This window comes from Humulus lupulus, chromosome 7 (assembly GCF_963169125.1).
Source record: "Humulus lupulus chromosome 7, drHumLupu1.1, whole genome shotgun sequence".
NCBI lineage: Eukaryota > Viridiplantae > Streptophyta > Magnoliopsida > Rosales > Cannabaceae > Humulus > Humulus lupulus.
The window spans coordinates 21662297-21734385 of record NC_084799.1 but is presented as its reverse complement, the minus strand read 5'-3'; the positions used below and the strand labels follow the sequence as shown (position 1 = coordinate 21734385).

The window sequence follows — 72089 nt, the reverse complement described above, 5'->3', positions numbered from 1 at the left end:
AAACTTATCATTGGGTGTCAGTACACTGAGTACTAGTGCTGAGCAAAGCTTATCCTTAAGCAATTGGAAGCTTTCTTCACACTTATCATTCCAGTTGAATCTTTGTTGTTTTCGGGTCAGGTTGGTGAGCGAAGTGGCTATCTTTGAAAAGCCCTCTACAAACTTCCTATAATAACCTGCTAACCCTAGAAAGCTTCTTACTTCAGATGCGTTCTTTGGTCTGGGCCAATCCTTTACGGCCTCTACCTTTGATGGGTCTACTGCAACTCCATCTTTCGATATAATGTGCCCGAGGAACGCCACTTGCGAAAGCCAAAAATCACATTTCTTAAACTTTGCGTAGAGTTGATGCTCCTTCAATCGCGTCAAAATCAACCTCAAATGTTCCTCGTGCTCTACTTCATCCTTGGAGTATGCTAAGATATCATCGATGAACACAACAACGAATTTATCTAAGTAATCCTTGAAGACCCTTTTCATTAAGTCCATAAACGCGGCTGGTGTGTTAGTAAGACCAAAGGACATAACCAAGAACTCGTAATGTCCATAACGAGTCCTAAAGGTTGTCTTAGGAATATCTTCTCCCTTTACCTTGAGCTGATGATACCCGGACCGTAAATCGATCTTTGAAAATACAGTCGCGCCTCGGAGTTGATCAAACAAGTCGTCAATCCGAGGTAGCGGGTATTTGTTCTTAATCGTTACCTTGTTCAGCTCGCGATAGTCTATACACATCCGCATACTTCCGTCCTTCTTCTTCACGAATAGTACCGGAGCTCCCCATGGCGAATGGCTTGGCCTAATAAAACCCAAGTCTAGGAGTTCTTGTAGTTGCGTCTTTAACTCCTTGAGTTCCGTAGGTGCCATCCGGTATGGTGCCTTAGAGATAGGATCGGTGCCTGGTACTAATTTTATCGTGAAGTTTTTTTTCCGAGTTGGCGGCAATCCTGGCAAGTCATCGGGAAATACCTCTGAAAATTCTCGTATAACACGGACATCTCCAACCTTAAGCGGTGTCTCCTTTTCCACATTTGTGATGCTGGCTAAGAATGCTTGACATCCTTTCTCCATCATTCTCTGAGCTTCGAGAGATGATACTAACGGGGTGCGTAATCCTGAAGCTTGTCCCATGAAGCATAGTCTTTGGCCGTCAGGGGTCTTGAACATCACCTTCTTGCGTTTACAGTCGATGGTTGCGCCATGCCATGCTAGCCAGTCCATGCCTAGTATTACGTTGAAGTCCTTGATTACTAGTTCTATTAGGTCTCCTTCTAGTTCTATGTCCTCAATCTTGATCGGTACGCCTCGTACTATCCGTGATGATAGAACTACTTTGCCCGAAGGCAACTCGGTTACAAACCTAGTTCTAAATCTTTCACAAGGTTTGTCTAGTTTTTCTATCGTTCCTAACGAGATATACAAATAAGTGGCTCCCAAATCAAATAATACAGAGCATAAGTTATTGAGGATAGAAACCTGACCTGTGACCACCTTATTGCTGGCATCAGCCACTCCTTGGGTTAAGGCAAAAACCCTTGTAGGAACCATCTTGTCGTCCTTCTTCCCTTTTGGCTTGCGCTGGGGACAATATCTTTTCCGGTGTCCTTCCTAACCTCAGTTAAAACATTCCTTGGTGTTTGCGCGGCATTCTCCAGGATGTTTCTTCTGACACTTAGCACATGGTGGGTAATCCACGTAACCCGGCCTATTTCCCCCATTATTCGTCCGTGCCCTCTTATCGCTGTCGAATTTCTTGTTATCTGGATGCCGTCTTTTCTGGCTATTACCGTTGTTGCCGGACTGATTGTTGCCATTATGGTTGTTGTTTCGACTGATCTGAGGTTGATTCTGCTGTCTAGGTTCAGGCTTACTGGCTTCCTCTTTACTTACATTGGCCTGCAACCTTTCTACTTCTATTGCCGTTTCAAGAACGTCGGCATACGTAGTATTTCCCGGGTTTGCTAACTTAACCCCCATCTCGATCTTTGGTTGAAGTCCTCTAACAAATTTGTTCACCCTCAGAAAATCGGTTGGAACCATCTCAGATGCAAACTTAGCTAAGCGATCGAACTGGCGAGCATACTCTGCCACCGATAAATTTCCTTGCTTCAAGTTGGCAAACTCCTCAACTCTTGAAGCGAGTACAGCCAAATTGTAGTACTTCTTGTGGAACAGCTCCACAAATCGAGTCCATGTCATGGTGGCAACATCATGCGATTGCTGGACCAAGTCCCACCATATCCTGGCATCCTTCTTGAGTAATGACGAGACGCAGGATATGCGGTCTGCATTACTAAGATTCATGTGCGTCAGAATTGACTCCACATTCCTTAGCCAATCTTCTGCCTCAAAGGGGTCTGTAGTCCCTTCGAAGTTTGGAGCGTGCTGCTTGCGGAACCTCTTTTACACTGGCTCCATGTGCTGTACCGAATATGGCGCGTAATTCGTCACTGGCCATCCCCCATATGGTCCAACTTGTTGGGGTGCTGAGGCCATTTTCTGTGGCTATGGCTGTGGCTGCGGCTGAGGCGGAGGCTGAGTCTGAGTCTGAGGCTGAGCCTGTTGGCGTTGTTGCTGTAGAAGTTCCTCGACTTGTTGTCGGAGTCTGGCAATCTCTGCAATGTTGTCAGCTGGTGGTGCCGGCACGTTGCGGCTAGTAGTAGCACGCACTCCCCTTCTGCGAACTGGAGGGGCATCATTGTTCGCTGGAACAGTGTTGGAGGCGTTTCCGTTGGTGCGTGCAGATCTTCGGAGTGACATCGTAGCAGAGTTCTAACAGTTGAAAGGAACATGTTAGAACTTTACCTAATAGGCTCTAAGGCAAAAACTTATTCTAAAACAAACATATCTCAGACCTATTGATTATGACTTCTTATGAAAATTTTATAAGTCTTCTTTATTATTTAGAGTGGGTTTCTATACTTAGAAAAACAAGTCATCTTTATTTTTCTAAGTCTGTTTCTAATCATCCTATATGACTTAATTCTCAGGCTCGAAACTCATCTTTGTTCCAAAGTTAACCATATTGAGGGAGGGCTGGGATCAGTAAAATTGTTCCCACTACTATGGCGCCCTAACTCTCAATAAGGAAACTTGGTTCATTGATTTGTATCCACCCTCACCGAACTTAGTCATTATTCATTTTATTTATTATTTATTATGATTGCGAAAATAAAATCAAACTCATACATGATAATAAAATAACATGATATTCATTTGGAAAAAAATAGTTTTTCACTTATTACAACCATAAAATAAAGAAATAAATAAAACAAACAATGAAAACTACTATTCTAAAAATCAGGATCTTCTACATCTGACCCTTCATCTAACATATCATCATCTAGCTCTTCATAATCCTCATTGTCATGTGCATCAAAACGTCCTCTAGGAAGGTTTGTGAAAATCATATGTTTTTGCTCATTGGTAAACTGAAATTCGGATTTTGAAGTGAACCTAATTAGAAGAAAGTAATATCGCATTGCTGCTGTTAGTTCATCCTCATCATCCATTGTTTCCCATATTTCCTCTAAGGCTTCAATTACGGGATGGAAATCTCTAAATAGTCTAATTATTAAAACATATTGCTCTGTTGCTCTCATCATGATTTGCTTAGTTTCTTGAAGGTGACCTATCTCTCGGTGGAACAAAAGCAATCTCCGAGTGATTCTCTCTAGTGTTCCTATGGTGTTTCTTGGTTCTCTTATTCTCTTTAAAGCCTTAATGGCTCGTATATCCTCATAAGTTAATGCTCCGTTCATACTTAACTAAAAACATAAATACTAAAAATCGTTAGCTATACACATAAGCAAAGTAACTATAACTTAAATACTTACTTGGCGGTCAGATTCAGAGCTTTTGAGTGTGTGTATCGAGGAGAACTTCATGCGAAGGAACTGTTGCTTTGATACCAACTGTAATGACCCAACTATTCTAGACTTTGGACCATTAATGAAAACTACACATAGACCCTAATCCTTAATAGAACTTACAAGTGAAAAGATCATAACTTTATTAAAACTTGTAAAAACAAATGTTAAACTTACATAAAATTTAAGTTAGGATATGGGATCCCATTGTTTTAAAATCAAAACATAACATAACTATATTTAAAAGAGCTTACATAAATAAGTGTGGAAAAATACACATAAAAACATAAGTAAAGACTTCATCCTCGAATCGAAACTCTCGGCTCTTTGAATCCATTCCGCCTCAATACACATCCCCAAAGCTTCCAAGAACCTTTACCGCCACCAAAGTTACTTTCCTGCACATATAAACATAAAAGGAGTGAGCCTAATGCCCAGAAAGGAAAATCTAACATATAACCATATACATAAAATTCATAATGTAACATAAAATATATCATAACACTTATGTTACATACATACTATAATGGCCATTAGTACTTGGGGTCCCGTAAACTAAACAAGTCATATGCCCATTAGATTAGTGGGGCTTGCTAGCTAAGCAAGTCATATGCCCATAATCTATTTGGGGCTTGTTAGCGGATAAGCTAGGGTTATGCTCCACCATTGAAGAGGGTGTGTTGCTGAGATTGAGGTGAGTTTTTGGCCAATAGAACTCTTGCTTTTGCTCTATTTTCCAAGCTAAGTTTCAGCTGGTTTTTGAGTTGGAAAGTTGGGAATTGATTGGAGTTTTGGCTAGGGTTCTTGGGGTTGTGATTCTTGGGGCATGTGAGGATGGTATTTGGGTTCATTTGGGACTTAATTTGATGTTTGGAAGCTTTTGATTTGGGTTGGAAATGGTAGAATCGAAGGAGGAGATTTTTGGGAATTTGCTGGCTGAAGGTAGCACTACAGCGCCCAGTGTAGGGCTCTATAGCGCTACTTGCAGAGGAGGCTAGGGCGGTTTGGTTCTGAGTATAGTGTTGGGGCGCTAGGAGGGCAGCGCTGTAGCGCTAGCCTGTTTCTTCAGAACCCTGTTTTGAGTGTTTTTAAGGGTTTTTGGCTCGGGGTTTCAATCCTTAAGGCCGGGATCGAATCTACCCACTGTGTGGGCATGTTTCGAGGTCCTGAGAGTGGGGTTTAGATCAAGACCCTATCTTTGATAATTTTCATTAATCGGAGGTTATGTTTGGTTATGACTAGGTGACCGCTAAAGGATTAAGGATCGATCGTCTCAAGGGTCGTTCTTGTTCTAATTCTCGCTCGAATCGGAGGTAAGAAAACTGCACCCTGTGTATATGTGACATGCATGGTTATTATTGATGCATGTTGGATTATTAAATGTGGCATGCATGATTATTGTTGAGGCATGTCAAGTGGTTAAATATGATGCATATGATGCACAAGAAACATGTGATTAAGACATGCTTTGTATACTGAGTATGATATCGTTCAGAGCTTGAGCCTCTGTGTTTATGCATGATCCTAATTGTGCTAGTATTTGTTAAGTAAGCATGTTGAATGCCTTGTATTCAGATATTGGATATGTGATACATGTTTTGTGACATTGCTTACTTGTATATGGCACTAACTAGTCAGGGATACTGACCTAAGAGTCAGAAATGGCATAGTGTCATGAACGCAGAGCCAAATGAAGATTAGATCTAATCGATATCAGTGTTGAATGGCTCTAAGGCATTAACGCTGGACCGACCCTAAGGTCGATGAACTTATAAGTGCTTGGCTAGTTTAGGACTAGTTACTCAAAGCCAGGGCCTAAGGCCCAGGTGACCGTTTGTCACATGGCTAGGGAACGATGTTCCAAAGTTATGACTCTATAGTCATGAGGAAGGTTATGTTGGTGAATAGTCACCATGCACCTATCCTGTTTGAACTAATAAAAGTTCACTTGTCTGTTAAGCCCTGGTGACCCTATCGTCACAAGGCTAAAGGGAGATAGACCCAATTCAGTGACTATTGCGACTGTCACCTATTTGTTTGGGCTAAAAGTCCTGGATGACTATTATGGTCATTGGTTGATGTATTATACTCAACATTACGTGGATCTGTTGCCTGCTGGAATAGGGATATATCTGCTAGGCGTGTGCCTTATGACTTGATGACATGTTATTACTGTTCATGAGCATATTAAGTATTCTTGCTAGGCTTTGGCTCACGGGTGTTATGTGGTGCAGCTAAAGACAAAAGAAAGCTGGACCATCCTTGAGTTGGAGAGCTTAGGTGATGATGTGTACATATGCAGCTGCTCAACCACCACGGCCGAGGTTTGAAGAGGAACTAGGGTTAAACCCTGTTTTGCCGCTTAGATCGGCCTGTTGTAATATTTTCTTGTAGCAGACTCTGAAATTATATTTTGGGATCCCAATGTATATAATAAATTTTCTAATGAAATGCTATATCTTAACCAAAATTTTTAATCCCAAAACCGCTAATCATACTTAGTTACACAATTTTGGCCAAATGACTCGATTAGTGGGTTTAGCACTGTTTACAAGGCACACTGTAACGGTCCCTGGAGTTGGGGCGTTACAACTTTGGTATCAGAGCAAGCCAAGGTTTATGGTTCCTGAAGACAAGCTGGGCATGTACACTCGTCATTGAAGATAGCTTCACTCAGGTAATGGTAATTATTCTGTGGTTATGTGCTTAACTGCTTAAATAGAATGCAAATGCTTTACCCGCACATTGTAATAGGGAGCATGAGATTCTAATAGAGCCTGGCTCTTGACTATGTGATTATATGATCCATGAATATATATATATATATATATATGGATGTGATTATGTGATTACCTGCTCCGTGAAATTATTTAATTGTGATACTTGCATGCTGGAGTTGGAGGCATGATATGAAAATTGGAAGAGCATGGATTATGATTGATGTATGAATGCCATGGGTATGTTTTAGCACTGCAAGTGGTTTGTGATTGTGGTGTGGTAAGATTTATCCCGTGGGGAAAGCTCTTGATATGCTCATCATGTTTAATGGGTCAAGTTATTGACTGCAGATTCAATCAGCAGGTTTATATCCAAGGCAGATTATGAGGCCTGGTGGTGGTTATACAGGGGCTGGGAGTTACAGCTAGGGTGTTAGTTCTTCATCTGCACCTATGAATTTTCAGCATATGCTTACAGATTTGCAATCAAGGTTGCAGAGGCATGAGGAAGAGATTAGGTGTTTGAAGCAATAGCGGAGTCTGTTGGGAAGCACCTCTTCCTTTGCTATGCCAGGAGTGGCATCAGCTTTAGCTCAGCCTAGGGTTGAGAACAGATGGGAATTTCTTTGTGGAAGATTCCAGGAATTTTACCCTCCAGTCTTCGAGGGAGGCCTAGATCCATTCGGAGCTGAGCAATGCATAGGCATGATCAATTCAATTCTAGACAGTATGGGGTTGGTAGGTCACGATAGGGTGATCTGTGCGACATATGTATTGCGGGATGATGCCCGGACGTAGTGGGAGGTAGTGTCCTAGACACGAGACACAACTGTGATGGATTGGAAAGAATTTAGGCAGCTATTTAATGAGAAGTATTACTGTAATGCAGCTAAGACTGCTAAGATGAATGAGTTTCTGAATCTTGTTCAGGGTAAGGCAACAGTAACCGAGTATGTTAATAAATTTGATGGGTTGGCCAAGTTTGCTTTTGACATGGTACCCACAGATATAACCAAAAAGATAATTTTTTTTTTTTGGTGAAAAACGTTCACCAAGGTGGTTGCCTAGAAGGTTTTATTTCAAATTAGGTCATGCTAAAAATATCCTTGAGAAAAATTAGGCCAAAAATATAATTTTCTTTTGGTGAAAAACGTTCACCAAGGTGGCTGCCTAGAAGGTTTTATTTCAAAATCTTATATTTTCTTTTAACTTTAGAAGGATTTAATTCCTAGCCTTTTTATTATGCTTTTATGAAACCTTGCCAGTTTGATTACCAATATATAGGAGTGTTTAGTTTGAAAAGCAGCCCAAAATATTTAACTTTGCCTATTCAAACATTTTTCCAAAGTGCAAGGGCCAAACTGACCAAAAACGTTTTTCCAGATTTCTTGTCAACTTTAACATTTTATAACTCCCAATATATTAATAATATTCCCATGAAACTTTTCAGATATAAACTTTGATCTAACATAAAAATTTTCACAAAATTTTATTTGAAAATACTTTAATTTACTCACTCAACACACTGCCCAAAATTTATGAATTCCGTCTGCCCACATTTTTTCTGATTTGTACAAGTTTCACAAAACATGCATAACTCCTAGCATACAAAACATTTTTTAGCATTTCTGTAACGCCTTGGTTGGCCAGGATCGTCACACTGTATACTTTAAATAGTGTTTAACTTGCTAAACAAGTTATTAGGCCATAAACGTGCATCTAAGTGTTATTAATGGGCTAGGGTTAAAATCTGATGTGAAAAGGAATGGATATATTTTATTTAAAATGTTAAATTGTACATGGGATCCCATAGAAGTGTTTACAAAGTTGTTTACAATCCAAAATGGTCGTTATAGTTCAAAAGTTATAATCCACCAACCTAAGCAGCAAAAATAGGGTTAAACTTTAGTGCCCCTGAGAAACACCTTGGCCGTGGTGGTCAAGCGGCCGCATATGTACACATCGCCACCTAAGCTCTCCACTCAAGGTTGGGTAGGCTTTTCTTCCCCTTTACCTGCACCACATAGCACCCGTGAGCCAATGCTCAGCAAGAAAACTTATTACTACATGTATACAAGTATTAATAAATGATCATTCTAGGGTCTTGCGCCCTAGATTAATGGCTATTATGTCATTCTGGGGTCCTGCACCTTGAATAGATGACTAATAAGACATACTGGGGTCCTGCGACCTGAATAGATGACTAATAAGATATCTTGGGGTCCTGCGCCTTAAGCCATGTGACCATCAAGTCACCTGAGCCTTTTAGTCCTGGCCCTGAGTAACTAGCCATAGACTAGCCAAGCGTTTTAGTTTTCTTCGATCAATAGGTCGGACGAGCATATAATGCTCTTGTTGATTAGATCTAATCATATCAACCAGCGTTCAATGTGCTATTGCCGCTTTTGACTCATAAGTCAATCCCATATGCCCAGTGCTCAATATTATTTTCGATCTTGACTGATAAGTCAGAGCTTCACGACCAGCACTTAACACCATTGCCATTTTTGACTAATAAGTCAGTGCGTTGCTTAGATAAATAATGTATTCAAGCATTCATAATGCAACAAATATCCAAATATAGAGTAATCAACATGCTTCAACAATAATCATGTATATCATGCAATGGGTGCAGTTTTCTTACCTCAAGCTCGAGCTTAAAATAAGTTAAGAACGACCCTTGAGAACAATCATGTCCTTAGGCCCTTAGCAGTAACCTAATCATAATCAAATATGAAATCCCATCAATAAAATGAGTAATAAAAGATTCTCGGACCAAGTCCTAGCCCCCCTCGAGACCTCGAATCTCACTAAAACAAGTAGTAGATTCGATCCCGAGCCTTAAGGTTTGAAAACCCGCGCTTAAAATCAAGTAAAGCCAAGCCTGTCCAAAAACAGACAAGCGGGTCGTGACCTGCCCCCAAGGGCCGCGACGCGCCTCCCAAACAGACAGGCCCCCTGTCTTGGTGCCAGGGGCGGGCTGCGACTTGCGCGCCTGGCCAGTGACAGCTCTGGGGTTCACTCAAGTCGCGGCGCCCATGAACTCAGTCGCGACTTAACCCTGCGAACCCAGCTCCCCTGCATTTTCATCAATTCAAACTTAGCCAAAAGCATTATCCAACAATCCCAATATCAAAACCAAACCCCAACACAACATAACCACCCATCTAGCAATAAAACCCAAGCTTCAAAACACCATCAAATACTCAACTCCATAATCAAACTTCCAAGCTTATAAAAATAACTAAAACCAACCAAAAACAGAATTGAAAACTCACCTCAGCTATGAATTAACACCTTTAGTTGCTGTAATTCAATCCTAAACTCCCAAGCCTCAAATCCTCAAGCTTTAATCTTCTGGCTTTGCCTCAAAAATTCAACCGAGTGAGAGAATGGAAGTGATAGAGAGAGTGGAGAGAGGAAGCTCTGTTTTTACCCTATTTATTCTACAACCTTCCTCAAATCAAAACTATCTAACATAACAAAATGACCAAAATGCCCCTAGGGCCATCTAAATCCCTCAAAGCCACCCAAGGGCAATTTTGTCATTTCTACCTACCCCATTAATCATAATTAACGTCATTCAATTCCCGTCATTCCCAATATCCTCAAATAATTACCAAATCATATCTCATTGCCTGCTCAATCCCAGTAATATTCTAAGCACCAAATTACCCCTAGGCTCATCCCGAGCCGAGTAATTAACCCCGTTATGACCAAACCGCTAACTTATTTCATAGGATCGTCTCATGCCGAATAGCTCAAATATATCCACAAAATAATGTGGTCTCACCCATATATCACATACATGCACATAAATATACAAACACATCCATATAATAATGCAATGCACATAATCATGCATATATATCACATAATAATGCATTAAATCAATTATGGCCCTCTAATCCAGGCACCAAGCCATGTTAGGGAATTTGGGACATTACAGTTTCAAAATCCTAAAATTATGTAATATTTCTATGAAATTGATTTATGGAGTTTATTTTTATGAAATAAGGCGTTATGGCAGTGCTTGACCCTTTGGAGGTCAAGTCAAAAACTTTGGTAGCAAGCATAAGATCATACAACTTAGTGGAATTTTGGATTCCAAGCTAACAACAAACCCTACTTACATGCATGCATAAACCATACATCATAAACACAATATTACAGGCCAAAAAAAGAACATAACACATGACAAACTCATACAAAATAGATTATCTAAGCTTGTACAAAACATAAACCAAAGTTCACTAGAGTTTTACCTTAGTTTCTCTAAGTTTTGGTTGTGTGTGTTCCTCCTAGGTTTTGGGCCTCACCACTATCCTTTAATACCTTCAAACCTCTCCCAAAAAATCACCAAGTCAGATCATAACCCAAGGAAAAGAAGAAAGCAATAGAAGAAATGGACATTTGAAAACTAGAGGGTTACCTCCTTGATGATCAAGGTTGCATGCAAGCTTCTTAGTGAGCTTGAGAGACTTTGTGGCTGTCTTGAGCTTCTAGACCTTAAAACCATGGTTAAGAATGGTTAAAACTCAGAGATCACAATGCACAAATGGTGCCCTAGGCTTTAGCATAGAGAAGAACAAGAAAAATGGATACAAAAACTCACCTCGAAACTTGATTTCGCAAGCTTCCATGGAGGTTTCCTTGAGGAAACAAGAGAGAGAGAGAGAGCAATGAAATTGAGAGGGAGAAAGAGGAGAGTGCTTTGAATTTTTCAGAGCTTGATTGAGAGAGAGAGAGAGAGAGAGAGAGAGAGAGTAGAGTGGCTGCCAAGTGAGAGGATGGCTGATGTGATGTGGGTTGGGGTGGAGTGACTTCCTAGGCTCAACAAGTGTCACATAACACTATTTCGAGTTGATTACAACATGTGATTAGCCTAATACACTTAGCCACTTCCTAATGATCCCTTAATTTCTCATTTTGATTTAAATAATTAACTTAAAAACTTAAACTATGCTGCATTCTCAGATTTTAGTGTGAGTGTCTTTCGAAATATGTCTAAAAGTCCACTTAAGGTTGAGCCCAAAAGATAAGGCCCAAGGGTGGTATAAACCTAGAGCCCATTAAAACATGATAAAAATGTAAATATAGCCACCCAAAATTTCATCAAAGTCCTCTTATAGCATTTGTGGAAATCATTTTAATTTGTTTACCCGGATAAAACAAAATAAACATTTTCTCTCATAATACATATTAAGATTTTTTCCTAAGAATTTTTATAATTTAAAATTCTCTCATAGTATTCTTAATATTCTTATGCCCAAAGTAAATGTTTTCGCCATAATTATTTATTTTTCAATATTTATTATCCAATATTTTACCCGTGTAAGGTTTTTGTTTCGGTCTGGGACCGCAATTCTTAGTTTGACGAAAAGTCAATTAAATTCATAATAATGCCACATCTTAATTTGAACTTTGATTTTCAAATCATAATACAACGTACCCCAGTATGATATATATTGTGGGTATAAAATCCCGATCCAAATTATTATTATCATGTGGCCAAAACGCGGGGCGTTACACTTTGGTTTTGTGTTGGGTGACCACCCCTGTAGCGTTGGGGACCAGGGGGTAATATGTGTGAGGCCGGGCAACCAGACATTGGCGACTAAGTCCTAGAATTGATGCCCAGCAACCAATCACCATGATAAGCGAGTAGAAACAAGCATAGGTGACCAGGCATAAAGATAGGCGATCACCACTTGGGATAGACGACCAAATGGGTATTCGAGTGTCTCTGAGCCAGTCTTATGTCTTGGACGTCGTTGTTCTTGTCACGTATGGCGAGGCTAACTTAGCCGAACTAAATGACCTTGACATCAGTTAAGGTGCTTGACTTTGGCAATCTTGGTATTTCCGAACGACGAAAGGTGCATTATCATTAGCGACCCTCGTCTCACATATCTTGCCCATATCGAGTGCCACATCATTGTGCCAAAAATAGGTGTAACAATTTATTTTATCCTTTTTGTGCAATAATCTATTTATTTTTAAATCTATCTATCTATCTATGTAAAACTTGGTCCCAAAGAGGTGATTTGTTTAATTCTATTTATATATCTATATAATGCTAGATCCTCTTAAATTCTGTTTAATTGCTGAAAGTGATTTGTTATTCAAAATCTATTAAGCCTGACAGACTCTAGCTCCCTCAGGTTCATTTTTCAGGTCAGGATCCACTCGAGTTGGTCCTTGGTTATTGGGATCATTCATGTTTGCATGTGGATTTGCCTAAGCGGGCCCTGATTGGTGATCGTAATCGTGATTCTAATGTCTCATCTCCCATTTTGCTTTGCTTCTTCACATCCAAAATGATTCTAAGGGTCCCCTAGCTTGGATATTAACCTCCACGAACTCAGAACTCACTCAAACTATCTCAAATTTGAAAACACCCAAGAACCCTAGAGGGTGTTTGGCACCTTAACTAAAAAATTGTTTTTTGTTTTTAAAAGCTAAAAACTGTTTTTTGAAAACAAGTGGGGGTGTTTGGCATTATTTTCAGAAAATAATTTTTAAAAACAAAGTTACAAAAAGCAGAAAATTTTGAAAACAAGAAAAAGTTGTTTTCTGTTGTTCTCAAATTTTCTCACTTCTTATTTTTCATCATTTTTTCTTTCAAATTATTTTATCTCATTATTTATTACAAACTTTTAAAATAGTTTTCTCTTTGTAAATATATTTGTTAATTTTATATTTAAGATTTAAAAAAAATAAAACTAAAAAATTGTTTTTAGAAAACATTAACCAAACACCTTTTGTTTTTTGAAAACTACAAAAACAGTTTTCTGTTCTCATTTCTGAGAACACAATTTTGAAAACAAAATACAGAAAACAATACCAAACAGGCCCCTAGTTTTCAAGGTAAAAAATAGTGGATTTTGTAATTAGGGTTTCTAGCCACTTTAGTCACTTCCAAAACTCTTCGTGGATCATAAAAATGACTTGGAAGACAATAGATATATCTTCCATATATCATGGGGTAACAATGATATTTTCTTATTTGTTTTGTGATGAATTTTTTGTGATAAACAAATTATATGTCATTTCAAAATATAATTAAATATCTCTTCTTCTTCTTTTTTCGTTAATTTTGTTGGAAAAGTTAATAATTTTTTTTTTCAAGTAATTGGAACAATACTGAAATCAACCATGTTTAATTTCTAAAAATTGAGGAACTTCTTTCTTAAATCCTCCTCTGAACCTCCTTCATTGGTTTTACTTAACAACATTTGTCTTTTACCTTGATACATATTATTTTGTATAAAAAAAATGCAACATATAGTTAAAGAACAAATACTAATTTGTATTACATAATTTATTATAAAAAGGTTCCAATTTTTTTTTTAAAAATTAATTACAATTCTAAGTATAATTTAACAATATTTTGAGAATTTTTTTTAAATAAATATATAATCTCAATTATTATAAAAACCTCGTGAGGTGTGTTGTTAAAATAATACAAAGCTTTGTTTATGCAGACTAGGTTAACACATACCACGCCTTAATTAGCACAATGCTGACTAAGTTGACACAAGTCACACATTAACTAACACAACTCATAATATTTTTTTTAAATAAGAATTATTTATTTTCTCTTTTTTTTATTCATTTTTAATAATAATAGTAATAATCGATTTTATATTATAATAATAGGAGTAATTAATTTTATTATTTCATTTAATAAAAATAAAGTGGCCTAAAATTTTGAGGTTGTTTTACTACATGAATTTGTTATTATTATTAGGTGCACGTTGTTTAGTTTTATTTAAAAATTATTATATTTTTTAATTATTATTTAATTTTTAAATAAATAAACAATGTCATATATTATAAAATAATGATACAAATATATTTTTTTTAAAATAAGCTAAAACATTATCTATAATCTTAAAAAATATAAATAATATCATAATTTTTATTTAACAATATCGTTAAACCAATAATTTGTTAGATACACATTTTTTACATATAAAAATATGATGCATTCTAGTTTTAAAGTAAATTATTTGATGTTGTTTATTAGTTTTAAATTTAGTTTTCATAATAATTTAAATTTTGGTATTTTTTATGTTTTGATTTATATATTATATATGGTAATTTTAATTTTAAAATTAAATACTATTTTTTTGTTTTTCTTTTAGAAAAAAGATTTAATATAATAAAATATTAAGAAATTCTAATTAAAATTATGAATTTAAAAAGTTTATTGTATCAAATTTTAAATGTTTAATAAAAAAAAATTAAAGCGAACAAAAATTTATATATAAATATATATTATTCAATTAATGTTTAGAACAATTAAAATAAGTAATTTTTCATTAAAAAAACTAAAGGACAAAATAAGAAATATGTATATTTATGTCTTATGCCACTATTACATATATGTTTGGATTAAAAAAAATTATTAAGTGACAAAATAAATAATTAAGAAATGAAATGTTATACCCAGATTTCGAGCCATGGTAAATATGACCTCGAAAGTTGGATTCACAACAAATGGTCTCGTAAGGATTAGAGTATGCTCCAGGGTTGTATATCGAGCCTGCAAAGTACGATATATGACCTCGAATATGGTGACCTCGAAACGATCGCGACATCGGAAGGTAGCTCCGAGAACACCCTCATCTTCAGGGACGACTTCGGATCAGGGGTCGCGAGCTCGATGAACGTGCGATCTCGAAAGCCACGTGAACTCGAGAGATATCTTCAGCTCGACAGATGACGGGAAACCTAGGAAGCTAAAGCCTTAGAGATACGCGATAACCATCTTGAATATGTACAAGTATTATAAATATGAGATGTAATCCTCATTCATTAATGTAAATCCCCTGGAATCGTGGGATATTATTTGATCAGTTATGCGTTTCCTGGTCTTCAGGGACGTTTCCTTTTATATCTGATTATAGGCATTTAAAGCCATTTATTTTATTTACACAAAAAGAGTAACTACCCAAAATATGTGGGATAGTATTCTGCAGCCTTCTCTATAAATAGAGAAGCCATGCACCATTGTAAATGGACCGAAATTCTGATCCTTGAGAGAAAACTCTGAAGAATTCATGCTTGAGAATTTTCAGAGATAATCTTGAGATTAATAACAGAGACTCGTGGACTAGGCAGATTTAACTGCTGAACCACGTAAAAATCATGTGTTTGATTTTTATTATTGTATTTGGCCATTATCAATTCTTGTTTATGTGCTCTTCTTTCACTGTTTGACGAAAAACGGCGTCAACAGTTTGGTGCTTTCATTGAGAGCCTTAAGCATTCATCCCTGAGAGATTCATGGCCACGAACAATCAGAACACGCCTGATGAAAGTTACCCAAGGCGTCCTGGAAAACAACCAATGGAGAACCCGGATGCTGAGGAGAGAAGTGGGTCTTCTGATTCCCGTGGACCACCGCCTCCACCAAGGGATGAGGACATGTACTACAATCCTGAGCGTTACGTTCCTATTGTAGAACTGGAAAACCGGCAGTTGAAACAGCTGTTGGCAGAGGCCAACAAACGGAATGAGGAGTTGACTAGGATAGCCGCAGAGGCGCAGGTGGCTCAGCCCCCGCCTCCGCGCGAAAACCAAGTCCCTCCTCCAAGGGACGTGCATGTTCCTCCTCGGAGGCCCCGTGGGCGTCCACGAAAGGATGCTGCCACAAGGAGGCCGACTCAACCTTCGGCGCCAGCAGAGCCATCTGCTCCTCCTAGGCCCCAGAGGAATACCCGAACTCGGGTTCCGCCTAACCCACCTGTGGAAGTGCCTGCAGGAACTGAGAATAACCGAACCCCTGCAGAGGCTCGGACTCAGGGACCTGGGAGTGCACCGAATGCAACTGACCCATCTCGGGCAAATTCTGGCCCCTCTAGGCCGCGACAAGGGCGACAGCCACCGTCGCCTATACGGTTCCCTCCGTCTCCCATAAGATATCCTTCACCTCCCCACAGAAACGCTCAACCTGTTCGAGATCAGGATCAAGGGCATACAAGGGAAAGACAAGGAAACAGGGAGACATTCCAGGATCAAGGGCACCATTTGAGAAAAGTCAGACGTCTCAGTCTCGCACTGCGGAGACGAGGCGACATGGGAAGAATCCATCACGAAATGACCGATCAATGAGTTACACCAGTGACGAGTCTGGAGAGACCAGGTCTGTCAGTAAACACGACCGAGGTCGTAAAAATACTGGAAGTCGCAAGAATCGTCCTGACCTGCGAAGTCATCTAAATCAGAGTAGGGGGAAGGAAGATCAGACAAATCCGGACCTGAGGGATCGCTTGAATAGGCGAAGAGATCCCTTACGGAGACGCGAGCCTGGAATCATGATCAATGACAGTCAATTCTAGGCAACACCTCCTACTGACCCAGTCCAAGCAAGGATCGATCAGCTCGAAAAAGCCTTTAGGCTTTTAAAGAATAAACGAGGAAATGGTCGATATGAGGACTCTGATGAGGAGCTCGAGCCGTTTGCTCCACATATTTCCAACACTCAATTTCCTCAAGGATTCCGGATTCTTCACGTCCCAGCGTTTGAAGGAAAAACCGACCCATGTAGTCACCTGAGTACATTCAACACTATTATGAGAGCTAGTAATGTGGGTTACGAGCTCAGATGCATGTTGTTTCCAACATCATTGGCAGGACCTGCCAAAAGTTGGTTCGAAAAGTACAAGAAACACTCAATAACTTCATGGGAGCAGTTGTCTAGAGACTTCAAGAAGCAGTTCCGAGCTACGGTGGGAGTCAGGCCAGAGGCATCCACTCTGACTAACGTCCGACAACAGCCAGGCGAAACACTGAAAAGCTACCTGACAAGATTTAATCTGGAGGTCGCCCGAGCTCGAGATGTGGAAGACAGTGGGCACCTTATGGCTATTCGAGCTGGTGTTTTACCCGGAAGTGCCCTTTGGGATGACATGCAAGGGAAACCGGTGAGGTCAATAACCGAGTTTAACAGACAAGCGCAGAGGTTTGTCAATGTAGAGGAGGCGAGGTCAACGCTCAAGGCGACCTCGCAGACCGAAACTACAACGGTAAACATTAACTCCGCCTCAACCTCGGCTGACCCAGCAGCTCCACAGCCTACCTCGGAGAATCCCTCCAAGAGGAAAAAGAGCGAGGGAAATAACCCCGAAGCTGAGGGAGGAAAGAAAAAGAAAGGAGAGAGGTATTTCTCCGTGTATAAAGTACACACCGAGCTCAAAGAGTCTCTGGAAAACATATACCTGGCTAATGAAAACCAGGTCCCCTTCAGGCGTCCGGACCCAATGAGAAATCAAAAATCCAAGAGGGATTCCAGTAAGTATTGCCGGTTCCACAGAGACACCGGACACACAACTGATGAATGTCGACAGCTGAAGGACGAGATCGAAGGGTTGATCTCGAGAGGTTACTTCCGGCAGTTCGTAAAAAATCAGAGTACTGGACAAACTACTGCGAGCCAGAGAGTAGCCGCGCCTTCGACAGCACAAAATAATAACTCCCGATCTCAGGAGGAAGACAGGCCCCCGCCGATAGATGGAGAGGACGTGATAACCATCTCGGGAGGGCCTCATCCCGCAGGAGGGGGCAGAAATTCTCAAAAGAGATATGTTAACGAGCTGAAGGCAGGGGATGGGTCCCCTTATGAACCCGAACCTAGGGCACCGAAAAGCCAGAGGATTGAAGCACAACCAATAACCTTCACTGAGGAGGACGCCTCCCATGTTCAGTTCCCTCATCATGATCCGTTGGTTATTACTCTTCAGCTTGCCAACAAAAGAGTGCGCCGAGTTCTCATAGATAATGGGAGCTCAGTCAATATTCTTTATAAAGCGACCCTCGAGAAAATGGGACTCTCCCTTCGCGACCTGAAGGCGTGTGCAACTACTTTGTACGGCTTTTCAGGAGAAAGAACTGCCTGTATGGGATCCATTGAACTCCCTGTGACCTTGGGAGACTATCCGGTCTCGGTGACCAAGATAATGGAGTTCGTGGTAGTAGAGTTACCATCTGCCTACAATGTACTGCTCGGGAGACCCGCCCTGGTCGGGCTGGGAGTAGTTTCATCTGTGAGGCATCTGGCCCTTAAGTTCCCAACTCCAAGCGGGGTCGGGACATTAAAAGGAGATCAATTGGCAGGGAGGGAATGCTATAGCATCTCCTTGAGGGGAAAGAAACAAACGAGCGCTCAAGCACTCGTTATCATACAAAACAATGATGGAACAGTCTTAGAAATTGATGAGGAGATTGATCCGAGGATTGAGGAGAAAGTTGACCTCGAACCCTTAGAGGAGCTCGAAGAAATTCAGCTCGAGGAAGCTGACCCCTCGAAGAAGGTGAAGGTCGGAAAGCACCTCCAAGACGAGGCAAAATAGCAATTAATTTGCTTTCTGAAGGAAAACCAGGATGTCTTCGCATGGTCACACTCAGACATGGTGGGGATAAGCCCGAATGTAGCAAGCCACACATTGAACATAGATAAAAGCTTTCCCCCGAAGCGACAAAAGCAAAGACAGCTGGACGAAGACAGAAAGAAAGCATTAAAGGAGGAAGTTGACAGGTTAAAAGCAAACCATTTCATTAGGGATGCCTTTTACCCTGACTGGGTAGCCAATCCAGTGTTGGTCCCAAAGCCCAATGGGACGTGGAGAACCTGTATTGACTACTCAGATCTCAACAAAGTTTGCCCAAAAGATTGTTTTCCGCTGCCAAGGATTGACCAGCTCGTGGACGCCACGGCGGGGCATGGCCTGATGTCATTCATGGATGCCTATTCTGGATATAACCAGATTCCCATGCATGCCCCCGACCAAGAACATACGAACTTCATCACAGATAAAGGGCTCTACTGCTATAATGTCATGCCATTCGGACTTAAGAATGCTGGAGCCACGTACCAGCGGCTCGTAAACATGATGTTTTCAGAGCAGATAGGGAACAACATGGAGGTTTATGTTGATGACATGCTTGTCAAGTCTCAACTTAACAAGAACCATGTTGATGACCTCGAAGAGTGCTTTGGCGTGCTCAGGAAATACAACATGAAGCTAAATCCTCAGAAGTGCACTTTTGGGGTATCTTCGGGAAAATTTCTGGGTTTTATTATAAACTCTCGTGGAATCGAGGCTAACCCCGACAAGATCAAGGCCCTGATTGACATGCCTTCACCTCGGAAGCACAAAGATGTTCAAAGCTTAACCGGCAGGATGGCAGCCTTAAGCAGATTCATTTCGAAGTCAACGAATCGTGGCCTTCCATTCTTCAACTTATTGAGAGGAAGTAAGAAGTTTGAATAGACAGAGGAGTGCGAGCTGGCCTTTCAGGAGCTCAAAAAGCACCTAGCTGAACCACCCATCCTGTCAAAGCCTGAGACAGGAGAAGTATTGTACCTATACCTCTCAACCACCGAACACGCGATAAGCGTGGTGCTCGTTCGAGAAGAAGAAAAAGTGCAAAAACCTGTCTACTACATCAGTAAAAGATTACTGGGGGCAGAGTCAAGGTATCCATTGATGGAAAAACTCGCCCTCAGTCTAATCCATTCATCTCGTAAGCTCCGCCCCTATTTTCAGGCACATCCCATTTATGTACTGACAGATCAACCACTTAGGCAGGTCCTGTCTAAACCAGAGGCTTCAGGTCGACTTCTTAAATGGGCTGTTGAGCTCGGACAGTTCGAGATCACCTACCATCCAAGAACGACCATTAAGGCACAGGCATTGGCGGACTTTATAGTGGAATGTACTGGTATAGCCGACAACGAAGTAATAACCACGGCCCACGAGCTGTGGAAACTTTACGTCGATGGCTCGTCAAATGAAAACGGAGCAGGGGTTATTCTGATCACCCTCGCAGGGAGCAAATTTCACTCTGCTTTGAGATTCGGCTTTAAAGCATCGAATAATGAGGCCGAGTACGAGGCTCTACTTGCGGGACTACGAATAGCAAAGGAGCTCAAGGCTAAAGCCATTCATTGCTACAGTGACTCCCAGCTCGTGGTTAATCAAATCTTGGGAGAATACCAGGCTCGCGGCACAAGAATGGAAGCTTATCTGGAGAAGGCAAAATCTGCATTGGAGTATTTCGAATTTTATGCAATCGAACAGGTTCCCCGAGAACGAAATTCAAATGCAGATTCCTTAGCTCGACTCGCCACCTCCGTCGAAAATGAAGAGCTGAATGTTGTACCCATAGAACACCTGTTAACACCCAGCATTACTGAGACACACGAGGAAGATGTGTGCATGATCGAGACGGAGCCGACCTGGATGAGTCCGATAGTTGACTATCTCGAAAATGGAATTCTTCCAAAAGATCGAAATCAGGCTCGAAAGTTGATGTATCAACTCCCTCGTTACACCATTTTGGACGGAAAGCTATACAGAAGAGGATATTCCATGCCGCTGCTCAGATGTGTAACCCCTCCCGAAGCAAAGAAGATCATTGAAGAAATTCATGAAGGGTTCTACGGAGACCACACCGGGGGGCATAGCCTGTAAAAGAAGATCATACGACAAGGATATTTCTGGCCAACCATTAAAACAGATTCTTTCGAGTATGTGAAGAAGTGCGACAAATGCCAGAGATTCACCACGATACCCCGAGCTCCACCATTTGAACTGACCATGTTGACATCCCCATGGCCTTTCGTAGTATGGGGCATCGACCTCATAGGCTCTCTCCCGACTGGCAAAGGCGGAGTAAAATATGTTGTAGTCGTCGTTGATTACTTCACGAAATGGACGGAGGCTGAACCATTGGCGACCATAACTTCGAAAAAGATCCTTGATTTCATGGTAAAGAACATTGTATGCCGATACGGAGTGCCGAGAAAAATCGTATCCGATAACGGAACCCAGTTCGATTGTGACTTGTTCACCAGCTTTTGCGAAAAGAACGGCATAATAAAGAGTTTTTCATCTGTGGCTCACCCTCAAGCGAATGGTCAGGTTGAGGCCGTTAACAAAACTCTCAAGAGTTCTCTGAAGAAAAAGTTGGAAGAAGCAAAGGGACGATGGCCTGAGGAATTACCCCAAGTCCTTTAGGGGTATAGGAACACAGCTCGGACCTCAACAGGGCATACCCCGTTCTCTTTAGCATACGGCTGCGAGGTAATGTTGCCCATTCGAGGTCGAAATCCCAACGATTCGAACTCAGAGTTCCAATCACATTCAGCTCGAAGAAACCCTAGACTTGATTGAAGAAAAAAGAGAAGAGGCTCAGCTGAGGAATGCTGCTTACCAGCAACGAACTACAAGATATTTCAATAAGAGGGTTCGAGATCGAAAGTTCGGAATGGGAGATCTGGTCTTGAGACGCGTATTCTTGGCAACCCGAGATCCAGCAGTTGGAGTGCTCGGGCCGAACTGGGAAGGACCATACCAGATAGAGTCAGTCATCCGACCTGGCGTATACAAACTCGCGAGATTGGACGGAAGCCTAGTACCCCGAGCATGGAATGGCGAACACCTTAGACCTTACTATCAATAGTGTAAGAAGCGTGTTGCCTGTAACCATGATTTTCTATCTGTATTAGCTTGTCTGTTTTTGGATTCCATCAAATAAAAGATCTATTTTGTTCAATATGTAATCTCTTTTTGTTTTTTATTTTTGCAATCTCTCTTAATTTAATAACCTATGGTCAAACCCATAGGATATTAAGGGGGCATCATTGGTATACATACCATTAGCTTGAAAATAAAAAAATAAAAAATATATATATCAAGTATTTGGATATAACCAAGTACGCGAGCTTAGATAGTTCGGACATAACCGAGTTGTCAAAAACATATAAAGTATTTGGATATAACCAAGTACGCGAGCTTAGATAGTTCGGACATAACCGAGTTATCAAAAACATACAAAGTATTTGGATATAACCAAATGCGCGAGCTTAGATAGTTCGGACAAAACCGAAAAACCTAAAACGTTTGGAGTTAACCAGATGTGCAAACTTAACAGGTTTGGAACAAACCAGCTAAAAAACTAATCGATGATGAGTAGGAACCTAAACCTATTTCGAGACAAGTCGAGATCGAGGCTGGAATATCTTAAAGAAAATAGTTTCGAACTCTCAACCTCGGAGCAAAAACTGAGGATGAGGAAAAGTGACTAAGCAAAAAGATATAACCAAATCACTCACATTACATACCATATAAGTACTTTAGGGTTCATGGTTAAATTAATATCCGACCTTGATAAACAACGAGGTTGGAAACGGATAATTCGAACAAACTATGCATGAATGCATCGAGTTTCGAGCCTAAAATCCAAACTATGTTTGTATGAATAAATAAAAATAACTGATTCATCAACATATAATGTGCAAAATATTTCGAGCCAAGAAATGTAAAGCATGTAAAAGAATAGTTAAAGAAATTGTATCAGCCCCGTGGGCATAAGTTAAAATAATTACAAAATAGGGGGACGCAGCCCCAATAAATGATCTCCCCGAGATCAGATTCAAGGAAGAGGAGTCTCCTTGGCCTTCTCAGCATCAGTAGCTCCGGACCCCTCAGGACGAATAGCATGACTATCCTCCTGAGCTCCCTCCGAAACGGTGTCCGGAGCAGCCTTCTCCTTCTCGAGCTGTTCAGCCTCTTCCTTCTCGAGCCGAGAATTCCACCGTTCGAGAAGCGGCGCCTCGTGTGGACCTAAGAAGCTGGTGTCCAGATCCTCATTGTAGGCCCACATCTGGTACATAGCAGAATCAACTGCTTGTTCTTTCTTCTCTTTGTATTCAGCAAGGAGGCGAGTTTTTTCATCCTCCATGATCTCGAAAGTGGAGGCCTTGTCCTCTCCAAGCTTCTTATTGGTCTCCCGAAGCTGGGTATTCTCTTTCTTTTGCTCCTCGAGCTCAGCTCTCAGCTTTCCAAGCTCAGTGGCCATCCCCTCACGCTCTTTAACTCCCGCATCGAGCTTCACGTTCGCCGCCTTCAGATCATCGCTCGCCTTGAGGTGAAGATCTTTCGCCTCTTGAGCATGAATCTTGCTCGAATGGATCTCGTGGTTTAACTGATAATTGAGCTGAGCAGTGAAGGCAAGAGCCTGAAAAAGAAATAAACTACCATTAGCTCCAAGTCAGTATGATTACAAGTGGAAAAGGAAGGAGTATAGAAGAATACTTACCGCGGCGGTGTGCTCGATACTCTTCTCATAAAGAGCAGTGCAATCTCGGGTACCAGTTAAGCACTGCCACTGGGGAGCTTTGAAACTCCCATAGCTCTGGCCGATCCGGGACATGACATCCGAGATCAGCGTGGATCCGTGGGATCCAGCAGCATTGTCCACCGCATATGCGTCCATATGGGTGGAGATTGACTGCTTCTGGACTCGGGAAGCAGAAGGCCTTTTGGAAAGCGGAGCAGAGGATGATTGACCCACCACAGGAGGTTGGGCCTCAGCCATAGCGGAGGGGTCGACCAGCGAGGTCGGCGCCACTGTCGAGGCGACGACCTGTGAAGACGGTGCCATCGTGGAAGCGCTGGCTTGGGCAGTCAACGCAGCAATGGAGCTCGAAACCGGCAGAACAAAGGGAGGTGTTTTCTTGGACCTCTTGGGGCCTTTGCCCAACTGGTCAGCCTTCTGTGCCCCCGCTCTGGGGCGCTTGCTCCTCTTGGCGCCGGCGCCGTCAATGATGCTGTCAAGGTCGGAGTCCATCTTGCCTGCACAAGTCATAACACAATGCGAATAAATAAAAGAGAAGCATACAAGTTATTTCAGTATCACAGACACGGAGTGATGATAGAAGAAACCTAACTGGAACTCTCCCCCGAGCTCGAGCTTGGGGACCATGAAATTCCCCCGTCTTCAGAGGAGGCGGGGGGAGTGCCTTCCCTATAAGTAGGTGATAACCTCGAAAGGTCCCTATAATCATTGGTCCCATACTGCACAGCTGTAACGCCCCAACTCCTGGGACCGTTACGGTGTGCCTTGTAAATAGTGCTAAACTCGCTAATTGAGACATTTGGCCAAAATCGTGATCTAAGTATGATTAGCGGTTTAGGGATTAAACATTTTGGTTAAGATATAACGTTTCACTAGAACGTTTAACATATACATTGGGATCCCGAAAATACAATTCAGAGTTTATTATAGAAAATATTTACAACAGGCCGTTCTAAGCGGCAAAACAGGGTTCAACCCTAGTTCCACTTTAAACCTCGACCGTGGCGGTCGAGCAGCCGCATATGTACACGTCATCACCTAAGCTCTCCAACTCAAGGGTGGTCCAGCTTCCTCTTGCCTTTACCTGCACCACATAGCACCCGTGAGCCGAAGCCCAGCAAGAAAACATAACACTTTTCATAAACATTATCAAATGATTATCATTATAATCACACTGAATATAAAGCTTTCAAACCAATGGGTGCACATCACATGATTCTAGCGGGAGAGTGGCTGTTACATAAGCCACTAGCCTCCAAGCTCTCTTTTCTAGCGGGAGAGTGGCTGTTAGGTAAGCCACTAGCCTCCAAGCTCTGTTTTCTAGCAAGAGAGTGGCTGATAGGTAAGCCACTAGCCTCCAAGCTCTGTTTTCTAGCAAGAGAGTGGCTGATAGGTAAGCCACTAGCCTTCAAGCTCTGTTTTCTAGCAAGAGAGTGGCTGATAGGTAAGCCACTAGCCTTCAGGCTCTGTTTATTCATCGACCCTCAGGGTCGATCAGGCATTAATGCTCCTTGAGTCATTCAATGCTAGTAATCGATTAGATCTAATCTCTGTTGGCTTGCGTGATTCACGCTAAGGCCGTTCTGACAAGTAAGTCAGCGCTTCCTGACCTGTGTCCAGTAATACTGCCGAGCCTGACAAATAAGTCACAACCTCACAGCTGATACTAACACTTTTGTCGATTCTGTATTCAGTCCATACACAAGTAAGCAATGCTATCAATATGTATCATATGCCAATTATCCAAGAATAGGGCATTCAACATGCTTACAAAACAGTTTCTAGCACAGTCATGATCATGCATAAACTCAGAGACTCAAGCTCTGACCAATCTCATATTCATCGTTCATGGCATGCCCTATCACATGTTTCACGTGCATTACATGCATCACACTTAATTATCTAGCATGCCTCAACAACAGTCATATGCAAATGGACAAGATTTTCCAAGCATTCATTATGCTAACAATGTTTACATTTAAACGTCCAACATGCATCAATCATAGCCATGCATGTCATACTCAATAGCCAATCAACATGCATCATAATAGCCATGCATGTCATGCTCAACAATCAACCAACATGCATCCATAATAGCCATGCATGTCACATATACACAGGGTGCAGTTTTCTTACCTCAGATTCGAGCTAGTACCAATATAAGAACGATCCTTGAGAACGATCAACCTTTAAGTCCTTAGCGGTCACCTAATCATAACCATATATGGAACACCATTAATAACATGATAATCAAAGGTTCCACACCAATATCTAGCCCCCAAGAGATCAATCCAAACTAATCCAAGTAGTAGGGACACTCCCAAGGCCCATAACTAAGTTCCCGGGGTCAAAACGAGCAAACGGGGCGAAAACAGGGCAAGGGCTGCGGCCCTAGCACCTTGGGCCGCGGCCCCCAGGGTTCTCTGAGGCAAGGGCCGCGGTGCCCTCCATCTAGGGCCGCGGCGCCCAGCAAGGCTCACTTCCTGACACCTGCTTCTTCGAACTAGGGCCGCAGCGCACAAGAACAGAGCTGCGGCCCCCAACCCTGGGCCATTCCCAAACGCGTTTTAAACACTCCAAATCCTCCAAAAACATACCCAAACATTCACCAATCATCAAATCAAAGTTCCCAAGCTTCCCAATACTCCAAAACCTTCAAAACCCAAAGCTCAAACCGACCAAAAACTCAACAATTAACAAAGTCCAATTCTAAGCTTCAAAACTTTAAAAACTTAAAACTTCAAACTTAGATTACCTTCGATTGGGTTTTTTCTCGTCAAATCCTTCGGTTAAGAAGCTTCCAATCTTTCCTAGGATCGCTATGCCTCGACCCTCGCTTGATTCCGACTCCTAGAACTCAAAATTTCCTCAAAAAGGCTCAAACGGTAAAACAGACTGTTTTGAGAGAGAACGAGAAGTTTCTAACGTATGTTCTTATCTGTCAAGCTACTTCAAGCTTAAGTACCCTTAAATAAACCTAGTGCTCGGGGTCCCGAAAACACCCCCGGGGACACTATAGTCAAAACTTCCAGAATTTCACCCTGATCTCAAATATTCCCAATCTATCACCAAATAACCTTTCTATTACCCCAAAATTGACCCCGTTATGATAAAACCGCTAACTCATTATATATGACCGTCTCATGCTGCATAGCTCGAATATATCTTCATAATAATGAGATCTCATTCACATATTACAATATGCACCCAATTTATAAATATGCCCTCAACAGGCCAAATTACCAAAATGCCCTTATCATTTTAAATACTCCCATACGCATGCATTTATCATCATATAATAATATAATTCACATTAACATGCATATATTCATTTTATAACATATTAAATCAATTATGGCCCTCCCGGCCTCCTAATCAAGGTCCTAAACCTTATTAGGAAATTTGGGGCATTACAACAGCTATCCCATTCCACACCTCGTCCGTGGTGCACATGGTATCGTATTTCCCGAGCCCACTATCGAACCTATGGACACAGTCATCTACCCAACTCCATATGTAGAAGTGGTATCTATCCTGTGGGCACGAGACTAACCTATTGGGCCCGTGTTTTAGTAATGTGGGGGACCACATCCTCGAAGTAGGGAGGACTTTACCTTCATCTGAGTCCGAGCTCGAGGCTTCATCATTGGCCCCATTCCCGGACCGCGGACTCCTCAGACGAACTGGGAGTGATGGCCTCCTTTCTCTCCTCGGAGGAAGGGCGCCTGTGGGCAGTGGCACCTCCTCCCAGTGTTCATATTTTTTACTGGACCAGTCAAAGGTTGACTGGCCCTCACCCAACAGCCCACAAGCTCGGAGCTTGCCCTCATGTAATAGGTACGAGAGAGACCTCCTACCATAAGGGAGTTGGAGCAAGGCCTCTCTGTGCCTCTTCATCGCTTCATTAGTGGTGAGACGTTGAAAGTTAGCTGAAAAATGAAACATATTTCAACTAAATGTGGATTTAAGAACTAAAGTCTCGAGCTCAGGAATAAAAGTAACGAGAATACTTACGAATCCGCCTCAACGAATAATGTCGAGACGGGGACAGACCATCTGTCCAGAAGAAGGCCCTCTTGAAATCAGGCGGGTGGTTGGGAAGATCCCCAAAAACCTTCGTCTCTTTGGGGTAGCTCGAGAGATAGTAAAAACCATCCCCTCCCCGAGCTCGGGAGGGGTTACTTTTCAAACAAAAGAGATATAAAATCTCTTGAGGTGAAGGTCCTTCCCACCCCAGCTCGTGGAACAAGGACCTCAGGGCAGACAGCACCCTGTACGAATTGGTGTTGAGTTGGAACGGAGCCAACCCAACGAAATCAGTAAAGTCTTTGAAAAAAGACTTCAAGGGCAGCAGTGCTCCTGTCCTCATATGTTCTTGGCTCCATGCCGCATATTTCACTATGGCGTCACGGCCGCCAGGGGCGAAGCAGCTCCGTTCTTGACCAGTCAGAGCTCGACACTTCAAGGTGCCTGACAAATGAAGGCCATGGAAGGCCAGGATTTCAGATATTTGGCTGGTTGTGGTAACCGTGCTCCAGTAGAGCTCGGCCTCGAACATCTCTCTCCTCGGCTGTGAGGAGGAAGGTTCCCCCATTAAGGAAAACTGGAGTTCCCCTGGATGATATGCAACAGTGACTCTTAGCGCAGGGTCGAGGGGAATTGGCCTAGGTCCTGAATTGAGCTCCGGATAGAGGGCCTCCCGAAGAACTCTTCTCTTATTTTCAATGACCTCGTCTATCTGGTGGCGATAGTGGGCTCGAATGTCTTCCTGCTCGCGTGCAAGCTCGTATTCTCTTATCCGACGTTGGTTCCGGGCGAAGAGCAATTCTGGGCTCGGAGATTTTGGCTCGTAAGGGATTGCCAGCAATGACCCCCACCGTCTTTCCAGATTCTGTGACATCTAACGAGAAAGAAAATATGGTGAGGGCCATGCATGCAAGAATCACGAGCTCAATGGAATGAGCTCGGAAATTTAGGAACGAGACACTAAATACTAAGATCCTTATTGAAGAGTCAGGGGCGTGTATTCCACGAAAAAGAAAAGGAGTGTGGATAATTTTTTGAAAATCCCGAAATTCAAGGGAAAGAAGAGTGGCGGTTAACCAGGAAAGGCGTCTTTGGGTTTCGTGCATTTATCAAGACCCACGTTTTTATCTGAAAACTTAGTGCACAAGAAATGTTGCCTAAAAATTTCAAAACCCAGAAAATGGGAACCACACTCAAACGTCAAAACTGGGTATAAACCAGAGACGAAAATCCAGAATGAAAGTCTAAAAGGCATGAAAACCTATCGGGTTAAAACTTCCTATCGTGGATGCAAACCAGTATAAACAGATACACAGCAAGAACAGTTTAAATAAAAACTGGCAGAATGAAAACAAAAATGGCATACTTACACAGTAATGGCGATTGCAGAGAGATTGTCGATTGAAGAAGAGGTTGCAAGAAAGAACTCACTGACTCGAACAGACCAGGATTCCTTTGTTTCTTTGGTCGAGAAAACATGCACAGAATAGGAACTTTGCAAAGAGGTCTCTGGGTTTGTTTTTCTTCTTTTCTTGCTTATGGCGAATGAAGGTAAAAGTGAAGAAGAAGATGAAGAGTGGGGTCTTGTATATATAGGTGGGGAAAAGGAATTAATCAGGAGCGTCGGATGAAATCCTCACTAGATCGAACGGATGGGGATCAATGACAAGAAGGCGCCGAAAAGTTGTCAGACGGACGATCGTGGGCGTGTTTCCCAGGTACTCAAGTGCCTAAAGTGAGCAATACCCAGCTGACGCGTGTCCATTTTTAAGAGTGTATGACGATACAATTCTCAAGTAAAGTAGTTCAAAAGTTTTCTTCTCTTAGGATTCGAACAAATACTTTTGAGGGGGCAAGATGTTATACCCAGATTTCGAGCCATGGTAAATATGACCTCGAAAGTTGGATTCACAACAAATGGTCTCGTAAGGATTAGAGTATGCTCCAGGGTTGTATATCGAGCCTGCAAAGTACGATATATGACCTCGAATATGGCGACCTCGAAACAATCGCGACATCGGAAGGTAGCTCCGAGAACACCCTCATCTTCAGGGACGACTTCAGATCAGGGGTCGCGAGCTCGATGAACGTGCGATCTCGAAAGCCACGTGAACTCGAGAGATATCTTCAGCTCGACAGATGACGGGAAACCTGGGAAGCTAAAGCCTTAGAGATACGCGATAACCATCTTGAATATGTACAAGTATTATAAATATGAGATGTAATCCTCATTCATTAATGTAAATCCCCTGGAATCGTGGGATATTATTTGATCAGTTATGCGTTTCCTGGTCTTCAAGGACGTTTCCTTTTATATCTGATTATAGGCATTTAAAGCCATTTATTTTATTTACACAAAAAGAGTAACTACCCAAAATATGTGGGATAGTATTCTGCAGCCTTCTCTATAAATAGAGAAGCCATGCATCATTGTAAATGGACCGAAATTCTGATCTTTGAGAGAAAACTCTGAAGAATTCATGCTTGAGAATTTTCAGAGATAATCTTGAGATTAATAACAGAGACTCGTGGACTAGGCAGATTTAACTGCTGAACCACGTAAAAATCGTGTGTTTGATTTGTTTTATTGTATTTGGCCATTATCAATTCTTGTTTATGTGATCTTCTTTCACTGTTTGACGAAAAACGGCGTCAACATGAAAGAAAAAAATAAATTTAAACCCATAAATATTTTTTTGTTATAAATTTTAAAACATAATTGATAGAGTAATTTAAATACTTTAATATGAAATTTTAAAATATGTGAAGAGAAATTATTATGGCTTATTTATTATTTTTTTTATTTTTATTTTCAATTTATTTACCTTATTTAGATAACTTTATTATTTTTTAATCTATTTATCTTATTTAGATGACTTTAAAACTAATGGTGTTAGAAATTTTTTTTAAAAAAATGTTAAATTCGAAAACCAACAATTTACGTAAAACTCGCATTTATAATATATAAAGATTATTATTGTGTGCTCCAAATGAAGAATTCACCTTCATTTTTCTTTCAATAAAAATGGTAACAAATGCCCATGAGTTATGAGTTAGAATACATTTCACATCACAAAAAATAATAAATAACATATATGATACAACTTTTACAACTATACTCAAATGCAAATAGATATAAAAATGAATTTTCATTTAATGAACATTTAATATTTATTGAAAATATTAAAAAATAATATGATGCTATTTTTTAATGTTTTAATACTAATAATAAATTAAATACTAAAAATAATAATTAATGGCAAAAAATAAATAAAAAATGAATCATTTATTGTTGATTCAAATTTAGATCATGCGTATTATAATCTAAATTTGAATAAACTTTTCATCTGCCAAATTTTGCAGTATTTTAGTATACTATTAGTGAAACTTTTCTTTGAAGTATGCTATATTTAGCAATGTATTATAGATTTGGAAATGGTCTAAAGTGTAGCTAGCTAGGTTTAGTGTTTTGAACTTATTTGGAAAACATAATTAAGTACTTAATTATGTTGTGCAAGTTTTATTAAATTAATCATGCCATTTGAATTGGGTTTGCACTTATAAGATCATCTTCAATGGAAAATGTAAATATTGTGCTATTTTTGGCACACAAAATTTACATGTGATATATTTGGTACAATTTTTAGCACTATGCTTCAATGCACAATAGTAAAAGTTGATGCAAAAATTAATATTTCAGTAATACTCATTTGATATTTATTGAAAATATACAAAAAAAAATAATAATCTTACTTTATATTTTATTGTTGATAGTTAAAATTAATAAAGTAAAAAATCTAGCATTTAATGTTGATAGATATACATAATAAAAATGATATAAAAGTAAATAAAAAAAGTGTAGCATTTATGGTGATGCAAAATATGCATCATACAATTGTGTACTAAATTTGGCTCAATTTTTAGCATGTGTCAAATTTGACACACCATTGGAGAATTTTTTTTTATAATGTGAGTTATATTTTAACAATGTATCACTAATTTAGCATTTCATTAGAGATGTTGTAAGTGCCTAAACTCATACTCATATATATGGCCAAAATCTTTCTCTGTTTGGCAATGGTCTGATCATGTGGAATATTGCTTTTTCTTTGCTAACAACTTTTAATTTTATTTTCAATGACTACTTTAATCATCATTAATAATGTTATATTGATATTTTCTTTATTACCTATTATGATATTTATGAACTATAAATTAATGATTTTCTTAAAGGAAGTTAATAATTGTACATTCATAATCTGAATTATTAGAACGCATTTAGACTATTTTTAATGCAAAATATAAATTTTATGCTAAATCTAGTAGAAAGAATAAATTAATGTTATATTTGACCAAATATTTGCAATTGTGTTCCAATTCACAAGATGCAAATTTACACAAAAAAAATTAATATTTCATTTAATATTTGTTGAGAATATACAAAAATTAAATTTTGTTTATTATACAAATTATATCCTCCAAGAAATTTGTCATTAAAAAATAATATATAGTTGGTCATTAATTATCAATTACTAAATTATAATAATTAGTGGTAATATGGTAAATAAAAATGTGACATTTATTGATGTAACAAATTTGGTCTATGTTATATTTTGTGCTAAATTTGGCACAACTTCTAGCATATGCTAAATTTGATAAACTTTTTGAAACATTATTGGAGTCATAATTTTTTTAAGACATGTTAAATATAGCATTGTACCAATTTTTTGGCACTCGAAGATGCTCGTAATGACACTACTTATGACAATTATAATGGTTTCCACAAAACTAAAATTATTTTACAAAAATAACTATAAATATTTTTTATTTGATAAATTATCCATTTACATGTCCTAAGTTTTAAATTGACATTTGTTAGTCTTACTTAATTATGTATGTATGGATTAAATAGCATGTAATATAAATAGTTTGTTGATTAGGTTAAGAGGATTAGGTAGGAGACCAAATGGTTTATATCGATGCCGTTTATCATGTAAAACGACATCTCACTACTTGGAAGAGACTGAATGTCGTTTTCCTCCTTTTTCATTTTAAAACTACAATTCCCATTACTTTCGGCCAAAACCTTGACACTTATTTTTTTGTCTCTCTCAAAGAAACCTTAATTCCTTTTAATATAAATGATACAAATTATGCTTTCTCTCAAGTCTAGGGCCACTTTTAGTTCATAAATCTCCAATCTAACCTGAAAAGGAATCCAAACAAAAAACGGAAAATCCAAATGCCAGTTTTTTAGTTGATGATTTACTTTTAGGTTTTGAGAATGTATATATGTCATACAACATCTCTAGCTAATATTAATATTAAACTTGTTAAGCACTTATATTATATGGAATATTATTTGAAAATAAAAATTATAAAAATATTGAAAAGTTGTAAATAAATAAAAAATAATGCTTTGATTGGCTTTTTAATTAGCAATGTGTTAAATTTGACAATTAATAGATTTTATTAGTTGAAAAAAACTTGTTATATGTGAGGGTGTGTACAAATTTGGTGCATATTGTGTATGCATATATGTTTAAATGCATATTTTTGGTAAACATCACTATTCTTATAAAATATGATGTTTTATAATAGCGAAAATACTATTTTGTGTTGGATTAAAATCTTATTTTATAAGTACATATATTTAATGTATAATGTTATTATAAAGTGTGATGTAAAATTAAGTGATCAATTATATTATAAATATTGTAGGGTATTAAAGTGTTGTGAATTTAATGTGTAGAAATAAGAAAATTAATTTTATAATGGGCAAAATTAGAAATCACTAATTATTTATTAGGATTGTGGTCCCTATATATGTGTAAGTCTATAATCTCATTAGCAGAAAAAAAAAAGATAGACTCTTCTCTCATAGAGATACATATTATGACTTCAGGTTAGTGCTCCCGCTCTCATGATCATCTTCTTTTTTTATTTAACAAATATTCTATAAAAACATGATTTAGAGTTTTTTTTATATTAAAGCACTTTAGTAATATGATTAGTTTTTGGAATTTTGTATGTAGCTTGAGTGTTTTATAATTCTAACATTTTGGCCATTGTATTTTTTCGAAATATGTAATCGACCCAGGTATTTTATTAAATGACAATTCAAACTATGTATTTTATTAAAATAATAATTTATATAAGATCTGAATTGTCATTTAACAAAACATTTAGATCAATTACCTATTTGAAAAAAACAATTCGGTCAAACTAATATTTTCTCTTTACAATAAATAGACAACTCATAATATTATATTTTTTTTTTCTTTTTAATCAAAGTACAAGAGATTATCGCTGTATTATCAAGAGTTATCCTAATTAAAACTGGGACCTTGTAAAATTTAAATATTAGAATCCTATACTTTATAAATTTTATTTAATTTTTAATTATTTTTTTGATACTTTCAAGACTTGAACTTGTGGTGCCTTAGGCTTCGACCTGGCCCGCTTAGCTTTGGTCACCCATGTGCATTTTAGAAACTTTTAATATTAATTTTGGTTTCAAAACGTCCAAGTATTTTTTTAGCTATCCAAAATTATTTATTTTTTCTCAGTTTTGGCTTGCAATTTATGAAAAAAAAATAGAGCACAAATATATAAAATAAAGAGTTTCTTTCAGATGTGTGCTCATTTTTTATACTTTGTAATATTTAGATTATAAAAATTGATTTTGTATCAGTTAAGTTCCCAACATTTTCAAGTTATGCCATTTAAGTCCCTAAATGCTGTTTTTATTTATTTTTTCTTTGAAAATATCTAAAAAAAATACAAAATAAATGGTGAATCATTCTTAAAATATTTAGACATTTAATATATGATAATATCAAACATAACATTAGAAAAAAAATTCATGACATTTTTAAAAATATTTAATATTTTTAAAAATTAAATTAATATTTTATTAAAAAAATATTCTTACCAACATTGTTGTTTTATAATTAATATTAATAACTATATTATCTCTCGATTATCTTGATATTATTAATTTTTATTATGTTTATGTTTTTTTTATTTTATATATTTTTTTAAAACTTAATAATACTTATAGAAAAAATTTACAAAATAAAAAATAAATATGTACATTATAAATATTGATATTCTCGTAATAGTTCAGTTATTAATATTAAAAATTTATAGATATGAATTTTTTGTAATGAAAAATTAATTTAATTTATAAAACCATTAAATATTTTTTTAAATATCATGAAAATATATATTTTTTAATGTAGTATTGTCATAAATTAAGTTTTTCAATTTTTTTTAAGATTAATTCATTATTTTTTATATTTTATTTACTGAAAAAAAAAATATTTAATGACTTAAATGATAAGATTTGAAAAAATTAAAGACTTAATTGATATAAAATCAACTTTAAAAAAGACTTAAGTATTGCAAAGTGTAAAAAATATAAATAAAAAAACTCTAAAATAAATAATACAGAGTCTACGGCGCTATGAAACTCATGAAAGTGAAACATGATTAGATAGAGTTAGTCTTTTTTTCACCAAATGAAGTGTATTTTAATGATGTGTACGTTGCGTTGAAAAGAGTTAATAGATGAGCTAGAAAACAATGCAAATGAAAAGAATCAGCAGCATTGTTTGTGGTTGTCCTTGGAAGAAGAAGATCATTAATATTATTTATTGATTTGTTGAGTGAGAAAGTAGTTTGATCAAAGACAATTAAAGCTGGACATTGGCATTTCTTCTTTGAAATAAAATCGAATCTCAACAATAAATTGACTACATTAAAAAAAACGTATACAGGTTAAGCTGCTAAAAGTGAAAACGACAGTGTTTCGAATATCAAGAATAAGTGCTTAGAGAATCACAAGAGAACCACGTAACTTTAAATCTCAAACTAAACACTGTCACACTTGTGACTTTCATTTTCTTATTTTGGCATCTTCTCTTCTCGATGCGAGTTGTCATTTTAAGAGGGAAAAACCACATTACTTGTCTCAGCTCCGGTATTGGAGATCCTTTTTTTCTTTCTTTTATTGGTGGCAATCAAGACCAAGTATTGATGTGTTTATGACTTATTAGAGTGTGGGAAAAGAAATGGAAGAAATACAATTTAATATAATAGAATGAGCATTCCTTCTAATTATAATAGTATTTTAGAAAGAGTGTTGTTATTTGACACCTTAAGGTATACAATACCACATGAGATGATACTCAATAGTTGGTTTGTGATACCCCATAATACTTATAAAATTCAAATGTGTGAGATCTGATATTACACATTTGACATATTGCACCAATAACAATATGTCACTTTCTTGTGGTGTTGAACACCAATAGTGTTCCTTAGCAATTATCTTTTAGAAAATATCATTATGTAGACTAAATTCCTAAAATTACCAACATACATATTATATTAAAATATAATATGTAAATATTTGACAACGTAGTGACATATCTAATTATAAAATAATAAAAATTAGAGAAATATTGAACTAAATTTTGTATATGAATTAATTTTTTTAAATAATATATTTTTTGGGTTTTATACTTTTTTTGACCTTATATTTTGTATTATTACATGTTTGGACCTTGTATTTTGACAAATTACTTTATGGACCATGTGTTTTGTAAAATAGTTCAAATATACCCATAACTATGATTTTAGTCAAAGTATTCTTTTTAACTAAAATCACAAATAATTCACCAAATTATCAATTCTAAACAAAATCACGATCATTCTGTCTAATAATTATGTTATCATATTCAATTTTTACATCATCAAAATTGGGTTTAGGAGTCTATTTGAACAATTTTATAAAATATAGGGTCTAAAAAGTAATTTGTCAAAGCACAAGGTGCAAACAAGTAATGAGACAAAACACAGGATCCAAAAAAGTATAAACCCTATTTTTTTATCAAGTGTTTGAAAATTACTAACAACAAGTGTGTTACAATTCTCAACTTAGGATAATGCTCTCTCATAGCATCCTCGACTAATATGTGCAGGTGAGACATTGTACTTACCTTGATGAATGCTTTCTACCTGTGCTGTGGAGAAAAGCAACTGCAACTGTGCTGTGAGGCAAAGTTGTCGAGTGTTTGGTAAATTATAAATTTTAAAGTGTTGTGAGTTGGAAAAGTTGTATCAAAGTGTCATATTTACTTTATTAAAACAAATTTACATGTTTAAATTAAATATGTTTTTTTGTAAGACATTAATAAAGTGATCATAAACAAAAATACTATATTATATAATATGCACATATTATTATGTATATATATTATAACTAGTCGATATAGCTAAGATTCAAATTATAATGATCATGATATTATAATCTAGTTCATGATATAATCACAAATATGTAAAGCTTAAGTTATCTCAAAACTTTCACTTTTTATCTTCCTAAAATATAAAATTTATATGTTTTTTATAAATTATTATGAGATATAAAAATAATATTATAGTATATAATAAACTCTAGTGATTTATTAATTTAAAATTATTAAAATAAAATAATATCTAATAAATATAAATTATAAAAAATATTTTTTGAACAAAAAAAAAAATTTAAGAATTACCTATTGTTTATTTTATTATAATATTAATTTATTTTAAATGTTTTTATTTTGAGTAATATATAATAAATAAGTTTATTGAAAAATAAATTCAAAAGTTTTTAAGGAAAATGCCAATTTTAGCTAGGTGCTAACTAAGTTGACTACTATTAGACTTGAGTTTTAAAACAAGAGCTTAGCTATTTGAATTGGGTTTTGGGCTTAAAATCAAAATAACAGCCCAACAAGGAATTGCTTTAATAAAACAAACATATATTTTGACTTGCTCAAAGTTAACTGATTTTTATGCTTTGGAAAACTAACAAAATTATCAACAGTTTTTGAGGAATTGCAAATTGCAATTGCCAAAATCTGTAGCTATTGTACCCAATTTTGTCATATAAAATTACATTTAAAACACATAATAATTATCATCACATAAACATATAATTTTTCCATTTTTAGAACTCTTAACTACTGAAACTATATTAAAATCAAGATCACTTATCTTGTTTAAAACATCACAAACTCATAAATGTACCTCCTTCATTTACATTACCTTGCTGCCTTTAATCCTTCTTCATCTATTGGTGCCATCCTTGAACCTGGAAGAGACAAGACCAGATCATCAAAGATAAAGAATGAGGAGAAACAATGGATGCTGCCCTGTCTCAAAACCACAAGGCCAGCCCCACTTCCAAAAAACCATAACTCTTTATCACATAACATGTGATACACCATAAATGGATTAGGCTTGGTTAATGGGCCGAGGTAGACTAATATCTTATAATGGACTAGGCTCGTGACTGTGAAATAAGATTCACCCGTATCAATAATTATGGTGGACTATTGCTTAATGGACCAGCTAATAGTCATTAGGGTGCAACTATATACTTCTAATATGGTTAGTTAAATCAACCATCCATTATGGTCTAAATTCCATAATCGGCACTATACCATGTATATGAATATACAATTATCCTTAAATGCCAAAATTAACACTAAGTAAGCTAACACTTAATTATGTCAGTCCATATAAAATATTGTAACATTAACCCATCTCATCAAGCAACAACTGTCATGTATTAATATTTATAATAAATCACGTAAGTTGTAACCTTATGCCACTCGGACAATATCAATACCTCCTTCACAGTGACTTGCAAATAATTTTAACATGCTCTTACGATAAAATTACTATGTATATAGTAACTAAATACCTTGTCAAAAGAATCTATATACCAGAGTTATTATTCCCATTGAAAACCATACGAAAGAAGCTCACAACTAATGTAACAGTTGTGCAGCAAGCTTCAGAGAAAAAAAATTGGTGTTCGAAAAAAATGAGGGAAAAGTCTCCATTTATATAATACAAGGATGAGGTGTTACAAATTTCATATTAGTTCATTAATCATAAAAATCTTATGTGACAGTAAGCATCAAGACTTGTAACCTTTAATTTAACAAAAAATTATATTTTTCAGTCCAAATAGATTAGATTCAATGTAGAAAGGTACATATGAAGTTCATACGATGAACAAGCGGCCAGCAAAACTATAAACTTTGTATAGTTTTCTTCTTTGAAGCGTTGATCTAGTCGCCACCGAAGCCACACCAGACTATCTAAATGGATCATTACTACTTTTTATGACTTTAACTTGTTAATAAACTGAAAAATTCTCTAATACTAAGACTTATATTTCATGGCAGCTTAACTTGTGCACCAGTGTTTCATCATTTCACGCCACACTTTCTTTACCCTGTGCAGATTTCAATACTTCCCAGTTCCCACTTCCCAGTGGCTATATATACTTACATTACATTCCCTAATGCATTGGGTTTTTTTCACCTAAGAAGAAGCCTCAAACGAGTTTAAGAAGAAGATCAAAGTGGCGAGAATCAAAAGATACAAGGAAAGCAGATGGTAAATGCTTAGAAATGTGTTGGAGAAAAGATGAAGAATGCTACCAATTCTATAAAATCATAAGGGAAGAGTCTTAAAAACTGAAAAGAAACAAGGCCTCATTATCTTAAGATTATAATGTTCCAAAACTAAAAAGAAACAAGGTAAGTAGATGGTTAAAGATTGGAATTGTGCTAGAATAATATTAAAGTCCAATAGAGTCCTAAGATTTTCGAAATAAACAAAGTGAAGAAGACTGTAAACGGCCAGGAATAATGCCAGAATAAGATATTAGTCCACACAATTGAAAAGAAGCAATGAAAGACGTGATTACTGTAATAGCTCAGAATTATACCAGAATAAGAAAGAAATCCTGAGAATTGAAGAGAGAGAGAGAGAGAGAGAGGAGAGAAATCAGAATGTAAAAGCTCAGAATTATTCAGGAATAAGATAGAAGTCCCAGAATTTGATAAGAAACAAGGAAAGCAGGTCGTAAATGCTCATAGATTATGCAAGAGTAAGATAAAAAAAATCTCTATAATTTGAAAAGAAACAAGGGACGCAGGTTATAATTATACTAAAGAAATCATCACGGTTGAAGAGAAACAAGGAAAGCAAAACTTTAAAAGCTAAGAATCATACTATAATAAAATGAGTACTCAAAATTAGATTACAAAATCTTAGCATTATGATTGATCAAATAAAAAAAGGTTCCTCAGCATTGAAGAGATACCATGAAAGCATATTGTAAAAACCTCGCCGATTTGATGTGCTGCTGTCCCAAGAATCACAGTCGAATCTTAAGACTAGATTCTCAAACGAAATACTGTCTTTAATTCATTAAATAGAAATATCGATTACACAGTCCAAGTTTTTTTTTTATTTAATTTACAAATACTTCCAACATAATCACATTTGACAACAATCATAAATGGATGATTCATAGTGTGTAGCAAATTCACAACTTGACTGCTTCGAACCAAACAAAAGCATTTGCAGTTTCGAGTGTGAATGGTTTAACCATTTCTCAAGGCTCCATCTTCAACCAAGCTCAAGTTTCAGCTCAAACCCACGTCCCTTTCCCACCTAAGATCCTCAGAGAACTCAGAGAATGCAGCTCGAGGATCTCCATTGGAAATGGAAAAGTAGTACTCGGCAGTCCCATCATCAACTTGCATGCTCCTCTTCAAGGAATGAATAACCCTTTTCTTGGCTTGCTCAGAGGTCGTCCTCTGCAACAAAGATGGAATCTTTTCACTCGGGCTGGTACCGTCGAGATACACCACAGCTACTTCCCTCTTCGCATAAGTATCAAGCTCCACATAGCAAGTGCGCCCAACAAGAATTTTGGGATCACTTATGGGAATCAACAATCTCTCTCTAGAGTAAATCCCATGTTCACTCATCATATTGTTCAATCTCTTAATATCCATAACCTAATTATTTCAAAACAATTCAGTAAACATTAATGAACATTCACCGACGATGATTCGAATTTGGGGAAAACGATTTTAAATTTGGATACCTGAACAGAGTACTTAACGGCGAGACTAGCTACACTATCGCCACGAACAATCCGATGAGAAATCGCGAACTTTCCAAGATTATTGTCCCTCCAAAAGCTTCCGGAGACGGGCACGCCGATCACATGTGCCAATTTCCACGGGGCTTTGAAAGTACTGGCGAGGATTTCCTTATCGGAGGCAACGGAGTTCCAGAATCTACAGACGCAGCTGGAGCGAGCTAGGTCGGGAATCGGAAGCTTGTGGAAGATGACTCGGAGCAAATCGCGGCTCGTTAAGGCGGAGAAGTGAGAGTTCATCGGAGAAATGACATCGCAGGAAGCGCAGGTGGAGGAGGAAGATGAGTCTAGGGTTTGGGTAGAAATGGTGGGGTTCAGGTGCTTGAGGATATCATCCTCTTCTTCGTCGCAACAGCAACCCATTTTTGGGAATAGGAGAGAGAATATTCAATCGACACAGTACTTGTCCTCAATTGCGACATTTAAGCTTCGATCTTTGGGTGGCAACTGCAAATTTTTCTCTTTTTCCGGTCCTTTTTTGTAATTGTGTATATTTTGGCGGTTAAGTTGGCGGTTTTGACTGTTGTACTTGGTTCACAAGTGACAGTTTTTTCGATATAAAATTTGGTGGTTGATATTATTAAATTAACAAATTATTCAATATTTAACAATGTTATTTAGTCATTTTTTAGCAATTGGAACTTACTTATAAAATATGTAATTTATATGGTAAAAGTAATGTCTTTAATCTTTTAATCAATTTTGTGTAGTAGGTGTGTCGCTGTATGTAATGATTTCACAAGAGTATCAATAAAAATCCCCAGATTTTCAAAATAGTTGTTTTTAAAAGAGTTGAATCAGGAAAAAGTTGGAAAATTTTGCAAATTTCATCAATGTTGATGGTTATTGAATATTGTCACAATGTGGATGGTAATATGGCCAATCAAATTGTTTGCTCTGAACTTTTTGTTTTGTCTCAGTCTATGAATGATACGAGGTTTGTGTGTCCTAGGCAGCTTCACCTAAAAGTCCTTGGAGTGGTCTTGACATGTCACCAAAAAGTCCAAACATGGGAAAATAGAACATAAAAATATCAACTTTCATGGTATAAAATTCACTACTACACTCGAAATACAACAATGGGTGCCCCAAATGTTCAAGAGCTAAAACTTTCTCGTAAATAACTTACTTCAATCAGATAACAATCTAATTACAATTAAACATCAAGTTAAAATCAAAGTTACCATCCATGAGCACCATGACCTTGAACACCAAGGCCATACGCATTCATGTAGCCAGCTTCATGACCATGACTACCATGGTGGTGATCATGCTCACCGTGACCATGATGGTGGTGGTGATCGCCGTTGTTTTTCGCTTCATCGAGCAATTTCTGGATATGTTCTGGGATTGGTTCTTCCTCAATTTTTCTGACAGTTGGTGGTAATGAAGACACAAACTGCACAATGCTTTGGGCTACATGATCAGCAGCATCCTCCTACATTCACAAGTCAATTAAGTGAACAAAATACTCAGATGTGAAAAAAGATGTTTATTTCAACCTTGGATTGGAGAGAGAAGAAGTTTTAATTCATTAGAAACTGTATCATATTTTCACTCATAGACAGTAGGTGTCATCTAGTGGCAAGCCAAAGAGCAGCAGACATGGGTACTAACAGTGAAATGTGCCATATGAAGTCAGTCATAAAGGAAACCAATCGATAGCCCAACAAATTATGGAAAGAATGGCTTTTAGAAATCAGAGACAAAACAGTTATTTCTGGGAATTTAACTTTAACTTGGACATAGAATTGTTAATAATATTAGCCTTAAAAGTAGTTTTCAGACCAAAAGATGAGCAAAAGAAGTTATCAAATTTGAATAAGAACCAATTTAAGTTGTCTTCAAAGACGTCAATATCAGTCCCTACCCAAGAACACTTGTGATTAGGAAATAGGAAAGGCATGTGTGGTATCTAGTACAGATCGGTTCTCTTCTCACCAAGAAACATTTCTAGTTATTATGGGATTTTTAATGAAGGCATAAAAAGGTAAATCCTTTTCATCAAGCAACTCCTATATTAGATCCACCTAAGTTTAACCCTCTACAGATCTACTCTGTTGTGTTGAGGCCAAGATACCTCAAATCAAAATCGGTTTAAAGCAAAACATATGAATTTGACATGCAGCCCAAAGAAAGATAATGTAGCACAACTAATTTCAGATCACTCTACTTCATATCAATTCTCCAACAACTGAGAAACGTTTATAGTACAATAAATGGGGGAACGTTATGGTGAAATTGTTATCTTACCTGAGGCCACCGTCCACCTGGATGTGTAACAAAAGTTGCCTGTGGAAGTGAATCCGCAACTCGTCTTCCCTCATTAGTCCATTCTTCGGACCAACTATTAGACCAAAGCACTTGCAAAGGCACACCTTTCAGCTCATCTGAACCACCCCACAATGCAATATCAAAGCTGTAATTCGTCTTCTTTCCCATTCCAACAACCGCACTCCTGGCATCCTTACTTTTCAAGAGAGCTCTATGAGCCTCCAAATCTGTAGCAGAGATCCCTTTCGAACAAAAAGACTTAATCAACCATGAATATCCAAACGAAAATCCTAGCAACAGTTCCCTAACCACTGGTATGTCCAACATCCACAAAGGCAAAGCTGGTCTTGATCTTGGATTGGTATCGATAAGGGTGACACTTCTGACAGTCTTTGAGTTCTCTAAAACCCAATTTGCACTCATCCCTAAAGCTGAATCATGCAAAACCAAATGAACTGGAGCTAAACCCATTGTCTCAATTACTTGTCCCAATACTTTACCAACATCTTCTGGGTCCATTTCAATGGGCTTCACAACCTTTCTCTTTGAAGTCATTTGAGCTTCAATTTCTTCATAAGGAATTTGCCCAGTTGCAATTATCTCATCGAAAGCCCAAAACACACCCTTTTCTTTAATTTCACCGTACACTTCCCAAAACCTCTCTAAAACCCCACTTTGTCCCACTCCGGCCTCTGTCACCGATTTATCCGAAAACCCATTTCCGGGTAAATCAATGGCAACAGCACGAACTCCTTTGGCACCCAAAGATCGAATGGTTTCACGAAAAGAATACGAGCTAAGACCCAACCCATGAACTAGAACAACATTTTCGGAAGAAACAGGACCCTGCTCGACGGTGAAAACTTCAATCGGAGATTGATTCGGGCGTGTTTGGACCTTTATAGTCCGACCCTTTGAGTAGTGTTGTCGTAGACTAGATGGTAAGCTAAGAAACCAAGATTTGGGATCTTGAGAGGAGAGAGAATTGAAAGACATGAAAACTGATGTGACGAGCGATACTATAAGAGTGAAGTAAAACCAGAAAGCAAACGGATTTGGATGTTCTGATTTGGGAATTTTGGTGCTCGCGGTTGAAGACGAACTGGGTTCTTGGGGTTTGGTACTTTTCTTTTGTGATTGCATGGGTTCCTGATGATCTTCTTCTTCCTCTGTAATAATCGCCATTGATAGAAGTTTGGAGCTTTGAGGACCCTTCCTAGCAAAAACTGAATCTGGAAGAAAATGTATTGGGCTACTGAATCAGATACTAGACACTGAAAAGAGTAAAGTAGAGCAACATGAGCTTGATGAGTGAGCTTTTTTTTCGTTCACTTTTTCCGAAATACCACTTTTTGAATATTTATTTACATTTATACCAGTTTAAAGCGCACCGTTTTATCAGAAAGATTGTTTTTTCTTTTCTATCTTCTTCTTCTTCGGTGTAACGTTTTGGCTCCCAGAGTCACACAGTTCTCATCTTCCTCTCTCTCTAGGGTTTTGCTACCATGCAATCACTACCATCACAAGCCATGCGCCCTTTCACTCACACACAGTCTCTTCTTCCTTCTCTTTCGTCTCTCTCCTCCTCTCACTCTCGCTACTTCCGTTCCATCCCCATTCTCCACAAATTCAATTCCCACTCCAAATTTCTCAATAATTCCCCCAAGGCACCTTTATTGACTGTCCGAAACTGCTCTTCCATCTCCGCTAAGCCATCTTCGGAGCTCCGCAAGAAACGCACCAGTTCTGAGGCCGACGAGAAACTTCGAGCCCTCCGTCAGCTCTTCTCTAAGCCTGGGATCGGCATCGATGCCTATATCGTCCCATCTCAGGACGCTCACCAGGTTCGGTTTGATGGAACTTTTTGTCTTTTAGTGTTCTGTACCGTGTAGCGCTGGTAGTAAACTTCAGGTTGCTGACATTTGAGATGTTTTTGTTAATTCTTCAATTGGGTTAGTCTTAGTGTCATACATTCATAGCAAGAGCTTCTCAAAGTGTTTTCTTTTCTAATTAGTTTCTAGTTTTGCTCTAAGTAGAGGGCAAGTGCCCAAAAGTATAATTTTTAGGCATGTTGAACAGTGAACAACTTTAAGCTCCTTTAATCAAGTACATTTATAGTGTTTTTTTTTGTTTTTTTGTTACACAGAGCGTTATAATGATGCTTGTAGCAAAGCATAAATGAGTTTTCTTGAGCAGAAGAAAAAAGGTTTATAATTAATTCGTTTTATGTGTTCCATTTTGGGTCCCAGAGTGAGTTTATTGCTGAATGTTATATGAGGAGGGCCTACCTATCTGGTTTTACGGGTAGTGCTGGAACTGCTGTTGTAACAAAGGATAAAGCAGCTTTATGGACAGACGGACGCTATTTTCTTCAGGTTTGCTAATTTAATTTTGTAATATTATTTTTTGGTGAGAGAATGAAACTCTTTAATTTCACATTTATTTTATGTACTTTTTTATTTTATTTTATAGCTAATCTGGTAAAATCTTTTTGTTCTCTACTGTGTAGAGTAATTATGTTTTTTCTTTGTCTTATCTTATTAGGCTGAGAAGCAATTAAGTTCTAGTTGGATTCTAATGCGAGCTGGTAATCTTGGAGTGCCTACCACTAGTGAATGGCTTAATGATGTATTGGCTCCCGGTGGGAGAATTGGCATTGACCCTGTGAGCAATACTTAATCACTTATAATGGGTTCACAGCTTTTGTTGCTCCATGTCACTCGGAATAGCTGCTCACACTTGTTTTTATCAAAGTAGTTCTTTTAATAATTGGAGTACATTTGATTGTAGAATTCCTTTTTACCTGGCTGTTTCATGATGCCACTCTTTGTTGATATTGTTAAGGGAGCAGTTCCTTTTTTCTTGGGATGCTGCAGAGGAACTGAGGCAGGCCATTGCTAAAAAGAATCATGAATTGGTTTTCCTATATGATAGAAACCTAGTGGATGAAATATGGAAAGAATCTAGACCGAAGCCTCCGAACAAACCAATTCGTGTGCATGACTTAAAATATGCTGGATTAGACGTGGCATCAAAATTGTCATCTTTGAGGTCGGAACTTGCTGATGCTGGATCATCTGCAATTGTTATATCCATGCTTGATGAAATTGCCTGGTTGTTAAACTTGGTAATTCCCTTAGAATCCCCTTCACCTTTTTTTGTTCCCTCTTCTGTTTTTAACCTTTTGTTATGTGGTATCAGATATGCATTAGTTCCTTGGAATCCGAATTTATTAGTATATATTACAATGATCTTTTAAATCTTTGTTTTATTGTCTTTACCCCACATGGTTAATGGCTCTTGAATTTTTATTTCTAGAGAGGAAGTGACGTCCCACATTCTCCTGTTATGTATGCATACTTGATGGTGGAGATCAATAAGGCAAAATTATTTGTAGATAATTCTAAAGTCACCACAGATGTGATGAAGCACCTGACGAGTGCTGGGATTGAGTTGAGGCCATATGAGTCCATTCTCTCTGAAGTAGAAAGGTGAGCTTAGCATGTAAACATTTTTTGCATGGTGAACACGTCTTTCAAGAAGAGAATGAGTATGCACTTTCTTATGAAGACTTTTTTTCCCAACAATGCATAGCTACTATGGATTTCATGATTTAGCTTCTAAGCTGATCTTTAGTCTCTATGTATTCATTTTAAACTCATTCACGTGAGATTATGTAAACCTTTTCATGTTTTAGTTTGGCTGCACATGGAGCTACACTTTGGTTGGATAGATCTTCTGTCAATGCTGCTATTATTGACACCTACAATTCAGCCTGTGAAAGATGTTATGAGCACCTGGAGAAGTTAGGTAAGACTCAGATGAATGATGGCCTCAATGGTTGGTCGGCTGCTCCTGCTGGAATTTATAAAGTGTCTCCTGTCTCTTTTGCAAAAGCAATTAAAAATGATGCTGAGTTAGAAGGAATGAGAAACTGTCATTTAAGGTAATTTTTCCTTCCACCAAAATCAAGTTTGATAGTGATATTGGTTCTTTTCCATTTGGATTTTAATGTCTCATTGATAACAATGAAACATGACCTTTTGTGTCAGAAATGCCTTATAGTTTAAACTTTAATTTGTAGCTATGTTTGCTCTTATAATACTATAAGATGATACCTCTTTTACATATAATTAACTTCTGCAATTAAAGATGAGACCAGAAATGCCTATCAAACTTTGAGAAACTTCAAAAGATTTTGTAAACTTGACTTCTTACATGCATGTGTTTTCTATGTTTGAGCTAACTTTTGTTATTCCTTAATATATTAAAAAATCATATTGTTGGGAACATAAGACTATGATATCTTTGTTAGGAACATAAGACTAAAACTATGATAACTTTGCAGGGATGCAGCTGCTCTAGCTCAATTTTGGGCCTGGTTGGAAGATGAAATTCACAAGGATGTGAAATTAACAGAGGTGGAGGTTGCAGACAAGCTTCTTGAATTTCGTTCAAAGCAGAGTGGCTTTATGGATACAAGCTTTGACACTATAAGTGGTATATGCCAACTTCTGTATTTTTTTTATTATATTTCAGATTTTTTTTTTGAAGCAAAACACCACTACTTGTATTATTAATGAAAATAATAATACAAACTGAAGGTGTACAAAGATTGTTCCACCATCTTCAATAGAAAGACAAAAATACAGTAAAACAAAAAACATTACAAGTGGCCCATTCATTTAGCGGCTCTCTAGAGCATGAAAGTAATACTTTTTTGTCTACAATACACTGTCTCTGTCTATCTCTTTTATTAAGGAACAAACATTGAGGACCCATTATGCTCAACCTTTCTGCCCCCTCTCCTTTTTTTACCTGTTTAAAGTTCTGAAATTTCTTTGTGAGGCAGTCATTAATATTTTTTAAGCTATAATGCTGGTTTCATATTGGAAAATGGCGCTTTTCCTCCATTAACTGCTCACAGTTTTGATATCTTTCAGGTTCTGGTGCAAATGGTGCAATTATACACTACAAACCTGAGCCAGATAGCTGTAGCATCGTGGATGCAAATAAACTCTTCCTACTAGATAGTGGTGCTCAGTATGTTGATGGAACTACAGACATAACAAGGACTGTGCATTTCAGTGAACCTACAGCACGAGAAAAAGAGTGCTTCACAAGAGTTTTAAAGGTATCCACTAATCTGCTGATTATAGTGTTATTCAGTTCCTTACATGCATGTTTTCCATCTTTGTAGAATAATATATTCATTGCCATCGGTTCGCCGATTTTCCAAGGAAAAAAAGGAACAGAAAAAAGGGGCTAATCGCCAATGATTTTTTTTTAAAATTAAAAAATATAGTATCCAATTGCAGGGACATATAGCTGTTGATCAGGCAGTATTCCCTGAAAATACTCCTGGTTTTGTTTTGGATGCATTTGCTCGTTCATCTCTTTGGAAGACTGGACTTGATTATAGACATGGTATTCCTTAACTTCTGTCATATAGCATGAAAATTTTGGGGCTGTGGTATTTTATAATTTAATAATGATTGTGCTCAAGGTTATTTCATTTTCTTGTCAATGTTTTAGGAACTGGGCATGGTGTAGGAGCTGCATTAAATGTTCATGAGGGCCCTCAAAGTATTAGTTTTCGATATGGAAATATGACTCCTTTGCAGAAAGGCATGATTGTTAGCAATGAACCTGGCTATTATGAAGACCATGCCTTTGGAATTCGAATTGAAGTACTGTCTCCAAAAATTTGCCTCTTTTGTGCACAATGATAGCCTTGCTCTCTTGTAGCTTCATATTGATTTGTGTTTTGTACTCATACACAGAATCTGCTCTCTGTTAAAGAGGTTGATACACCAAATCGTTTTGGAGGTATTGAATATCTGGGGTTTGAAAAACTCACATTTACTCCTATTCAGGTACAATAACGAGGTTTTTAATTGTCTTAATGTCTAAAGCATCATCTTGCTAATTAGTTCTTGAAAAGTTTGTTTTAGTATTTCTGAAATAGCTGCTCTGCCTGCTCTAATATAGTTTTTGTACAAAACTACTGCGATGGTTCACCATACAGGCTAAGTTGATTGACTTGACTTTGCTTTCTGCGGATGAGATAGCTTGGCTTGATGATTACCACTCTCAAGTTTGGGAAAAGGTTAGTATTAGACCAGATCCCATTATCATTTGCCTTCATATTTTTTTTCCTTTACTTATTATTCATTATTTATATATATATGTATATATATATATATAATATTGCTTAGTTCATATTTTGTAGCCTTATAATCCTAACCTCTCGATAAAAACATAAATAAAGTCTGTAAGTAAACTAGTGTGGTAGAATCACTATTAGCACTTATTGAAAGAGATATAAATCTTCTTTGTACTGTTCATGGTTCTGGTTTTTCTTAGCCAATAAGTTATGAAGCATTACTTAAAAAAAGAATCACTTCAAAAAAAAAAACCGTTGTCATACAAAAACAATAAAGTAACACTTAACTGAGCAAATTTCTTAGCCATTTTGGTTTCCACTCCTAGAATTAAAGCTAATTTAAAGGTCTGATAGGTCTCGCCGTTGCTGGAGGGTTCCGCTCTTCAGTGGCTCTGGAACAACACTCGACCAATCATCAAGCAGTGATTATTCTGTATCCACGTGTATGTGCTGCTGTTGAATCTTCGATACTGTTATTATTTCCATATCATTTATACATATACACGAAAATGCTACATTTAACTATGGGCAATGAGGAGAAAAGGAATCTTGTAGCTTGTACAGTACAGTATGTTGTAAAAATTTTATGGTGTGAGAGAGTCGATTAGTCCATTCTTTTACATGTTCCCACGTAAAAATTAGTGATGCATTGTTAAAATATAGCTCATTTTACAAAAAATTTGTTCCAATGGTGTGCCAAAAATTGTGCCAAATTTAGCACATAATTTATCATGTTGCATATTATGCTGCATCATAAATACTATATTTTTTTATTTATTTTTATGTTATTTATATTATTTTTATCTATTTGTATTAAATGTTATACTTTTATTTTATTATTTTATTATTATCTTATACTATCAACAATGAAATATAAAGAAAAATAATTACTTTTTGTATATTTTTAATAAATATCAAATTAACATTAATGAAATATTAAGAAAAATAATTACTTTTTTTTATATTTTTAATAAATATCAAATTAACATTAATGAAATATTAAATTTTACAATTATGCATGTTAAAAAATTGTGCTAAAATATATAATATATTTATTTTTTGTGTCAAATATAACTTTTCATTAACTCCTTTTTGTGTGAACTAGGTTGATTTATTTGTGTATTGTTTTATTATAGTTTGAAAAAGTATATGTATGGAACATGGATACCAGATAAATATAGGTTCATGCAAACAAAAAAATAAATTACGTTGGTTCCCTTTATGCAAATCGTTTGAATCTTTGTTTCTTTTATAACCTTTAGATATTATCATAGTATACTATTAGACGACTTTTAAGGCTAAACGAAAATGGTTATTACAGTTAATTGACTAAGCTCTTTCCCAAGAAAACGACAATTACTCGTTTTGTGTGGTCTTTCAAGCCTCAACAAAACGGTTTTTTTTTTCTTTCTTAAAAAACAGAAACGACAGTGTTGGTGGGAGAAATTCATTTCTTATCATAAACAACATGGAAAATTAAAATAGAAAATGAAAACAGTGCATTGCAGGATTCTTAAACGGTAACAGTTCAACTCCACTAGCAGTAGAACTATAAAATCTCAAGAATTGTCGCTCATGGCGTTTACGTTAACAATCTTGGAACAGAAAGTCGATTCTATTTTCAACCTAAACAACAACGATTTTATTTTATTTTATTTTTTGGAATAGCAATTGGCAACAATTTACACAAACAGAATGTGGCATTTTCACAAAAGACAGCATGTCGTTTCTTCTACTACACGTTAAATTTTACTACTACACGGTTTAGGTTCTTTTTTCTTTCTTTTTTAATAGAAATAATTAATTGAGAAAACAAGTTACACCAAAAAAGGCAAGTCTGCCATGAGGGCAGGGCGAGCAATACAGGGAATATTTCTATTTCATTTAGCAGCAGCTCCATTATTAAGAGCATACTTGGTTAAATATTATGGGCTACCAAATTAACCTCTCTAAAAAGTAAAACAAAAACCATGAAAACTATGTTTGGGCGCATGGTTTTCATGATTTACTGTCTTTGATTCTATGAAAAGGCAACAAAATATCATTTCCTACTCAAACTATGGAATCAAAGGTAACGACATACATTAGTTTTAGTTGCACAAACTCATAATCTGAAATATGTATCGTTTGGATAGAATTAGTACTTAATAGGAACACGTGTTCCTAAATATGATTTGTTTTCATATATAATGCTCTTTTTATTTACTTTTGCATCTTACACTAAACACAAGTTCAAACCTTGTTCTTCAATGAGATACCCCTCCAAAGAAGTGTGGTATTGTAATTCCCATCTACTAACTTAAAAACCCACTAAAAACTATCTTACGCATTTTTGGTAGTTACATCTGGTATTTTGGAAGATTCGACTATTACATCTTTTACAACCAAGCATGAGCATTTCTGTAGTATTATCAAAAGTTCTAAAATTAAACTCATCTATATATATATATATAAATTTAGAAAGAGCTTCAGAGGTACGTTTTTATTCATTCTGAGTTTTGGGAAACGCTGAGAGAGAACTTGTAAGGGTTGTGAAAGAAAGTTTTGATTCTTGAAGTTGTTTTTTCTTCAAGAACTTACATGTAAAAATTTATTCTGCTCTTCACACAAGTGTTTCACCATTAGTGACTTGTATAACTTAGAATTTTGTTGATCATAGGTTGTAACAAAGAACTTATCATAGTTGAACCCCATTCGTGGAAGAACCGGATTATGCTAACACATCATTAGCTGAACCAGTATAAATTCTATTTATCTCTACTTGTTCTTTGTTAGTTGGTGTTAGTATTGTTGTTTGAGTTTGAATATTGCTTGTTTTGAGGTCTGCGTTGTGTATTTACAACAAAAAGTAGTATTCTACATGAAATAATGTTACATGCTAGGCAAGAAACAAAGCCTTGTTCAGTTATTCTTCAGTGAGATACCCCTCCAAAGAGCGTATAAACTAAAACAATGAGCTTCGTGCAGTTGATCGCTTAGGGAAAACTATCAAATTTGAGCCAAGTGAAAATGAAGATTATTTTTCCTACCTCCGTTCTACTTGTGAGATTGAGCTCATCACACATTTTGCAACGTTGGATCAGATCTAGACAGCTCAGAATACATGTCTGAAATTGCTTTGGCAAAGTATGCTTTAGCTTGAGGCCTCTTAATCTGTGAAGCAATTCAAGTCAGCACATTAATACCCTTGTAGACACACTATACATGCTGTTTTTTGAGACGTGTAATTACTTGGTACCTATTTCTTGACTAACAAACAAGGATTCCATTATTATCTTGCCAAGACTAATTAAGGGACGAAGATTATTCAAAAAAAAAAAAAAAAGGGGCGAAGAAGAATGATAAGAAAACAGCAGCTTACCTTGAATGTGGGAGTGAGAAGGCCATTCTCCACAGAAAGTGGTTCAGGAACCAAGGTTACAGCTTTGGCAAATTCAAATCCTCTCAACTGTGGTCAAAAGTAAAACATTAAACTTCATATCCCAATGTTGCAATATGAAGACTTAATCATTGTAATTAATCAGACAGACTACCTGAGCTTCCCTGCCAATGGCATCCATTTCTGCCAGAACAGCTGACCTTGCTCGTGGATCGTTGCATAGTTGTCCCATATCTTCATACTGCACAAATACAATTTTATTCAATAAGAAACAGAAAAATGAAATTGCTGGGGTCTTGCATACCAAAAGAAGGGACCAGCTTAAACTTCGATTAGAAACATGTTATTGTAGGCCAAAACTAAGCTAAAATTTGGGCCAACAGTCGAGAGTTACCCAATACATTCAGTAGGAATAGATTGATGCCAAATGGGGTTCCCAATTGGCACTCAAAGCACAGAAATGTTAACTATGGATTGCAAATCAGCAGAGACTTAGATTTGTCAGAGCTCAAAGGAACTACCTTGATGCCTTCAGATGCAGCCCACTCTTTCAAGATGTCAGGGTCCACTGCAACTACAGCCACTAGGCAAGAGTTGAAGCTATCACCTACAGAGAGAAAATTGCGTAAGTTGCAGAAAATTCATAACTGTAAAGATATATTCACTAGCCAATCCCCCTTACCATATATAAAACACTGAGCAACGAATTTGCATTTGGCATAGACATTCTCAACTTTTTCTGGTGCTATATACTCTCCCTGCGCCAGCTTAAATATGTTCTTTTTCCTGTTCAGAAGTTCAAAATTTAGCTCAGAAGAGATTGAATGCACGTGTCCAATTAATGTGGTTGGACTATCTCAGCCTACTAGACTCCTTGTTGGGTGGAAAACAACAAATACCAGATAAGAAAACCCTCCAACATTTACAAATTAGGATCAAAATACAAATTTGGTTGCCAAGGCAAAGTCGCCCTCTGTCTAACCCTACATCAAATCCCCTGCTTGCAGTTAAAAGCTTCCATGTCAAGAACTCTGGTCTTTCCTAGAATACGCTTAAAAAATAACATTACATTTGCTAGTGATGCACTGGTCCGTGCCATGTAAACTTATTGATTAACTGTCCAGTATTGCAAATATCCTACCCAATTTCATTCAAAAGTACGTCCGTTTGGAAAAAATTAAAATTATCTTACTTTTGAGGATTCCTCATTAGAACAGTAATTAAATGTTGAACCGGCCATCTTGGCAGATTAGACATTTGACGCCTCATCATTTAGTCTAATGAACAAGTAACAACTCTCGCTCTCTTCCTTTTTTTTCTCCTCACTTAAACAACTATTTAAATGTCTTTCTTTCTAATACAATCTCCTCACAATGCATAAATTTTAATAAACTAAAAGAACACGGGCTTTACAAATATCACCTGTCAATAATCTTAAGTCGGCCTCCAGGTAACCACAATCCAATGTCTCCTGTGTACAGCCAGCCATCACCATCAATTACTTCTCTCCTGGTTAATCAATTGTAGTTAGGTAAACTCAAATATCATTGAACTATTATGTTAGCTACTAGAAATAAGAATGCATTAAGTAGGTTACGTTTGAACATCATCTTTGTAATAGCCTTGAAAAACAATAGGACCCCTGACACAAATTTCCCCACGAGGATGAGGCTGATCCTCTGAGGTGTACTTCATTTCTGGAACATCCACAAGTTTTATTTCTGAAAGAGAATAAGGAAAAGAGAAAGGTTTAAACAGCATAGTCAAAGCAAGCACAGCAACAGATAAGAAGAATCTAGAATACAACAATTCTAGAGCAACAAGTTCATATTTCTGGTTTTTGTACATGCGGCTTTGTCCATGTGTTGTCAATCTCTATTGTACCTTTCTTTCAAAATTTGCGAGAATTTAATGCAGGTTTTAAGCTGGTCATAACCAAATCAATATGCTGCTACAAGAAGAACACTGCCATTCAGTGTTCCATGATTTATATTTACATGCAATGAGTCAAGATATTACCACAGGCAGAACTAGGGGAACCAACATGACCCGATAAGGTGTCACCTTCGTCCATTATGCTTATAACGCAAGACGTCTCAGTCATACCATATCCTTCAATCACTTCACATCCAAAGCACCTGCAATTGTGGTAAAATATGAAATGAGAGGATAAAAAACATAGTTGTCAACTAAATATTTTGTCTCACAACTTCAGATCCTCCAAGATAGTCAACTTACACCCTCAAAAAATCCATGACATCAGAGGATAATGGAGATGCACCCGATCCCATAAAACGCACTCGTCCTCCAAGCTTTTCCCTGATTTTGTTGAAAACTAACTTATCCCATATTGGAGATGGATTCCTGCCTGACAATGTTTGAACAACCAACAATACAAAATGTTGGAACCTTTTGTTATGAATTATTAAAAATTGATACATTTGTGTGTGATATGGGAAAAGTCCCACATGGATTTGGAACACTCTTCTTGGGGTGTATATATATTGCAAATGCAATGACTTGGGGTGTGCCCCAAGGGGTACCCAATTTTGTGCGAATGGGTGAGGACTCACACGCGCGCGCCGCCGCCGCCGCCCGACCTGAGCTGGTGGTGTGGTGTTAACCTTTTATTTTTTAAACAAAGGTATCTAAACGTTCATTTTAATAATACCAAAAAACGGTTTTATTTTTATTAATTGAAGATAAACGTTTTTAGCCGTTTAATCATTAATCCTCCTCTGATTTATTAAGGAAAAAAAACGTTTTTGACCGTTTTGGGGATTTCTCTGTGTATAAATAAGATAGAACCTTTTTTGGAAAAAATACAAGAAACAGAGAGTTTCTTTTTGGGTTCTGGGTTCTGCTAGAATTTTTCAGAGAGCAATTTTTTTATAAAGGGTGTACAAGAACGATCCTCTCGGTGCAGGGAGGATTCGTATCAGAGGCTGTTTTATCCTGGGGACGGCGTGGTTGATAGACTGCCGTGCACACTTGGGGCAGAGCCGCGAAACGTCTTAAAGAGAGCGACTTTGTCCGCGACTCAGCCAGAAATATTGATCGGTAAATTCGTTCCATTTTATTTTCTATTGTGGAATATCACAAAATTATACATACATATGCTCTATGTACGTGTGTTACAGGTCTGGAAGGACTTAGTAAAATCTGGTTAATGGATGACGATGGCACAAAGAGAAAAAAGATGCCAAATTATGAGTTTTTCCTACTATTAGCATACTTACCACTCATTATGGCTTGCTTCTTGGAATTGTAGGCAGCTCTGAATAGCCTCTCCCGTAGAATACCAGAACTTTGTACAGCATTTGAAATTCTGAAACAATCTGGAATTAGACAAGAGAGAGATGGCGTAACACTAAAATGTTTTAATCAGTACCAAATTACCCAGCATAGATTCGATTATACAACCGAGGAACACTACAAAAAATTGTAGGTCTTAATGCAGCCATGTCATCCATCAATTTCATATTGTCCTGCGAAATACCCATATATGTGAACTTTGTATACAAAAAAGTTACAAAGCCAGAACTGTTATATGTCAAGAAAATTCCTCACTTAAGCATTAATGAACAATTGTGATGCTTTGTATACAGAACCTGATATGGCTTTTGGTCCATGTTCAACCGATTAATTTTCCTTTAGTCTCACAATCACATACTGTGATACTATAGTGAGTGTGTCGTGACAATCAATATTAATAATAAATATTGGTATCAATTTCTCTCACTTAAATCAATAAGGAAGCCGAGAAGCAAAAAATTAGATATTCTAAACTTTTTTTTTCATCTGGATTTTAGATCAGACACGAAGAAGAGCTACGTACCCCCTGGTAGAAACCAATAGCTACACCAAAGTATGCCGAGACTATTTGATTGGTTCTTTCGAATATGTGTGCCAAAGGTAGATAGGATATGTAACTGTCGAAATAAATTGTAGTAACAAAGTATTCAGCTACTTCACAGATTAAAGATGTAAATGTTTTAGCTAATAGACATATATGCAACTCACACATCAGATGGATAGAATTTGATCGCTTTACTGAATCCAGAAGCACTTGCAATAAAGTTTCCATGTGTCAATACAACTCCCTTTGCATTTGAAGGGGATAAGAAAATTTAAATCACAGCATTTAGTGCGTGATAAACAGGGAAAAATAATGACCATAGGCGGCCAAATTAATAATGCAATGAATTTTAGCTGCAGTTAAAAAAAAGCTGAAAATAATGAAGGGTAAGAATGATACCTTTGGTGTTCCAGTAGTTCCGCTTGTGTAGCATATGGTTGCAATATCTTCAGGCTTAGGAGGGCAAAATGGTTGCAGATTACTGCGGCCCTAAAAGTAAACTATTTGTGAGATTAAAAGACAAAATTATTCACAGAAATAAAATTTTAGCAGTTAAACACATATGAGGAAGCAACTAAAGATGGATAAATTAAAGAACTCACTCAACCAAAGAGAAATGTTTACCTGGCTTATTAGTTTTAAATAGGATATCAGTTTTACCCCAGATGTAGATGGAAGTGAAGGAAAATGTTCATCTGTTCCTCCCACAACCTATGCCATACGCAAGAAAGGAGAAATAAATAACCAAAAAATAATTGCCACGCATCATCATTATAAAGTTTAATAAATATTCTATAAATGGGCTTCAGGATACATTACCACTATAAGACGTACAGATGGAATTTCAGATAAGAATGTCAACAACTGCAAGTTCCAGCAAAGGGATATAAGACATACTGTATTTCACATGAAAGTTAACAAATCTGTGATTTAAAGAACCATATTTAGGAAAGATAAGAACACAAATCACATGAGATGCTTTCCCTTGTAACATAAAGCAAACCCCATTTTGTTTATCATTCTCTCCAACATCAATGATCAAACTACTGGTTACACCTTTAATCATTTTCTTTCAATATTTTCTAGCTAAATCTTGTTTGGAAAATCTTAAACAGAAACATTGAAGAATAAAAATAAAGTGAAAAACTCTATATGTTTATCAGTAGAAAATAAAGAAAATTAATCGATATGGCAGTGACTGTTTTCTGCATTTGCCACTCATTTTCAGAAAAGAATATGGATAACAAACTCTTGATAGTTGGATACTATAAAGAAGCAGTTGTCAAACTCACAGAATTCAGAGTTTGTGGAACACAAAAAATAGCCTGAACATCAGCGTGATTCACAACATACTGAACTGCATCTGGACCTGCACAATAATAGTTCATAGATAAAAGCAAGTTCAACCAACAAGAAAATATCAATTTATTAATAACCAAGTACTCACCTAAAGTGTCATATAATGGAACTGAGATATATGAATATGCTGCACAAGCATGGTCCACAATCAGCCATTCCGGTCTGTTTATGAAGTAAAGTCCAATGCAAGCTCCCTGCAATGACAAATCCTTTATTATTCCATTGCAAGAAGATTTCCAAGTAAATCATATTGCAACAGTTTTCATTGGAATTATAGTCTATATATCAAGGCCAAGATTATGAGCTAACACCTAATGCCAGAAAGAAAACTAGAGAATTGTTACAAAGTTATGAAATTGATCCCAAACAGGTAAAATGTAGTTCTATTAAAGTGACTCACCTTTTGTAGTCCATTTAGTCGTAGGGCAGAACCAATCTCTTCTCGAGCAATTCCAGCTTCTCCAAACGTCATCCATTTGTACCTTCAGTTTAAAAGGACACATCTTGATCTTATTTTGAAAATATGTTAGTTTAAATCAAATTTCACTTGAAAAAAAAAACTCACTCTCCAACAGTTCCATCCAATTGAATTCGTGTACCCAAGTACTTGTAGTTCCGGAAAGTCTCAACTGAATGTCTGAGGTTCACAACCATTTTTTAACCAACATTTTGTGAAATTTCCAATAAATAATAAAAAACTAAAGACACAACTTCTTACCAAAAGCACACCTTATAAATCAGTCCTCAACAATAACGCACGTAAAATTTGAGAAAACAAAACAATTAAATCAGCAGAATCATAATACTTACACAAAATTATCGTGTAAAGTTCCAATTTCAGGATGATCAACATATCTGCTAAGAAGCTTGAATGGCGAACGTGCCGACCTGCAGCGAAACGATACTTAAACTGTCATATTCATATTCAAAATCTTTTTTCTTAAGATATCGAGATATTAGCATACCTATACACATTCCACTTTCCCGTTTGCAATTTTTCTGGAAGAACTACACTGTACCCTTGCCCTGCTCGAAATCAAACCAAAGTTTTTTACTCCATCAAATTGAATAAAAACGCAACCGTAAATTTTAATCCATCAACAGCACCAAAGTAAGTTCCAAATCAACTTTACATTTTGAAAATTCAAGCCTGAGCATCTCACTTGAAAACTCAGTTAAAATTCGTCATGAGTAGAAGATTTCAGCTATTTTAAGTAAATTCAACATCAAAACAAATGAATTGGAATTTCTCGATAAGCACCAGCACCAGCACCAGCTTCAACATCAACATGTATCTTTCAGAACTTCAAATTCAGAATCACTCTAAACCAAAATATATACATACAACTACAACTATATGTATATTTATGCTAATGCTATAAATATACTTATACATATGCTGTTATGCACAAAAGAATCATCTTACCGAGAGCGAACTCTCCCGCGGTAACGTTGGAGTTAATCTGCGAGGGTGATTCATCGTTGATTGGAGGAAGAAGGTGAGACTGGATCGCTTGGAGACGACGATGACCAGGTGCTTCCATGGAAATTACAGAGTTTTAGAGAAAGGGAAAGAAAAACAGTTGATCAAATTGGGTGGCAAAGGTGTTATGTTTGTAGCTTTTGGTTTTAAAAGTTCGAACAAGTAAAAGTGAAGAGGAAAGTAAGTAAATAAATAAACAAAAAAAAGTGAAGAAAAAAAAAAAGAAAAATGAGGAAAAGATTGGGGCACACTTCTTAAGGTGTAGTGATGACGTGGCACGGTTAGGATAGGTATCGTTGGTTTAGATGGGCACGCGCCTACTATTTCGGGAAAGGGGAAAAATGAATCGAATACCGACCGAACACACTGAATTCGGTAAGCAAATCTAATAAAATTTATAATTACGCTTTACGTGGTAGCGCGGGGTATTTGGATTACAATTGGTAAAATAGAGATTATATGCTCGGAGCACCCAATAACCAAAATTTTACTTTATTTTTTTTATATATAAAATTTTTATATCACTTCATACAGTTACTCTATATTTTTTTATACATTATTTAAATATTATAATTTTTAAAAATACTATTTATTTATTTTAATAAAAAATACTAATATTAATTAAAAAATTCTTGTGAAGGAAAGAAACAAAAGTAAAAACAAGAAAATGAGCTCTATTCATTCTATAAATGGAGAGAAATTTTGGAGAACCTATAAAATGGAAATAGAATATAAAGTATTTGATGATCTATTTTAATATCTCACTTTATTATTTTAGAGAATTCTTTATTTTAAAGCTTTTAATGAGAGTGTTCTAAGTCATAATTAAAAAGAGAAACTTCACTTTCTATGTTAATGTGGCACTATAATTAGGGTGTGTTTGAAAATAATTCTGTAATTACTAAAGTAATAATTATAGTAATTATACTATATATATATTAAAATACAATGTGGTTAGTGGTGAAAAATACATATTTATTGATTTTAATGGTCAAAATAAATTAAGTTTAATTAATATTTTCATGAAATTGATATAATTTATTTTATAAATGAAAATATTTGATTATGATTTAATTTATTATTATTTTGTAGGAATTAAAGTTGCATTTTGGCATAAAGAAAAAAAAAGCAAATAAAATTGAAGAGACAGAAAATGTGGCATTTTAGGAGCCAAAATGCCAAATCCGAAAGGCCCACTTCAAGCCCAATTTACTGCCTCCTTCCTTCAAGCTCCTTGCCTCCTTCAACGTAGTTGAAGCCCAATTCGAAGGCCAATCTGCCAGCAGCCAAGCTTCTGCCTTTCTCCACTCCCAGCCAGCCGCACCACGTGTCACTTCTCCATTGGCTGGACTTGGTCAATGGACCAGCTGTCACCAGCCACCATTGGCCCAATTTTTTGTGCACGTTGGGTCTTGCACATTGCCATTTTGAGCTTTAAAACTCATGTTTTTGTGGTATTTTAGAAAAGGAAAAAATTACCATACACCAAAATAGCTAGTTTAATATTAATAATAAGATTTGATTTTTCAAAATCATATTTTATATTAATATTTCAGATTTATTTTGTAAACCTCATTTTGTTGTTTAATTTCTTTTTAGTCATTTTCTCCCTCTATAAATAAGGACTTTTTCTTCACAATTAGTATGTAATTTTTAGGTAGCAAAATTCTACTAAATTTTAGTCTCATTTCTCATATTTTCTCTCTAGAATTTCATGAGAATGTCTAGCATAATAGGCTAACCTTCGTAGGAAGGTTAGGATGATCCTATATACACTATGACTTTATTTGGTATTTTTGATTCACCATGTGCTTAAAGTTTATATATTTGAGTGATTTATTTTCTTTCATCTCTATTTCTTCATCTTGTTATCTATATTTATGTTTACTAATAGTATATATATTTGTCAAGCACTTTCTATGTATTATCAAATTAGTGAAAATAACATAAGTAATATCTTTATCATTTTCTCCATCTCATTCATATATATTTACTTTTACTAAAATCTATATAGAATTAGTCATGCCCTTTCTATGTATTTTATAAATAGTAAAAGTAATATTTGTGTTAGGTTTTATGTCCAATCTTTTATTGCATTATTGCCAATGGTATAATGTCATTTTTAGATTTCTCATAAGATTTATCTCATCCTTCCATGGTAAAGAATATTAATCACTTAAATGCATTTTTGTGAAATATATTTGTGCTTCAATGTTAAATCTTCCAAATGAATAGTTGGGATGTGAACTATCCATTTGTGTAATTTTTGTGAATCAAAGATCCAAATAAATAAGTATGCATATTGGTGACTCTTGATCCTTCCTATTTGTTACATATTGTTACATCACACTTTATTTTATCTTTATTTCTAATCTTTAAATTTAAAAAACAACAAAAATATCACTTGTTCTATTTTTCTCACATTATTTATCTCTAAATTTTATTTATTGATTAACTTTATTTCTTTGCCTCCTTGTGGAATCGACCGCCTGATCTATACTACGACTACCGCTAAGTGGAAGTCACGTTTGGGCGTTAAACACAATGTATGTTTGGATGTTAAGTGTTAATTACTTATGAATTACTACTGTCTTGTTTGACAAAGCAGTTAGTAATTACAAAAAAAAATATTATGTGATAAATACTATTTTAAATCGATATTATCTAGTAATTACACGCAATTCTTATGGGGCTATGAGAATTGGAGAGTGTAATTAGGACCCCTCAATTACCTCTAATTACATAATTATTGTACAATTACATGGTCAGGCAAACACGCCAAATTGAGTAATTACTTTGAATTACACCCAAGGTGGCTTTCCAAATGCACCCAAGGGAAAGCCACCCTATAATTAGAATTTGGTGTAATTCAGAGTAATTACTCGATTTTGTGTGTTTTTCTGACTATGTAATTACACAGGAACTATATAATTTGAGGTAATTGAGGAGTCACAATTACACTCTCCAATTCTCATAGCCCCATGAGAATTGGGTGTAATTACACTAAGTAATTACTATCAATTTTAAAACGTATTTATTACATAATATTATTTTTCTGTGTGATTACTAACGGTTTTGTAATGCCTTGGTTACTCCAAGACCGTTACTGTGAATTTTAAACAGTGCTTAACTCGCTAAACGAGTCATTAGGGTATAAACGTCCATCTAAGTGTTATTAATAGGCTAATGTGAAAAATCTTGATAAAAATGAATGGATATATTTTATTTAAAATATAAAACTGTACATGGGCCCATAAAAGCGTTTACAAATTATTTACAATCCAAAATGGTCATTACAGTGTAAAAATTACAACCTGCCGACCTAAGCGGCAAAATGTAGGGTTAACCCCTAGTTCCTCTGAGAAACACCTTGGTCGTGGTGGTCAAGCGGCCGCATATGTTCACATCGCCACCTAAGCTCTCCACTCAAGGCTGGGTGAGCTTTTCTTTCCCTTTACCTGCACCACATAGCACCCGTGAGCCAAGGCTCAACAAGAAGATTTATTACTGCATGTATACAATATAAATAAATGATTATATTAAGCATTCTGGGGCTTGCAGCCCAATCAGATAAGTGAATATCACTAATGATTCTGGTAATCATGTTGGAGCTTGTAGCCCTAATCAGGTAAGTGACTATTGAATCACACGTTGTGCAGGTGACTAATAAGTCAACCTCTAAGGATCTATTATTCCCTATATAGATGACTAGTAAGTCCATCTCTAGGGTTCTGCTCCTTAAATAGATGAATAATAAGTCCATCTCTGGGGATCCGCTCCCAAGCCATGTGACGTGTCGGTCACCTTAGCCTTTTGGCTATGGCTCTAAGTAACTAGCATTTAGACTAGACAAGCGCTTTTGTTTTCATCGAACTTAAGGTCAGTCAAGCATTTCAAACTTATGTTGATAATGCTTATGTCGATTAGATCTAATCTTTTCAGCTTGCGTTAAACACGCTAAAACCGTCTTGACCCATAGGTCAATTCCATACGACCAGTGCTCAGTACCACTGGTGTAACGCCCTACTACCTTAGAGCCGTTACTAAGTGAGTTTAAAATGTGCAACTAACTCGCTAATTGAGGTTTTCGGACAAAAGTGTAATTAAATCATAATTAGAGTCATAAACTTGAGAACAAACCTTTCATTGAAAAACTATAAAACATTTAACATTTGGGATCCCAAAAACATTGGTTAGAAATATTTACAACTCAAAATATAACTAGAGTCGACTAAACGACAAAATTTAAGTTTAGTACATTCATTCCCCAAAAGCACCCCTGGCTGTGGCAGCCAGGTAGACCAGACATGTACGCGCCGCTCATCATGCTCACCATACTCAAGGCTGATCAACTTTTCCCTTGCCTTTACCTGCACCATAGAGCACCCGTGAGTCGAAGCCCAGCAAGAAAACCATCACAAGCAAACAATATATGCACATCAAACACTTAACATAAAATCAAGCCTTCAACAGGCTATATACACACGACCATGTCGTCCCAGGCGCTTTACCAGGCCCTGGGTTCGCGGTCTATACCGTAAGGATATCCCAGGTATCCCTCGGGGTCTCGCCCTGGCAACTCGCACTCTGCGTGCTAAACGCTGCTCCCGGCCCCTTGCCGTTCTCGGCCTTCGCCGTTCCCGACCATCGCCATTCCATCATTAGTGTACACACATAATATAACTAAACAGATATTTAAACACACATAAATTCAGTTAAATGGCCATGCCCTGCAACACAATCATATAGGGCCGAGCCCTGCAACTCAATCATATAGGGTTGAGCCTGCAACACAAGCTCTATGGGGAAACAGTAGTTTTCTTACTTGTGTCCCGAGCTTTCCAAGCACCGATGTCCCGAGCACAGTTCCCTAGTTCGGGCCTCGCCGAAGCCCTAGTCACAACGCATTAACAATATCCACCCATCAAGTTCTTATCCATTAAATAGCTTTAGATTATGGTTCTAACCTCTAGGACATTGAATTCTATCAATCCAGGTGATAAAATCCATCCTGAGCCTTAACTATTGAATTCCCGAGCCTAAAACCCCTCTAGAACCCAAAAATGCACTAAGCGTCGTGACCCTAAGGACTCATGCTGCGGCCCCCAGCTCAACCCGAGGCCCTGCCTCAAAACAGCCTACATGCGTCGCAGCCCTTCCTAAAGGGCGCCGTGGCACGCCTTCAATTCCAGACACCCCAAGTTCTAAGGGGTCGCGGCTCAGCAAGAACAGCGTCACGACCCGACCCCTCGAGCCCAGAAAAACTCACCATTTTCACCTCAAAAACTAGTCCAATTATCCCCATAATCAAGCCAACAATCCAAACTAATCATCATAGAGGTCATGCTATAGATTCAGCAACCAAACCCAACAAGTACTCAAGCCAAAAACGTCATCAAACTCAAATTCAATTCTTCACCCAACACACATGCATACTCTAAGAAAACCAACAGAAATTTCAAACACAATCCTTATAATTAAAACTTACCCTTGCTGAATTGAGTCTCTGAGTTGATCTCCTAAGCCCCAAGCTCCTAGCCTCCAAAGCTCTAGCTTGATTCCTAGCTTCCAATTAGTTTTCATAAATAGAACCTCCAAGATGTCACTAAGCCTCCAAGGGTAGAAGAGAAACAGAGTGAGGGAGAGGGAGTGGGTCGGTTTAGAGACTTCCAAATGATTCTATGTTTTGTTTTATTTAACTTAAGTCTATAAGGTTACCTCAAGGCTCGGGGTACCAAAAACGTCCCCAAGGACAAAATAGTAAATTTCCCCAATATTCCCTCCTAGACATTCTAACCTCAAATATATCTCCGAATATTTATTTCCATAACCCAATAACCTCACAAAATGTCCAATACCCAAAATACCCATCGACTCGTCCTGAGTCGGATTTTCGACCCCGTTGTGACTTTCTAGCTAACCGCTCCCTAGGACTGTCTCGGATCGTGCGACACAAATATATCACAATTATCATGTTTATACCCTCAACGGGCTAAAATTACAATCATGCCCCTAATATCCAGACGGGGCCCACATGCATATTTAATTCACTTAAACATGCATTACTAATCACATATTCATACAAATCACATATTATAACAATAATTCACATATTGCCCTCCAGGCACGCTAATCAAGGCCATAAGCCTTATTAGCAAATTTGGGTCGTTACAACTGCCGAACTTGACTAATAAGTCATAACTTCACAGTCAATACTGACACCATTGACGTTTTCGACTAATAAGTCAGCACCATTCACTAGGGGTGTTCGTGGTGCGGGTGGTGCGATTTTTCGCTATTTTTTTTTAACCAAACAACACATGCGGTTTGAACATTTTCCCAAACCACACTCGCACCGCGTAGACCCTCAAACTGCAAACCGCACCAAAAAAATGCGGTGTGGTTTGGGCGGTTTATACCTATCGTCAATTTTTTTATGATTAACATTAGAATAAAATTTTCAGCAAACAATCTAATAAAGTTTTGTACTACAAACTTATAAATTTTCAACAACATCATCAAAACATAACAAACTAATAATGTTGCAGCAAATAATAATAACACAATAAACTAAAAAAGCTTTTAGAAAGATAATAACATACAACAAACTAATAAAGTTTAGACAAACAATAATATATGATATAACAACTCCAACTTTTAGCTCCATCTTTTTAGCAACCTATTCAAGGTCCATAATTTCAGATGTACTTGTTGAGTTATCTACAAAATGAAGAGAAAATATACATTAGATAGTAATGATTTGAAGAATTTTTTTTACAAATTAACAATAGTAATATATTTACCTGAATCAATACATTGATATGCTTCTATCTCCTCTAATATTGAACTCATATCTAATGGCATAGAAGAAGATCTCAACCAATTCTGACAACATATCAATGCTTGTACCATGGTAGGACTCAAAGAACTTCTAAAGGAATCAAGCACCCTCCCTCCAGTGCTAAAAGTAGATTCAGAAGCTACTATTGAAACTTGAATGGCAAGAACATCACGAGCCATCTCTGCCAAGATAGGATATTTTGATGAATTCATTTTCCACCATACCAAGATATCAAAGTCCTTGTTTTTTCTATCCTTATTGCATTCTATAAAGTACCTATCAAGCTCATTTTTCATATCCAAAGCATCATCTTCATCACACTCTTTATCAAAATCAGATTCAAACATGTTAACAAAATCATCATCATCTGAATCCACCATTGAGACTTTTTCTTGAATGGATGACTCACTTTGATTATTACTAACTTCTGGATTTTTCAATTTGAGTTCATTGGAATAGTGGCTAAATAGCTTTGACAAACAACTTTTCACACACATAATGATAGTTTTAACTTCATCCTCATTGTATAGTTTCTTCAAACAACATGTTACAAATTTCAGCTTGTACCTAGGATCAAGAACAATAGCCACATAAAGAAGTTTGTTTTTCAATATTACTGTAGCATCCCGGAATTTTACTAAGTTTGATATTGGTTCAAGCCGGGATTTAGTTGGATACTCATAGCAATAGTTATGGATTTTATAAGTTTAACCTACAGTTTAAAAATATTAATTATAACATAAGGTTTGATTAATATTATTGGACATAGAATATTATTTATTATAACCTAAGGTTTAGATAGAATTTTAAGAGCATGACACTTGTCACAATCTTGTTTATTTGAGGATTTAAGCATTTTAAATGAATAGTTTAATAATAGAAGAATCTACAAGCTTTAGAACCTTCCAGAAACTGTTAGGATCGAATTTTGACTCAGTCAAAGTTGTTTAATCAATTCAAATTATCCTAAATTAGTGCAAAAACGCATTTAAAATATCTACGTATGCCGATATATCACAGCTTAGGGGCCGATATATCGCCTACGGAAGATACGGAAAACACGTCGACTTTGCATGAACAAAACCAAGAACCTTCGATATGCTGGTAGGGGCAATATATCGCCTACCCTAGGCGATATATCAGCTCCAGTGGCCTATTTTGCATCTTCGTAGAATCCGAGCTTGAAACGACCCTTAACCTCTTGACTTGCCTTTGAACGTTTTTGACCGAGATTTAAGCATCTGTTGAACAGATAATTCAAATATATTCAATTTTTAATCATTTATTTATTCAATCTAAAAGGAGATAGTTTCACTCCTTGAACTCTATAAATATGACCCTTCACTCAGCCATTTTATTCATTCTTCAAGCACAGTTCAGAGCCTCCAAGCTGCTTAGATTATTCTTGAGAGAAACACTAGGGTTTTGGGATAAAAGCTTTATCATCTTAAGCTTTATTAACACTTGGGTAGTGAGATATAGTGCAATTTCGATATCGAGGTGTAGAACGGTTCTAGTTTATCCAAGGTAATACTGTTCATAAGTTATATTCATTATTATTCCTTAAGTTTCTTTTAGACCCTAACTTCTGTTTATGGTTTTGATGGTTAGGTGTTTAAGTTCTTTAATTTAAGGTTCTTCTCGGTAAGTTTCTTCTTTGATGGTTTAGTTTTCTTTTCATCTCTTTTCTTTAGAAACTCACCATTCTTTATGTTTGGTTTTAGGAGTTCCAATCCCGCTCTTGTCTCCAATATTCCGGTTTTGGTAAGGAAAATTAGGTAGTTTAGTATTATGATATAGTTTATGTTTGTATGATCTAACATTTCAGGTACAATAAAGGGGTAAGGGTGTCTAGACCTAAGGTGTCCAATGATGTATGACGGACTATGTCCGGTAGGCTCGGTTGCCAAAACTTTATGACGGACCTATGTCCAGTGTATGACGAACTTTTGTCCGGGGCTTAATAGCCACCCATGTATAAACACTTATCTTTTTATTATATCTGACTTGTTATTATAGTTATGATTATGATTTATGATCTATGATTTATGACTTATGACCTATGACTTATGACTTAGAGTATGATTTATGATTTATGACTTAGATTATGATTTAGAATTATGACTTAAGTTATGATATGATCTAGAGGTTTCTGTTGGTATGACTTTTGTGAATTTATGTTATGTTTGATTATATGACTAACCCTTGTTTGTATTTTCCTTACTGGGCTTAGAAGCTCACTCTGTATGATGTTGTTATTTCAGGAAATTAAGGATAGAAAGGTTGGTGGCGAGTAAGACCTAAGAGCTTCATGATGTACTCGTGGGGACCATATAGTCGAGGAAGATCAAGCAGACCTATTTTTAGTAAAGAATGTTTTTTTTATTTTTATTTAAATGTTGCTCATTTTTTTTTATGTTAATGAAAATTATTTTATTTTTATAAAACCATGGATCCATGTATTTATTTTCAAGTTTTTATTCAATAAAAGAACAGTATTTATGATTGCGACCCAACGCTGTGTTCTTGGTAATCTATGAGAAATTAGGGCGTTACAATTACCCCAATACTTGTCAAATTTTATCTTCATCCTAGTAGCCATATCTTTCAACATTGATTTGTCACTTGAACACCATTTCATTAGTTTCCCACGTATTAAACACACTTCGTGAAAATATGAATTATAAGTAACAAACAAAGAAGCACTAAATTTTAGGGTGGCTTCATAAAATACTTTCAAAATCCTACAAAAATTCACACAATTCTCCCAATCTTTAGAATTTGGTGGCCCCACTAATTTCCTCCCATTCCTATCTTCGTCACTAAAATAATGCATATAAAAACCATCTTCTTCTTCTAACAATTTGAAAGCATCAACATACTTTAATGCACGATCCAACATCATAAAGGTAGAGTTCCACCTTGTTGGTCCAAGAAAACAAGAGCCTTCTCATCTTTAGAAGTATTTTTCACGCAACTTTGAACTCTTGCCAACCTAGAGGGAGAAGCTCTAACATATCTAACTGTTGGGGTTTTATGCCCTAATTAAAACCCAAATTCTTTGTAATCTCATTTTATTATCAATAAAAGAATAGAAATCATTTTTGACTTGGTCAATCACTTTGCTCACATGTTTTATTTTCATGATTATTTGTTTAATATAAACTTCTATTAAATCTCGAGCATATAGCTAATCTTATTTATAGTGACGTAATCACAGTGGAATATAAATATGATTATATGTTCAAAATAAGTTAGTCCTAAGATTAGTCAATGCACCGGATTTACACTGACTTGCCAATCTACGATATGATCTACTTACACATTACAATGTTATGTTCTTTCCAGAACATTAGCAAAGTAGATAAGATCGGATGTATTTGTTACATCGGACAAGACCGATATTGACAGTTAATAAGATAAGTAAACATACCGTTATTATCTATTCTAGTCATATCATATAGTTGACCATAGGTCAATTCAATCTCAATTCTGAGTGGTTAGTATTCTAACTGATTGTATTATTTGAGTTCTTTGACTTGTTCGTTACCAGCTTACCCTACGGACTAGCCCATACTTACATCTTGGGAACTCGGTAGTATAATTGAGTGGGAGTGTTAATCATAGATATGAACATCTATAGCTTCTGATGAAGAAGTGAAACGATGGTTTCCTTTTATTTTGGTTCAAGGTGATAAATGATAGAGATCTCATTTCAGTAATTAAATTAGTTTATTGAAATATCATTTACAAGGAACTAAGTGTTTTAAGGATAAAATACAATGAGGGGTAAAACAGTATTTTAGTCCTATCTCATTGTAGACCGTCTATAGAGGATTGAGTGACAATTATGGTTGTAACAATGGATAATTAATAGCGTATCTATATTTGTTATAGAGCGTTCTATGAATTCAAGAGTGCAATTCTGAGTCTATAGTGAAGTCACGAGGAATTAATAAGTTAGTAAATTTATTTGTTAGATTTATGATAACTTATTGGAGCTTGATTTCATAGGCCCATGGTCCCCATTTTACCTTGGATAAAATCATCTAGATAGTCTCAATTAATGGATTTAATCATCAATTAGAATTATCAAAGTTGACCAGGTCAATTTCGGATAGTTTCACAGAGTTGTGTAATTTTGAGAAGAAAAGAGAAATTATGGCAGATTTATTAATTAAGATAAATTGGTATCTAAATTAATAAATAAATTTAAATCAAGGTTCAAATTATAAATACTTAATTTGATAAAGGATTTAAATAATTATTTAATTAATTAAATCAATAGAAAATAATATAGGCCTTGATTTTAAGTCCAATGGGCTTATAATCAAATGGGAAATTTCACGGGGCTATACCCCATGATAATTTTACCCTAGGGCTTCAAAATGACTTTTATTTTATTGATTTTTTAATTAAATTAAATGGCCTAATTGAGTCTATTAAAGGAGTGCTTAGAGAGAAGATTTTAGAGATGACAGATAAGTCACAAGTCAGATTTTCTGATAGTTTTATATTCTCTCTAAACACAAGTCCTTTTCTAAGTCACTTTGTTATTTTCTCTTCTTCTCTCTATATCTATCTCATGTGTTGAGAATTGCCCACACTAGTCTAGGTGGTTCTAAGGATACATTGGAAGATCGTGAAGAAAATAGAAGATCGGTTCAGTTTCTTGGTAATACTCTGCGACAGAAAGGATACAAGAGTTAGAGAAACTGAAGGAAGGACTCTTAATTCCGCTGCGTATACTGTAAGTATTATATTATTTGTTTCTCTTTGAATTCAATTTTAGAAACATGTTTTAGGCTATCTCGTATTAATTTGTTTAATATTAGATATACATGAAAATAAATAAAGATCATGTATAAGTTTTTCCAACACTAACTGCATTACGAACAACTGCAATAGATTCATCCAAATCTTTTAATCCATCACCCACAATTAAATTAAGAATATGAGCCGAACACCTCATATGCAAAAATTCTCCATCACAAACAGCACTCTTCCAAATTCGTAATCTTTTCTTAATGTGAATAATAGCTACATTATTAGAGGATGCATTATCAATTGTGATTGCAAACACCCTATTAATACCCCAATCTTTTAAACATGTCTCAATTGCTTTGCCTATTGTCTCTCCTTTGTGATTAGCAATTTGTCGAAAATTCAAAATCCTCTTTTGCATTTTCCACTCATGATCTATAAAGTGTGATGTCAACACCATATAACAAAGATTTTGAAGGGAAGTCCATGTGTCGGTGGTTAAGGAAACTCTTTGTGAATTTTTAAAGTAATCCCTCAATTTTTTCTTCTCATCATTATACAACTTCATAACATCCCTAGCAATTGTAATGCGTGAAGGAGGAACAAACTTAGGGCATGCAACACTACAAAATAACTTAAAACCGTCTTGCTCCACAAACCTAAAAGATAATTCATCAATGATAATCATTTTTGCACACGCAAGCCTACAAGAAGATTGACTAAATCACACAACCACCAAATTACTACCTCCCACCCTTTCAGACCCATTACAATTTTTCTTTTGAAAACATAAAGTCTTTTTCTTTTTATCATCCAATCTATATGGATATTTTGGACACTGATTCATCAAATGACTCCTAAGGGTACTAGTTCCATATTTTCTATGACCACCAGCATAATCTTTGTCACAGTAATTACAGATAGCTCTAGGATCATTTGGGTCATTTTCATTCACAGTAAAATGGTCCCAAAAATCAAAGGTTTGCCTAGCAGTTTTCTTAGAATTGAAATTAGTACGCAAATGAGGTTTTGAAGCATTAGTAGAATCAGGAGTATGGGACTGATTTTCTATAACGACCCAACTATTCTAGACCTTGGACCATTAATAACTACTATACTAATCTTAAGAAAATGTACATATGAAATAACCATAACTTTATTTAAAAATTGTAAAGTAAAG

The 72089-nt window shown here is 36.6% G+C and overlaps 4 protein-coding genes across 4 annotated transcripts; 1 reads left to right on the top strand and 3 right to left on the bottom strand.

Annotated features, from left to right (window-relative positions):
• Positions 1 to 40013: 40013 nt before the first annotated feature.
• On the bottom strand, positions 40014 to 41219 carry LOC133790929 (F-box protein At1g55000). Its single transcript, XM_062228776.1, has 2 exons — positions 40728 to 41219; positions 40014 to 40638 (listed from the first exon to the last, which is right to left on the bottom strand). The coding sequence occupies exons 1-2, from the start codon at positions 41145 to 41147 to the stop codon at positions 40261 to 40263; spliced, it is 798 nt and encodes a 265-aa protein (XP_062084760.1). The 5' UTR covers positions 41148 to 41219; the 3' UTR covers positions 40014 to 40260.
• A 583-nt stretch (positions 41220 to 41802) lies between these two features.
• LOC133790928 (protein AUXIN RESPONSE 4) lies at positions 41803 to 44391 on the bottom strand. The gene is made up of 2 exons (XM_062228775.1): positions 43038 to 44391; positions 41803 to 42222 (listed from the first exon to the last, which is right to left on the bottom strand). The coding sequence occupies exons 1-2, from the start codon at positions 44241 to 44243 to the stop codon at positions 41965 to 41967; spliced, it is 1464 nt and encodes a 487-aa protein (XP_062084759.1). The 5' UTR covers positions 44244 to 44391; the 3' UTR covers positions 41803 to 41964.
• A 105-nt stretch (positions 44392 to 44496) lies between these two features.
• LOC133790927 (aminopeptidase P2) lies at positions 44497 to 49844 on the top strand. The gene is made up of 13 exons (XM_062228774.1): positions 44497 to 44902; positions 45308 to 45433; positions 45603 to 45722; positions 45910 to 46185; positions 46377 to 46549; positions 46756 to 47004; positions 47407 to 47558; positions 48002 to 48192; positions 48377 to 48485; positions 48594 to 48748; positions 48842 to 48934; positions 49087 to 49167; positions 49579 to 49844. The coding sequence occupies exons 1-13, from the start codon at positions 44564 to 44566 to the stop codon at positions 49648 to 49650; spliced, it is 2136 nt and encodes a 711-aa protein (XP_062084758.1). The 5' UTR covers positions 44497 to 44563; the 3' UTR covers positions 49651 to 49844.
• A 2106-nt stretch (positions 49845 to 51950) lies between these two features.
• Positions 51951 to 59488, bottom strand: LOC133790926 (long chain acyl-CoA synthetase 7, peroxisomal-like). The gene is made up of 23 exons (XM_062228773.1): positions 59248 to 59488; positions 58787 to 58847; positions 58632 to 58709; positions 58387 to 58458; positions 58222 to 58303; positions 57910 to 58015; positions 57755 to 57831; positions 57282 to 57326; positions 57087 to 57173; positions 56862 to 56951; positions 56627 to 56706; positions 56442 to 56535; positions 56003 to 56091; positions 55843 to 55931; positions 54842 to 54971; positions 54623 to 54741; positions 54201 to 54324; positions 54026 to 54112; positions 53286 to 53389; positions 53125 to 53210; positions 52758 to 52844; positions 52586 to 52672; positions 51951 to 52377 (listed from the first exon to the last, which is right to left on the bottom strand). The coding sequence occupies exons 1-23, from the start codon at positions 59363 to 59365 to the stop codon at positions 52282 to 52284; spliced, it is 2088 nt and encodes a 695-aa protein (XP_062084757.1). The 5' UTR covers positions 59366 to 59488; the 3' UTR covers positions 51951 to 52281.
• Between the last annotated feature and the right edge of the window lie 12601 nt (positions 59489 to 72089).

Excerpts from the sequence above, each read along its gene's own strand:
- LOC133790929 (XM_062228776.1), bottom strand. The coding sequence starts at position 41,147 with ATGGGTTGCTGTTGCGACGAAGAAGAGGATGATATCCTCAAGCACCTG. Across the intron at positions 40,639-40,727 it reads CCGTTAAGTACTCTGTTCAG|GTTATGGATATTAAGAGATT; the intron begins GTATCCAAATTT and ends TGAAATAATTAG.
- LOC133790928 (XM_062228775.1), bottom strand. The coding sequence starts at position 44,243 with ATGGCGATTATTACAGAGGAAGAAGAAGATCATCAGGAACCCATGCAA. Across the intron at positions 42,223-43,037 it reads CAGGTGGACGGTGGCCTCAG|GAGGATGCTGCTGATCATGT; the intron begins GTAAGATAACAA and ends TTGTGAATGTAG.
- LOC133790927 (XM_062228774.1), top strand. The coding sequence starts at position 44,564 with ATGCAATCACTACCATCACAAGCCATGCGCCCTTTCACTCACACACAG. Across the intron at positions 46,186-46,376 it reads TTGCCTGGTTGTTAAACTTG|AGAGGAAGTGACGTCCCACA; the intron begins GTAATTCCCTTA and ends TTTTATTTCTAG. Across the intron at positions 48,749-48,841 it reads CCTTTGGAATTCGAATTGAA|AATCTGCTCTCTGTTAAAGA; the intron begins GTACTGTCTCCA and ends ACTCATACACAG.
- LOC133790926 (XM_062228773.1), bottom strand. The coding sequence starts at position 59,365 with ATGGAAGCACCTGGTCATCGTCGTCTCCAAGCGATCCAGTCTCACCTT. Across the intron at positions 56,952-57,086 it reads ATTTAAAACTAATAAGCCAG|GGCCGCAGTAATCTGCAACC; the intron begins GTAAACATTTCT and ends GTTTACTTTTAG. Across the intron at positions 56,536-56,626 it reads AAATTCTATCCATCTGATGT|TTACATATCCTATCTACCTT; the intron begins GTGAGTTGCATA and ends TTATTTCGACAG.